This window comes from Rhea americana, unplaced genomic scaffold (genome assembly GCF_003343005.1).
Source record: "Rhea americana isolate MKP2758 unplaced genomic scaffold, rheAme1 scaffold_5, whole genome shotgun sequence".
Classification (NCBI taxonomy): Eukaryota; Metazoa; Chordata; class Aves; order Rheiformes; family Rheidae; genus Rhea; species Rhea americana.
The window spans coordinates 8412229-8484317 of NW_028186645.1; the positions used below are offsets into that span (position 1 = coordinate 8412229).

Consider the following 72089-nt stretch of genomic DNA (forward strand, 5'->3'; position numbering starts at 1 on the left):
CAACAACAAGCACCAAAACGCCAAAATGCAGTTGCAATCCCCTCGGAAAGCTGCAAGGAGGCAGAAGCAGCAAGACCATGGGTCTAGGCTGGAAATTTAGTGAAAGAGGTGACATCTAGTTACCAAGGAGTCTTCACTAATTTCACGGTTCCTGAAGAAAATCCCTGTCCGCTAGAAGGCTGCACAACACACATTGCTGCTTTCCCCTTAGTAAATAAATATAATTTACTTTACAGTGCACTTCAATGTGCTAATCTGTGCTTTACTTCTGCTATTTTCAATGTATCATTCTTCTGCTGCAATCATGTTCTGAAACAATTAATGAATTTCAATCTTACTTAGAAAACATTTTCAAAAACATTATCCTGTCACACAATTTATTTGTGATAAAATAGCTTTCTTCATAAACCCTACCGTCCTATTGCATGAGCTGTAATTTTCCTTCTCATTTCCACTTCGTAACTCTGTGTTCCACCATTTCTCTCTCTCTGTTACCAGGTCTGTATTACTTAAGCGAGAAATATTTAAGGGCTGGATGGTATGCTGCAAAAAAGGTTGCATCAGATGCAGTAGAACTGCAGAAGGGTTGGCTAAGAGGCAATGAGACGATACCACTGCTCTTCCAAGGCAAATTTGCTAGTGAAGTTATATTTAGACACTTAAGACAGTTTGCAATCTGCAAGACTTTTCTGGGGGCGTTTGGAAGCTGAGTTTCTCTGGATTATTCTTTAGAAGAAAAGAGCAGCAGCTTTTATTTAGTTTGGGTCTTTCTCAAATTCTTGCACTGGTTCCCTTCAACCCCGTAGCTTCTGTGCTGTCACAGACGTTGGTGGGCAAAAGCCATGGTGAGACACCCTGAATCCTTCACATCATCCCTTCAGAGACATCCTGGCTCCTTCACATTGCTCCCGTTATAGTTGCAGAAAACACAGAAAGCTCTAGAATATCTAAGATCGCTTAGATCAAAACTGCATTATTTTTACAGTTGCTTGATTTTGGAGGTGGAGCTGACCCAGGACTTTCTGTGCTTGACTCGGCCAAATGCACCAGCTTTTACCAGCCAGGCTGAGCTTTGTGCCTCTGCCCCAGCGTGCTCCTCTGCCCTGCACCAGACCGGTGTAGATTATATGATGGACATGTTGTTATTTGTCGCTTTTCCACCTGGAAAAATATTTCCCTTCTGTAGAGTTCAGTGTCTCTAAGTAAATGTTCCCTGCCTCTTTGTCACTCAGAAACACAAGTTGATCCTGCAGAGAGTATTCACAGTATTCAACATTTAGTTGAAGTAACTTTCTATTTAGCTCTATCCAGACACCATGCCCTTGACAGAAATTTGTTATGCCACAGAATAAATTCATTGCTGAGAGTTATGACTAATTCCATTACAAAGACTTAATTATTGAATTTAACAGATCATGTTTACAAAGTAGCTATTTGATTCTTTTAATGTCACATCCTATGCCATTTAAATTTGACATCCTTTTTTTTTTTATCAGAACAGATGCTACAATTTTAATGACTGAGATACAGTATCTCGTCAGAAAAGTTTGCAGCTTATTATCGACTTTCGTGAAAGAACTTGCAGATAGCAGCTAAGTGTGATCAGGTTCAGGAATATGACGAGGAATACAGAGAAATATTAAATAAATCATTATTTATGCATTATTAAAAATAACAGTCACACTTCTATAGCTCCCCTCTTATAATGAACTCAAAGGCATTTATAATTTCACAACAACATATAGGTGAAATAACTGCACTACATTATATTTATAAGCAAAGAATAGAGATATCAAGAGGCAAAGGCAGGTGTTTAAAGCAGTTTAGACTCCCCTCTGCCTGGACAGTACCTGTCAGATTTGCCCCAAGGGCACTCCAGCAGGTAAGGAGTTGCCCGTGCCAGCAGGCAACACATCCTGTTTTCTAGATTTTAAGTTTTTGGGGCTGGGACCATTTTTTGGTCCCAGATTAGGCTAGAGTCTGGCCCAAAGAGGTCTTAAACATTGCCCGCAGGGGCCAGGCACTACCCCAATACAAATAATTGCATGTGAGATGAATGCTACAACCCTTCAACAGGAGATCTGGAGTGCCAAGAAGACGGATTGCAGCGCAGCATGGTGATGGGCGCATTGGTCTCCTGTCATTTACTGTTGTTGAGGTCTGAAAAAATTGTCAGGCTGCACAGAAACAAAAAAAAAAAAAAGAAAGAAAGAAAAACAAAAGATGCTTTATTCCTGGGAAGCGGATGTGGAAGCAGTGCATGTGGAAGCCATCACACCCTGCACCCGTGGGTGCTGGTAGGGGAGCCTGGTCCGTGCTAGTGTTGTGGAGCGATGAAAGTGCTCCACTACTGCTGAGCCCAGCAGGTAAATTAACAGCCTATCAGCAGATAAATTAAAATCTTACCCCAAGAGATTTCCTAACATGGTACATTCCAGGAAAAAGCAATGACATTTACTGGCATATTGACAATAACATTGCACGTAACACCTCAGAGTATTTTATCAGTGCTTAGGTCAACTGTGCAGCTCAAATTATTTCCACTTTTGTAAACTGAGCTGTAGAGACTGCTGTGTAAAGCAGTATTTTGGGAAAGAGTGTGGTGAGAGACTCTGAGCCATGTTAGCCCAGGTGAGCGTGACATGTCCTCATTTCTGCTGTGCTACTTGGCTTTGCTGCTGGCAGATGTTTCTTTCTCCAGCTTTCATCTGTATTTTATTTCTCATTGCCAATTGAGACAAATTCCCCTGTACATGTGATACTCTGCAGCTGCATTCCTTGCTAGGAAATGGCATCTGTCGGTGTAACAAAATGTCTAAATACTTCCTTAAATTATCATATTTGTCCAGACGAAGGTAGCACTGTGTGCGCTGAGGTTGTTACTTTCTATACAGAGAAGAAGGTGCATCACACAGGGAGCCCCACTGAGACTCTCAAGGCAGAAAACTCTATTTTTGGTCCTATTCTTTAAATATTKGTCTGTTTTCCCTCCTCCTAAAGTTGTATTTATTATGTAGTCATGCTTTAAAGATGCTATGAAATTCTGCATTTAAAACACTTCCTTCCCCAGAAAGTGGTGGGCTTTCTTATTAAAGAGAAGAGTAGGAAGAATCTGTTCCACTTCAAAGCTCCAAAAATAAAGTTCCTGGCATATTACTGTTGCTTCCTCTCATTTTGCCTTTATTTAAGCTGCTCTAGGGGTTCACTCTGCCTGTATCAGGCATGAAAGGAACGGGTTGCCCAGAGAGGTTGTGGAGTCTCCTTCTCTGGAGATATTCAAGGCCCGCCTGGATGCAACCCTGTCTAACATGCTCTAGGCGACCCTGCTTGAGCAGGGGGGTTGGACTAGATGATCTCCAGAGGTCCCTTTTCAACCTCAACCATTCTGTGATTCTGTGATTTTGTGAAAGTTCCTTCAGCATTAGACCAGGCAAGAGACCTGGAAGGCCTGGGGGCACCAGGGGAAAGGACGATCCTGTTGTCCACGACGCTTACATTCCCTTGGAATCAGCGGGTTTCCTCCAGGAGGTGAACTCTGAACAGCGATACCAGGTAATTTGCTATTCATATAATGGTAGAAAAGTTGTCAGGGCTGTAGCCAGTGACAGATGAAAGAACAAATTTGTTCTCACAAGGGGTTGTGTATTCTGCGACTGCAAGTTTTAGCTGCACTAACTGTGTGATTTCCTTCCTCTGAACGCCATCCTTTTTCATAGGAAATGTTCTAGTAGTTCTTGTCCTGCAGCCTTTTGCTGCTTTGCAGGAGAAATCTGCTACAAGGGCTGCCTGATGAAGTGGACTACAGGTAGATTTAGAGAATATTGCGATAGTCTTTACAACCCAGTGAATAGTAGATTCTACCTCACTCTATATACATAACAGCTTGGAGAGAGGAAATATGTGATGACTAATGGCCACATGAATCATTTAGTTGACATAAAACTATTTTGAATCTTGACTAAAATCTTGTATCTTTATGAAAATAGCAGTTCCTGAGGCAGCACAGTCTGCCTCTAGGATATATGTACTTTTCTGATCTTCATTTCTCCTTTTGTAGTAACAATCTTACTTACTCTTAAGTTATCAGAATTAATCATCAATAATTACATGTCAGGAGTTTTCTGACTCTACCAGTAATTATTTTGCTGTAATGCTTTACACATCAGCTGAATGAACAATAAACAATGTATTCTATAACTTGTAATATAGACATAGCTAGAAAACACAAACATTAAATAGAATAAATGTAAAATCTGAACAATAGAATTAAGTATGGCTTTGAAATTTGATTGTGTTATTATCAAGTGAAAATGACATTAGAATTAGAAGGAAAATATTTTTCAGAAGAAAAGAAAAGGTTACATCAACTTTTGCGTAGCTACAAGATGGCATTCAAAAGAGGTACTTTTATACCCATCAGGGAGACATCTAGGGCATATGCAGATTTGACATTTTCTTCTTTCTCCTGTATTTGTATCTGCAGCCCAGGGTGAACAGTTTCCTTCTATTTGCTGTCTCTAGATATCTTTGTCTGGGCAGCTGTTGATTCAGGCTTGATGAATAAATAAAATGAAGAGGACTTCCTGCATGGTTTAAAAGCAATGTTATTTTCTGAATCCCAACTTGTTATCAGCATTTTTTGGGGAAAAGGAAGAACTTTAGAAACAATATGCCAGGCTGTGAGGCACTGGTGGTAGGGGGCTTCACACACAACTGAAAGAAACCCTATCTGGTTATTTTAAGCCTCAAGGTGCTAAAAGTCTCAGAAAAAGTGCTGAGACCCTCAGTGCCTATTGCAGGAACAGAGATGTTCAGCTCCTCTCAGACGACACCACACACTCACTGGGATCATGTTGGGAATGAGCTCAGATGAAAACGTGCTCCTTGGCTAGAGCTGAGGAGCTGGAGATAAATCCCTGCTCCTTGATTAGAGTCAGGGAGTGAGAGATGAATCTGTGCTCCTTGGCTGGAGATAGGGARCTGGAGATGAATTCATGCTCCTTGGCTAGAGCCGGGGAGCCGGAGAAGAATCTGTGCTGCTTGGCTGCTCTCCTACCGGTTGCTGCACCTGTGCCAGGGACAGGCAATGAGGACGTCAGCTCACGGGAAAGCACTGACTGCCACTGCACAGTGCAGTGTGTGCATATGGCAAGAGGGGAAATAGAGAAATTGGGAATCTTCACAAGGAGAACTCATTTTTAATAGTCTTTTCAGGGCTTCCTGTTCCTCTTCTTTTTCAGCTAAGAAGGCTGTGYAGATGATGGAAAGCTGAGGGGGGAGGAATTTAGGCAGATCTAGAAGAACTCTTCTGTTACTGTCTTAATTGATGCTCTTGAGAAGCACACTTTTGGAAGATCTAAGTGCTTGAATTAGCACCACTTCAGTGCTATATAGTACACTTTCTTCAATATATGAAATGAGAAAAACTTTCAGCTCATCTCCAGGAGATGGCTGGTGGAGTAATGTTCTCATCTGCTAACTTCTACTCAGATCTGCCTCCAACACCGACTGGGATTTTAGCCACCACACTTTCCACTTTCTTCTCACCTGCCCTATGCTGACCTCACGCTGAGAACCTGCCTGGCAACAGGACATGAAGTCAGGGAGAGTACAAGCGGTGTGACATTGCTCATCCCAAGAATAAATGGTGAAACTAGGTCATCAAAACCAAGAAAAGAGGAGTAACTCCACTTATTTTTCATTACTGATTCTTAGGTTACTCCGTAGGTTAGATCAGGAGTCTAATTCACAGATGGATTTCACAGTGATTCCTATTTTCAGTTTAAGAAAAAGCTTTCTTTTGCAAGTCTAATTCTCAAAACAAAATGTATTTCTTAGTTGAACTGTCACATGCCAAGCTGCTCCAGCTACACAGCAAAGCTGTAAACTCACAGGAAAGGGCCACAGCTCCCTGTTGTAATCCCACCAGCAGCACCTGGGCCTTGCAGGTGCTACCAAAGCAGGAAGCCAACAGCCTCCTGAGCTTTTGGGAGCCCTGGGAGGCATCCATATCTTCTCAACAACTTTCTTTTAAAGGTAAGAAAAGTCTCGAAACAACTTTCCAGGCTGTTATTGGACTATTGTGGTTTTGTCATATGTATTTTTATTTCCTAAAGTTACTCAAAGCCTTGCTGGAGACATGTTCAAACTGAAGCAAAGGGTAAGAGAGCAGCTCTGCACATAGCTGGGAGCACTGCAGGGTGCTATCTTCTTGCCTGCTGAGGTCTCTCCAGTATGAGAGTGGTCTCATTTGTCTGTAGAAAGAGGGGCCCCTTTTTTACCACCAAATGCTGGTAAAAATTAAAATCAGGATTGGGGGAAAAAATTGTTCTACTGCAGATATAATCAGCTGGTGCGAAGAGCATCACTGGCCATCCTTGCAGATATTTATGGGAAACAGAACAATGTGAGAAGCTCTTTTCTTTTTTGTGTGTAGTTCCTTTGCTGTTGTTAAACACAGACCTGTTATGAGCTCAGCGTGCGTGGTGATACAGACTGCTAAAGGGGCAGAAAAATGTTATGACCGTGCCCTAGTATTGTCTTTCAAACTTGCATGGTTACAAAGGCAAGAATCACTCTGTTTCCAGAAATGCAGCAAAGTAATGTTCCACTACTCTCTGCAGAGCCCTGCAAGGCTGCAGGCTGTCAGGTTTATGGTACACCACAAGCAATGTGCAAAAAGCATGTGTTACAGTGTCTGCTGCAGTGTTTTGAACCTGAGCTAAAGTGGGACTTCTAAAGGGGGAAGAAAAGGGCACTTACTGTGTGTGCCTCGCAGGGTCACCTCTAACAGGAGTGTTTATGTTTCCTGGGAATSCTTGAACAAACTTCAATGGGTAAAATCTGTCTGTACGCACATGGTTATAAGTATGTGAATTAATAGAACTTAATTTTGGAAAAGTCTGCTTTGTTGTTAGGTGGAAATCTTTAAGAGACTCAGGGTGCTTCTCAGCATAACATAGACTGTTATTCCCAATCCTAGTAATACTGTGTGGGTTTTTCYTAATCTTCTTCGTTCAGGAGATTTGGCGCCTGAGTTACTTTTCATTTGTCCAAAAATGAGAAGTACTTAGTCAGAAAAAAAATTGCTTCTGGTGTTTGTTACTTACACCAACATTGGCTTATGTTGGTGGAGTCCAGGCTGTAACATGATACAACGTTACATGTGATGATGTGACATCAGTCACTGGGTACTGCAAGAAGGGAACAACTCACTCCCCTTCAAAATCAAATATCTGTCATTACTCAGAATTTGTTTCAAGCTTGTTATGATCCAACAGAAAAGGAATCAGTTCTCATGTTCTTGTTTTTTGGTTTTATAGGCATTGGAGACTCTGAAACTTAGGAGGGTTAGGAACATCTGGGTTAGGATTGCTGAGTACATCTGAATTTTTCTTTAAAAGATGATGAAGTTGTACGATAGGTAACATGAGACTTGTCAGATAATGTCAAGGGTTTGAATGGTTCTGAGCTTTGGTTGCAGTTGCTTAAAAAATCTTTTACTGAAGATATACAATTTAGGTAGGTGTGACTGTAAAGTGTAAATGACCTAGGCTCTTTCAAATATGAGGTGCCCCATTACAATTATTAAGTACTAATTATCTATACTTTGCAAATATACATATGCCCCCCTGCAAAATAGGGTTTTCCGCTCCACCCACCTTTCCGAATGTTTACTTCCCAGCCTAAGGAAACTCCTGGAGAGTTGTATTTTTCACTGCCTATAGCTACTGTCTGATTCAAAGACAATATAGGTTATCTGTGAACATTTTGGATGTCTTGCACACATGCAGCAATGATATCCCCATATTATACGACAGAGATTTTTGGTATACGACTTTGGCATTCCTTGTAGTCCTCTGCTTATTAGCTTGCTTCCTAGGATTTGTGCTAAGTTTAAAATCTTGTTCATCCAAGTAGCTACCATTTAATATCATAATAAATAAATGCTTGGTAGTGATACAGCATTTTAACCCCGTGCCTTGAGACACTAGATCTGCAGGCAGAAGTAAATCAGAAGGTTTCAAGATTTTTGTATTGGGTGGCTCACAGCAATATCTTTGGAAGAACCCATAATGACATCCTTAAAAGCTAGGACAAATACATAGATCTCTTTTAGTCCTCTTACTGATTAAAAAAAAAAAAAAATCAGTGACCATATATTTAGAACGTGTTTTTCTCTGAGTCCTGTACAGTTGGCTTATTTAGAAGACCTAGGAGTAGTCATAGGATATGTTCCTAACCTAACCTACTTTTTCTGTGATATTTTATAAACAAATAGACCAGAATCTCTTGATGGAAGATTTTGTGATCCTTGGCTAGGATGATCTAAATTTGTTGTATATAAGGATTAATTAGTTAACATTTATAATAAACTATAAATGTGCTTGACCACATAGACTTAGCAAAACATGGAACTGGTAGTAGTAAAAACACTACTTACTACAGAAACTAAAACTTAAATAGCCATAAAGTATTTGGTAAGATCTTARGCTTAATAAGCTAAAAATGAGAAAAAATTGCTAGGGAGGTCTGCTTGAAGGAACCTGGTTTCCTAGATCTTAGTAAGTTTGCCCTTTCCATAGGGCTTAGGAAGTTTGAATCCTGCTGTTTATTTCATTTCTTATGGCTTGGAATCTTTGAGGGAATATAATTGGTTTCACAGACAGTATCTGTCAAAAACCAAACAAAAGATGGAGTAAAAAAAAGCCAAACTTGTGCACRTGGTGATACATCTAAATATACATAATGCATTGTGTCAGGAAGAGAGCTCTATTGCAATAAACTCAGGGGTTTGAAGTAATTTTTTTGACATATTCCACACTGATCTAGTACCTACATAGAAAGCCTTTATCAGTTATGCCTATACACTTCTGCAGACTTCATAAAGGAATGGTTGTGCTCTAAGCAATTGGTGCAACTAGTCCATTAAAAGGAGAAGCTTTCAGCAGCAAGAGGAGGACTAGGGAAAATGTGGGCCCGCTACTGAATGGGGCGAGGGCCCTGGTGAAAAGGGATACAGGAAGGCAGAATTACTGAATGCCTTCTTTGCTTCAGTCTTCACTGCTAAGGGCAGCCCTCAAGAATCCCAGAGCCTGGACATGAGCAAGAAAGTCCAGAGAAGGGAAGACTTTCCTTTGGTTGAGGAGGATAGGATTAGAGACCTTCTGGACAGGCTAGGCATTCACAAATCCATGGGCCCGGATGGGATGCACCCACGGGTACTGAGGGAGCTGGTGGATGTTGTTGCCAGGCCAYTCTCCATCATCTTYGAAAAGYCMTGGAGAACTGGARAGGTGCCTGAGGACTGGAAGAAAGCCAGTGTCACTCCAGTCTTCCAAGAAGGGCAAGAAAGAGGACCCAGGCAACTACAGGCCAGTCAGCCTCACCTCCATCCCTGGAAAGGTGATGGAACAGCTCATTCTGGATGTCCAAGCATATGGAGGAAAAGAAGGTGGTCAGGAGTAGCCAGAATGGATTCACCACGGGGAAATCCTACTTAACCAATCTGAGAGCCTTCTACRATGGAATGACTGGCTGGGGAGATGAGGGGAGAGCAGTGGACATTGTGTGCCTTGACTTCACCAAGGCTTTTGACACTGTCTCCCATAACATCCTCCTAGATAAAATCAGGAAGTGTGGGTCAGACGAGTAGACAGTGAGGTGGCTTGAGAACTGGCTGAAAGGCAGAGCTCAGAGGGTTGTCATCAGTAGCGTGGAGTCCAGTTGGAGGCCTGTGGCTAGTGGAGTCCCCCAGGGATCAGTACTGGGTCCAATCCTGTTCAATTTATTCATCAATGACCTGGATGAGGGGACAGAGTGCCTCCTCAGCAAATTTGCTGATGATACCAAGCTGGGAGGAGTGGCTGATATACCTGAGGGCTGTGCTGACATTCAGAGAGACCTGGACAGGCTGGAGAGTTGGGCAGAGAGGAACCTCATGAGGTTCAACAAGGACAAGTACAGAGTCCTACACCTAGGGAGAAATAACCCTAGGCACCAGTACAAGCTGGGAACTGACCTTCTGGAGAGCAGCTCTGCAGAGAAAGATCTGGGAGTGCTGGTGGATGACACATTGACCATGAGCCAGCAATGTGCCCTTGTGACCAGGAAGGCCAATGGTCTCCTGGGGTGCATTAGGAAGAGTGTTGCCAGCAGGTCAAGGGAGGTGATCCTGCCCCTCTACTCAGCCCTGCTGAGGCCTCATCTCGAGTCCTGTGTCCAGTTCTGGGCTCCCCACTACAAGAGAGACATGGAGCTACTGGAGAGAGTCCAGCGTAGGTCTACAAAGGTGATCAGAGGGCTACAGCACCTGCCCTATGAGGAATGGCTGCAAGAGCTGGGTCTCTTCAGCCTGGGGAAGAGAAGACTGAGGGGGAATCTTATCAATGTGTACAAGTACCTGAAGGGAGGGTGTCAAGGGGATGGGGACAAACTCTTTTCAGTTGCCCGTCTGACATGACAAGAGGCAATGGGCAGAAATTGAAGCACAGGAAGTTCTGCCTGAAGGTGAGGAAGAATTTCTTCACTGTGAGAGTGACACAGCACTGGCACAGGTTGCCCAGAGAGGTTGTGGAGTCTCCTTTTCTGGAGATCTTCAAGGCCTGCCTGGACGCAACCCTGTCTAACATGCTCTAGGCGACCCTGCTTGAGCAGGGAGGTTGGACTAGATGATCTCCAGAGGCCCCTTCCAACCTTACTGATTCTATGATTCTATGAGTCTATGAAAATACTGTTATTTCAGATCATTCAGTTATTCAACATAATTTAGGGTATGTTTATTTGACAGCTTTTGTKATAAAAGCTGTGCTCCCTCTGATGATGCATCTCCCAGATTTAATCCATTTACAAATGCTTCTGTGGCCAGACTCCCAAACTGTGAGCTGCAGAAATTGTGACTAGGGGAATTAGTAGTACACCTATCGTATCAGTGCAGCAATTTAAATACTCTTGGAGGGTGACTGGAGATGTGAATTTGTCTATGCCTTAAATATTGAGTTTTCCTTGGCTCTTGCTTCATTCATCTTTTAAAGTACTTGAATTTAGTTTTTATTTATTTATAGACTAAAGGTCATTTTCCATTCTACATCCACCATCTGCTCACTCATTTCCAGTGACRGCTAGGATATCAGAAAAATACTCCYCAGTRGCCAGCAGAGCTCAGCAGTKCAAAATTACTGAGATGTATGTACAAATAGTCGTCTGCAGGGAACCACAAGTTTGTAGGATCCCTGAGCTTTAAATCAATCCCAACAGGCAGAGAAAAAGGTGTGGAGCTGCTTCTGGTCTTGGCCCTCTAATGAAAGCTCACCTTTTCTTTGAATGTGATCCCAGGGTTACTTTGTGTCCCACATTTTTTACTGCAGTGTGTTTGTGTAGTCTCAACAGAAAACGTTYGGGAGTGGCACTTCCGAAGCCTCCTTGAGATAGAGGGAGGAACAGGATGYGACCTTACAGTGGCTTTTATGCTGCTTATTTAGTTTTCTGCTCTGTTTTTCTCCTCCTCTCCTATGTTGAACTGATTTTTGACATGCATTTTAGACTTTCCAACTCTGCCCTTGCTCATGCTGCAGAGCTGACACCAGCCAGTAAGTTTTCACAGGTGCTACTTCTTGCTTTTTGGAGTAAGAACTGCCCACTCTGGATCAGACCAATGAGTTTGTGCCAGGGAAGCTCTGAGCTGTGTAGCTTGTTCTGCCTCTAATAAGCAAACAGTATATTTGGTCAAAAACAGCTGTTACAGATGCCATCTCACCCTCTATCGTCGCTGGTGACTGATATTGTCATTACAGAGGGGAAGCAGGTAGAACGCCTATCAAACAAGAGGCAAAACAGCTCTGGTCCTACTTGCTTCTCTGCAGCAGAGCCTGAGGGTTTGGGGCTGGTGCAAAAGCAGGCAGAGGAGCCGCTCTGTATGGAGAAGGAGAAGGGAAGGGTATGAATGAAGTCACCCATTAGAAAGAAGAGAAACTAAGTATAGCATTGCCCATAAATCTTATTAACTTGTTTTATATCAAAACTTGATGCTGCTCTGACAGATAAGCACCAGTCAAGCACGAACTGAGCTAATTAAGAAGGGTAACTAACTGGCTTACAAATTTTGGCTCATGTTACATGAGAGATCAGACTGAATGACACAACATCCCTTCTTCTGGCCAACAAGCAGGAAAAGAAAATGGGACCAATATCCAGAGTCTTCTATTGACTGAATGGGTACCTAATAACAAACTTGTCCTGTTCAATGACCYCTGAGACCACTTTACGGCAGACAAAATACTCCATAACCATAACTGTGAATTCTGATTAATTTTAGCCACATTTTTGTGACATCTTGCAGAATAATCCAAATCCAGTCATAATCCTAATTGTTCATTATAAATTTTTAAATGGATTCATCCATCAGAAAGAACCCAGTAATAAGGCTGGTCTAAAGACCAAGCACACCTGGGGTTAAGAGCAATAGACCTTTCCTGAAGGGATGTACAAACTTTAAGATCCCCTAACAATGTTTGGAGCTTCCTTTCAGGCTGCATTATTGTGGATATCATCTCCCTAGTAGATTAAAAAAAATGTTTTTGTTGTTTCCTTAACTCCCAAAGGGCTTTATAAATGCTGGCTGGACACAGCTGGGGCTGTGCTACAGGTTAGAGGAAAAAATCATTTCTGTGTTATAGAAATGCTGCTTACAATATTAAGGTCACGCTGTCCTAACATGATTCTACCACTGAGATGAATACAGATTCTGATGCATTGTATTATGCTATGTCGTACTAAATTAACTGAAGGCAGTTTGCCCCAGGGCCTGCCGATTCATCTGTTCACTGGAGCTCGCAYTGAATTAACATAAAACAAAATCGAACGACTCTTTCACGACAAACAGCCTGCTTGTTCATCTGTTGTTTCATTGCGGTGCTGTTCTTGTTACCACATTGGATTTAATTTGTATGTGTGCTAGTCATGAAAAAAACATTGTAATACCCTTGCTTTGGGGCGTGAAAGGTCAACAAAACAGATAACTACTGCCTTTTGGGGCARTCAAAATACACAACATAAGATAAATTTGGAATGGCTTGCAGATGCTACACATTAAGGATTAAAATCTTGTTAGGTCTCTATGTAGAAACTTATTTGTGTTTTTTTGTTTTGTTTTTTTTTAATACAATCTTCTGTAAAGAATTTCTTACCATATAACGAACTTTCCCTTCTCAATCTCCACACATAGTCCAATACTAAAATWATAATCATGTCAGATCTACATTATGTAGTATAGTTTGCTTAAAGGAAAAGCTGTTCAGATCATTAACTTGAGAGGTGATSGTAACAAGTGGGATCTTGTATGCATATATGAGGAACTATTGAGCTGCCACACAGATTAAAAACTGAAATTATATTAWTAGCCTCTAATTAATGGAGAAATAATCTTATTTACTACTCCATTAAAAAAAMTGAAATAACAATTTGACACGCAAACTCTCAACAATTGTGCATAAATTGCTAAGGCAGACATGTTCACTTTGTCTGATAGCTTCCTTAGTTTAGCACCATCAGCTGGAAAGACATAACTGCAGTAGATCAAAGGATCTTTATAATTTTTTATTTAATTTTTATTTATTTTATAAATTCTTCCTTTCTAGCAGAAAATAGGATCTTAATTAGCTAATGAAAGTTAATGAAACTTTCTCCCTTGTTTGTGACAAAATTCTGACAATATAAACACAATGTGGTAAAGGTAACACTTCCATTAAAAATGCTGCATTCATTTACCCAGTAATGTTGTTTCTGCATTTCACAACATGTTGTGTCATCAGTTTATTATAGTGTTCCTAACTCCATCACCTACAGACTGCTTTGTAAGGCAGCCCGTGGCTACACTCCTCTAAACTTTCTAGTATCTACCTTTACCAGCTACAACAGTYATAGAAAAACGAGGGTGGGAAGTCATGCACAGTAAAAAGAAAAGGAAGACATCATAATGATAAGCATATTTAGGCTGCTTCTTAGGCCAAGAAAATCCTTTAAGTACCGCAGAGAAGCATGAAAAATTTTAAAAGCCTGCTTCAGAATGTGCCATTCTGGAATATCGTAACACTCCACATTTCTTAAAGGCTTTTTTAAAAGGTTACATTGGGAAATCATGCAGATTTATCTGCACAGAGATATGCGACTAATACAAAGTCTTTGCATGTTTGTTGCTCTCAGTGGTGTTGCTGTAGTGACACTGATTCATGTAGTTATTTAGCAACCACATTTATGTGGTGGCACAGGCAACCACCCAAGAACAATGACTTGTTCTCAATGGTTAGTACTTACCATTGCAAGCTTCTAAGCACTCTTTTCCCTTGCTGAAATGAAGATTGCACTTTCTTCTTGGGAAAGAAGCTATTACTGTGTTATTTAGTATCAATTTTGCTGAGTCTTTCAAAATACTTCAAGACATCTGACTCTTCCTTTCAAGGCAATAATGATGTAATTTTAATTTATACAAACAAAGGAGATAAACTATAGAAATTGGAATTTATTTCATTCCTGTGGTACATGGACTTCTGCTTTGCATGTGTGTTTTAAATGCATTTTAAGTACTTCAATTTTAAAACTTAATGTTCAGTAAGTAAGCACAGTATAAAAAGCCAGGTTTGAAGTTGACTTTCTCCATGCTGCTTGACAGACTGTCACACAGGAATATTTAAAAACATTTTTTTCTGCAGAAAAGTCAGAACAAATCATTTAAAATCTCATTAATATTAAATGGAGACTTACTTGCTATTATACCAGACAACCATTTCAAAGCTGTCCCAGTGGCAGTATCTTGCCACTATTACATTCTGTCTTGTACACTGCAACACACTGGATGCATGCTGGCTGCATTTCAAAAAGTGGTAAGTTTAAAGATGACACAAACCAATTAGGATTCTTAAATCTTCCCTGCTACTTAAAGGAACACAGGTTTTACCACAGGGACATATTAAATACAGTATATTGAGCTGGGATTTTGTTTTATTTTGTTTTAAAATAAGTACCTGACATCAATTCTGGCTGGTTTTGAACTGTTTTTACACAATAAAGAATATGTCATCAGAGCATAGCAAAGTGCTCTTTTAACTGTTTGAGGAGCTGTTGTGTATCAACATGGCCTGGAAAYGCTTCCTCTGACTTCTGAGCCGCTATGTAACTCCTTTGAAGGTCTCCAATCTGTAAGAAACACACAAACTCATCTTATAGAACAAAGCACTGCAATATTTCTGCCATGTATTCTGTGCTGTACATTTCTGATATTCACAAATGTTTAAACATAGCTGGTCCTGAGACTGAACACATGAACCTGGTACAGTATGGAAGCTTTCAGACTTAATGTTATGTTTCCCTCTCCCTTAAAGAGAAGGGGGACAAACTTCAAGAGATGGGGAGAAAATGACAGCAGTGTGATTTGAAGGGGAGGGGTTCATCAAGATAGTGACTTTTATATGTCCCTACTCAACTTTTTGGAGACTGTACAACAAGGTACATCATGCCCAGGGCTTGAAGCAAGGAGAAATAAACAGATTAAAAATTTTAGACTTCATATGAGTGTTGTCTTATACAGAGACAAGATAAAACCAATCAGTAATACTTTGCTTCTCTAAGGGCAGCAACTCCCTGTGATTTCCTGCTTCCTCACAGAGAAGAGCATGAGAGCTGATGAGCTATATGCTGCTCTTCTGCTGCTTTTAGAAGCATGCTTCCACATGGCTCCCTACTTAGGAAATCTTACTTATTTTTTCCTAAATAGCAATCATTTTTGGAAGGAGGAAGTGTACATAAGGAGTGTATCTCAGAAGGTGGGTTCAGCAAAAAAAAGGACCAAAACATGTGGGAATTCAGCTCCTGGATGGRTAAGAAAAAGCTACAGAAAGCTGTAGTAAGTGACCACAAAGCTACAGTGCGGCAAGAATTCTCTGCAGGGGAAGAAACCCATGGTACTGGCCAGACAGCTTATGTCTCGTAAACCATGGTCTTACACTGAACATATAGACTGCATTAGCAAGCTGTATAAAGCAATATAGTAAGCTGCATCTGTCTTCTCCCACAGCCTGTGCAGTTCCTCTGTGCAAAAACCGCATAATAGGCCATTTACAGACTAGGATTTGCCCCTTAATGATTAAGTATAAAACAAAATTATTCCAAACCATCTTATGTTTCACAATGGAGAGGACATGCTTACAAATTAATGGATTGTTCTCTTCTTGACGCATGTACTTCAGTATCTGTAGGAGTTGGGCTGCCCACACAGCATACACTCATAACAGAATATTTAAGGTGTAGGCACAAGCAAAGAAAAATTCTTTTTGTAAAATTTTAGGAGTTATATCTAAGTTTCTCCTTATTAAGAGGAATGTCAGATACACTGTTAATTCAGTATCTGAGGCATGTCTTATGAAAGAAATTATTAACAAACAAAATTCAAAGGTCATAAAGCTGAAGCTTTCAAAAAGCATTTCTTTTTGAAATCATTAAGATCATGGACTGAATAACTGATATTCTTTCCATCATTACTGATACATTATCTGATATTATTTACTTCATGTTCTGAAAAAGCCAATAATTGTAGAGACGTAGATGGAATTTTTAATCTGCTGTACATTTGGAGAAATACTAAAATTCCTGTATGGTTATACAAGTTGTTAAATATATTGTTATACATAACTCTGTAAATTGGCTTCACTTATTCTAAAAAGCAAACATTTGAATGACTACTTTCACTCAAAGCTGCTGGGTATTAAAATGAAAATGTAACTTTAGTTTTATCTTGAGTTAGGCACTCTGTATTCTTTCGTCTTACCTATTTGGTCTCTCTAAAATAATAACAATAATAAAACCCAACCATCCCATCAAAGGCTTAATTTTTAGATTATAAGAATAGGACAGTGCATTACCTTCTCTGAGAGTGTTGCAAAATTGAAATGGGGTTCATACATATGAGGTGCTAAAGACGAAGCAGTCTGTAGCAAAGCTCTTGCCTATGCAGAGGAAAAAAAAATGTAGTGAAATATGTGAGGGAAGGAGGGTGATAAGAAGCTAATTTATCTTTCTTCATTCTCTAAAGAAATCATGCTGAGTTCTGTATAAGCCTTTAATAATAAAGCTATCTTCAACTACATAAAAGCATATAAAACTATATAAAAGCTCTAGTACACATAATACAATTTAACAGGATTGAAATTAACAAAACTCTTGGCTGAGATAAAAGGGCTGTGTTGGAACCATATATAATTAGGCAATTCAGTTCTAAATATGAAACGGAATATATTTATTCATTGACAAAACAAGAATTTAAAGTCCTGCTGTATTTACCTACTGTCTCTGAAAGCATTGTGTATTAATGATTCAGAATCATAAGCAAGACTGAAAACCTAAATGACATGACCTTCACATTCTAAATTTGTAATGAAAGCCTTTACACTGTTTTCAAACATTGTTTTCACACTTCTTAGCAGCTTAAAAAAAAACACTGGGGGACCCAGGTGAACTAGATAACTAGGTAAAGGAAAATACATTAAACATTATGCCTCTCCTTTATTCTCTCTGCAAATTTGTCCCTGTGTGCTGGCAAGGCATTGAAATTGCCAAGAGTCTTGCTCACCACAGTGTTTGGAGAGCAGAGTTTCTCTCGCTCTCTTTCCTCAGGGCTGCAGGAAAAACTGAAGGATGGAGAGATTTGTATGTGACTATCCAATCCCCCAAATGACCCAGCACTCTGTTTTGCTCACCCTAATTTGTCCAGACTTCTGGAGTAATGACAGTAAAGACTTTCTCCCATGAAGGAAAGAAAAAAATCTCTGGGACTGGAGTGGATTTTTAAAGAAACCATTAACAGATCTTTCCTGAAGCTGTCAAGCTTGACAGTACTCTACTAAACACTAAACAAACCATTCGCTTGGCACCAGGAGTCACTCTTCTTTGGCTACCAACATAGCAGTATTAAAAAAAAACTACTAAAAATTTGGGAACATATCAGATCTTTTAAAAACAAAAATATCTGTAAACTATCTGGGAAGGCAGAGATAAGAACTTATTAAAACTCCCTCAATCCAGCAACTTTGAGTCCACCTAACAATATTTATGAATAATATTTTGAAATAAAATAAAATTGAATAAGCAAAATATCTTCACATATGTTTATTCTTCTAGGCATACTTTTATTGTCATGATGATCTTGAATTTTTATGATACGTGTGATACAAGGGAAGAAAATAGAAAATTTTAAGCTGAAAACTAGAAAAGATGAAAAACGATTGTAACAGAAATGTTATCCAGTCCTAATTATTAGCAATCACAACCTTCCCAGCTCTAACTGGACACAAATGCCAAATGGGATTTACATGTCTGTAAACTGACTGACCATGAAACCAAAACTAACACTAAACTTCATCTGAGGAACTTCATGGGAGATGGCCTGAGGATGTGGAGGTTGCATTGAAAAAAACACGTAAAATTTATCTATGTTGTCTCCTGGAAGAGTAAGCTAGAGATTCACATGACACTTCCATCTTAGGGAAATGACACGTTTAAGTACAAAAAAGCCAAAGGAAGCATTCTGCTTAGGCTGAGATTTAATACCAACCTGCTCAATGTGACCTTTTCGCATTTCCAGCACAGCCAAGTTGTTGTAAGCCTCTGCATAGTCGTTATTGTTAACTAAGGTCAGTTTGAAACACTGGTAAGCCAGATTCAGATCTCCTATCCCCTAAAAGTAAGATTGTATTTTTAATTTGTCAAAAGATTCAAACAACACATGTCTATTTTGTTGTCTTAAGTATTTTTTCATCCATATGTACTGCCATGGAATACAACTCTCAATAAAAACATGCTGATGAAAACCATATGTGCTTTCCTCCCCATTCCTCTCATTTGCTTCTTATTCTTTAACCAGAAAGAATTTTCTCTCTCCAACACAAACAGCCACGATCCAACTGCGATTCACTTCATCTATTTAACTTCTAGATGACTAAAGCGTCATCTAAAGATTAAGCTATATGCTATAGTCAAAAGAAACACCCAGAGACATGCCCAGATGGAGAGTCATCTTGACTTTTTCTGTCTCTACGCACATTAAAAGGAGYATATAAGCCTAGCTTTTAGATGGTTAAAATTAATGAGGATAAAACTTTCTGTTTGGAGGAACTGACTCTATAAAGCTCTGGCTTTATGACTGAGACAGATACATCAGGTCAAATGTTAAAAGTGACAAATACTGAAAAATATATGCACATCAGTTCAAATTTGAGTGCTTAGGCAGTATAAATTAATGTGTTTATCCTAGGTCCAGTAAAATCAAGATGAACAGGAGAGTTTCTCAGTGACTTAAGTTAAACCAAAATCAACATTTGAATGGCACTCATATTAGAAAGCTATCAAAAAATTATTTGGTAACCTTACTCTGGGCATGCAGCTAAGGAGAAATGTCACTCAACTTCTAGAAGAGCATCAGCAAAAAGGGCAATGAATGTAAATTAGTGTAGGAAGTTAACAATTTTATCACACAATCACAAAATATTTCTAATACTGCATATAAGGCAGAGGAACTTGCCCTCTCAACTATAATGTGTGTAGCACTTTACTGTCTGCTATATGCTGCTGAATATATATTTTTATGGCAACAGAATCCTCCTAATACTCCACATCAAATAAAACCCAAAATACCTTGAATTGTTTTTTTTTTTTTTTGTGAAATAAACTTATATTTCAACAAATGCCCTCAAAAGTCTTGAATAAGTAGCAAATTTTTGGAAAAAAAGGTTAAAGATGGTAGGGAGGGAGCAACTTTTAGCAGCAGGAAGCCACATTCTGTGAAGATATACAGAACTCTTCTTTTGCTTCATTCTCTCTCTAAAAGTGCAAATAAACCCTTAATTAAATTTATACTATACTTTATCTTGTAGTACATCAGTTTTCATATTTTACTTCAGGCTAGGTCATTGATTACTTCCAAGCTATTCTCTTCCAGTTACTTTTTCATATTGTAAAATATTTATTCAGAAAAGTTAGTATTTTTCATACCACAGCCACGTGTCCCAAGTTGTACCACACATCTGCTGTTTCCTCCTCATTTTCAGCCAGAGAAAGTGCACGTTCAAATGAAGTTAGTGTCATATCATATTGCTGGGCATAGAAGCAACAGAGGCCAAGATTGTTAAAAAGCTGGCAGTTATAAACACCCATCTGCAGGAGCCGTCTATATTGAGAGAAAATATTTGTTATATCTATTTTTTTGATTAATTGCATATATAGATTCTATTCTAAATTATGAAATTTTCTTCTCCCTTTTCCCAGTTCCCCAAGGGAGTAATAGCCAAGTACATTATTTTGCTATTTCAAACTTTTTTGTTATGGTCTTACATTTGGTAAAGGTTTCCTGAAGGGGTAGTGCAGGGCATTTCTGATTAGCAGAATCAAAGTTGTGCTAAACTTTCTCTATGTAAATCAGAAAAAATTTAGCTTTTTGACTGTGCAGTATGATCCAATTTTACTGTTAAAGTCAGAGCTGTATACAGACTCCCTCTTTCTCCATCTCTCCTCTCCAATCCCTCAACCTTAATCAAGCTGTAACTTTTTAAAGTTACTTTTATAATAACTCCTCAGATTTCATTTTTTTGCTTGATTCCTGTCCTATAGTACTACTCTAATCACTACTAGTACATTTAGTATACAAGTCTACTTTAATATTATACTTAAAGCATAATCCACAAATTTTGATTCAAATCAATTTTGTTTAATGTGTGTTTTAGGATGGAGATGTTTTATAAAAATTCTGTTTATTAATATTTACAGGAARAAACAGGTATGCTAAGAGGGCCAGGGAAAACTGTGCTGTTTTGCACAGCATGACTGTTTATTTACAAACCTAGAGCACAGAAGAGCTCAGGTACTATAGAAATGACATGGCACTGCTTACATTGACTTCATCCACTCTTAGACTTAGGAACATGAGCCAGGCTCCTTTGAATTCTGACTATATTCAGATGAAAAGTAATAGCATGGTTTAACACTGTCTTTTTATTGCTTTAAATAAAGCATAAGGGGAACTCCAGCCCACATTTAAGTAAGGGATTCTGTGGTCATACTGCATGTGACTTCAAATGGAGCTTTCCAAAGACTGCTCCTTTTCAAAGGGCTAAGTGGAAAGTCCATGTGCCTCACAAATTGAGAGAAAGGCCCAGTGTTCTCAGWGTGCTTCATACTGTGAAAGATCTTTTCCTGTTTATTAATCAAATAAGCAACAGTTGTGATAATTTTCTATGTTGATACTTCTGCACACTTTGCATGAAACAAGTTTTTAAAAGAGAAATGTAATTATCACTGGTAGAGAAGATGCATAAGYTGGTATGCTGATTATATGGTGATATTTCTCCAAATGCTTGCTCATCCTTCCGTTCCTGTCTCCTCTTTATTTTGTCTCTCTTTATTTTGCTATCAGTGTAACAAAAATCCACCATTTAATTACCCTCCTATGTGTCCAACTTCCTACTCCCTGATGCCCACCCCTCACCTCCAAGTTTAGATACCTATAAAACCGCAGAGCTATCTCGGGCTGGTCTGAATAAAAATGGTTACTGCCAATACATGCAATTGCTTCCACGTGAGTATTGTCTTGTTTTAAGACATCTTTGTAGTATTCTGCAGCTGAGGAGATATTGTTCATTTCCTATACAATAGGGAAAAAAATAAGATTAATTCTACTTTGTATAACCAATTTTTATAAAGAAACTTGTTAAAATATCAATCTACAAAGTGCTTGATCTGTGCCCTGTACAGTACTTAACTACCTGAGATTATGCATGCTGTTACAATTCTCTGATCAATGCAACATCACCAGTTGGCATCTCCATAATTGACGCACTCACATTCATGAGAAGAATGTTTATTGATTTTATTTTTTAGGGCTAGCTGTACTTGTCATAACTGGATACCACTGTTACAGGAAAAGTTTCTTTTTTTAATATTGGTCATAAACTTAGCGTGTGCAATGACTATTGCTACTTTTGGTACAATGTCTAATGACAGATAGTATTATGCAACTGATTTTTATTTTCAATGCTTTTTAAATTAATTCATGAAATGTTTTGACCATAAATGAGAATGTAACTGAACACAAAGTATTATTATGTGCCTTTGAAAACAGATATCATGGATTAATTACTAAAACTTGTATTTATTACGATGTGCCAGTTAAGATAATTACATTGTATCAAAAAATATGCTGGGAAGTATGTTAGTTGGAAGATGAATTGGAGTGGACTTTTTGCTTTAAACAAAGTCAGTCATATTGTTTCTGAGGAGTGAAAGGTACCAGATGACCCTCTCATTAGTATAAAGCAAATTAAAATGGTCAAAAAAAGATTTTTGTGTTTAGAGAGGATTGTTTTCTAACTATGTGCTGTAGATACACTACACTAGARCTTTTAGTTGATTTTAGCAGCACATGCACATTTAGCTTTGAAAAACAGTACTTCCTTCGATTCAAGGAAATAATACTAAAACAGTCCCTTTATAAATAGTAGAGTTCTTTTTTTAAACCAAGAAAAGGTATGCAATTCCTTCCACTGACAAAAGGTAGTAACCCAGAAGAAAAGCTCTTAAAATGCCTGATACATACATTCCACTTGTGAGTGTAGGTAACACGAACAGTTCTGTGCTGCAGTACAAATCTTTACTAGTGAAGSTATCATCCTGCACTCAGGTGTCAGCACAAAACTATATTACGTCAACTATACGCTGCTCTTCAAGAATTTCTTAAAGGGTTATGTAATGTTTTGTATGCTCTGCAAAATAATATCCATTTTAAAAACTGTTTAGCAATTCAGAAAGAAAGGCCTCCAAAAATTATGCAGCTGTTTTTTCCTTGCTAAAGGACAAAAAGCATTTAAAACAGAAATGGATTAATTCCCTAGGGATTATAGTAGAATGATGAGTAGAATGAGAACTGGCAAGAATGCCAAGTATGGATGTAGACAAAATAATCCATAACTTTGAACAAAGTATTTGTTTTGGAATAGCATCGTTACCAAAACTCAGTACAACACAACTTTTTAAGCCTGCTGCTTGATACAAAAATGTGTATTTTTAGATTGCAAAATAGGTAGCTATCAACCTGAAATGAAACCACTGCTTTAAAACTAGTCTCATTTAAAATAAAATCTACTTCCTAAACTAAGAAACATTCACATTTCAACTGTTCTCAATGGCCTAAGAAATTAACAGTGACTGTAGGACTAATAAACACAGCATTGATCTGCAGACTGTCTTGCTGTTTCATCCTGCCAACAGGCTGTTGGTGACTCAAGCACTTTTAGTCCACTGAAAAATACATGAAGTAAACACAACTATGTGCACAGCTTCCAGATCACCTGACTTAATGTGGGCTTGCTTCTGTGTCTCTGAACAAGGAAAAGTAGGATCTCACTGGTGTGATTAACTGGTCAAACAAATAAGCTTGCAAGGCTTCCCTGACATGACTTTGGTAGCTTCTTTGTGTAATGTTACCTGTTTGCATTAGTGATACTGGAAATTAGTGTAGTTAATTTTTCATGACCTTACCGGTATATTRAACAATTGGCTCTTCTTGCTCAGGCAGCTAACTTTGGCCACATTACAGACTGTACAGTACATGCATACCTCATAGATCCTGGCAATTCCACAAAGAAGAGCCACTTCTCCAGGAAATCGATCTAATCCTTGCTTGAAAAGGTTTAAAGCTGTTACAGGCTGATCCAAGCGCAAATACACCTAAGTAAATAAAAAGTATACATAAATGTCAAATGTCTGACTTTTATGCTGATTCTGCTGTTTGACAAGGGAAATAAATGGAAGGTATGACACTATTTCYTGTATGCAGTAAACATATTAGGAAACATGATGAACAATACTGGGAAAATAATGGAGTTAATACTGAATAAATCTCTGTAATGAAGAGAAAACATTCACCTGCCTATCATCTAGACATTATTAATTCATATTTACATTATTAATAAACCAAAAAGTATCTTGTTATATATTAACTTATCAAATAATATACTTTGACACTGAGGCGAAGAMAATATCTTCAATATTTTCCCGTTTAACATATTTTAAAACATATGTTTGGGCTTGAAAGAACTAGATCTTCAGGTTGATAGTGCTAAAATAACAAAATACTTTACTCAGTCAAATAAGAATACACTGCACAGGGCAGTGACACAAGGAATTTATATTATTGCTCTACCCAGTAATAGACAATAAAATCCTGTAAGAGCAAGACAGCAGTTTGGTCCCTGTGATTTTTGGCTTCTGTACTGATTATGACAGTGTGTGATGTGGACAACTTTGTGTAAGATTGGATGGAGAACATCAACATATTGCAGAGAAACCACCTCTGTAGATATTTGAGAGTACCACTCTCAAGCCTTTCTGTTGTGCAGATTACCTAAACCAGCTACAGTAACAGGAAAAGAAAACAAAACACACACACTCACACACTCTTCAGGAAACTAGACAATTAGAATGATTAATATGTCTCTGATTGGTGAAAGTGCTTTACATGCTCCCCTTGGAGAAATGTTACATTAAATAAAGATAATAACTGATATGACTAAAAAACAGAAACACTCTGTGACTGTTTATCCTTCTGACGTAAATATCTTGTGATGCAATGGAGAAAAAATTCAACATTACTTGCACTTCTGAGAAACCTCCAAACACATCTACTTCTTTTGGGCTTTGTAGACTTTTGAGTATCCACAGTCAAAGTATTAGTTATAAATGTGAGTTCTTTTCTTGCACACCTATAGATATATACCACTACAGACATCTGCAAAGAATTATTTTCTAAGACTACTCAAGCGTCATTCTTAATGTCAAAGAATTGTAGACTGTGAATGTCTTCCTATAAAAGGACAGCTATTTCAAATTGATCACCCAGTTATTTTGCTGCTCACTTGCATGTCCTGTATTAAGCCAGGAAACTAATTACTTTCTGTAAAAAAGCAATAAAATAGTGAAAGGGTTGTGTTTTGTGGAAAGACGAGTACCTGGTAGACTAACACTGCACCAGTGACACCAGCAATTAAAGGTACATTTTAACCCAACAACTTATTCCTAATTCAYTCCATTTGTAGATGTCACTGTATCTAAAATAACTTTCAAATCATTTGCTATAATTTTTCATTTATAAACTCTCATGGCCTCTGATGGATTTAATATCTGCATTAAATTTTAAACTTTAAATGAATGCCTCCGTTGTGACTGTCATGCTCCATTCTCCTTTCTTTAATCACCACTTGAAGTTTTGTTTCCTCTTAGCAACAGTTTTCTTCACCTAAATTATTCCATAAAGAGTTTCAATGGAAAGTACACAGATGAAAGAGAATACATGATCACTGGGTATAACTTCTTAATTAGCAGGAGCCTAGGCTGGTTGTTTTCACCTATTACATAGGTGAGTGCCTTATCTGAGTTTAATTCATCTTAAATAAGCCAGTAAGCCAGYGCATACTACAATACCTTCAAATAATTCAACTTTTTTTTGGAACTAAGAAAGAGAATTTTAATTAACTTTTTTTTTTTTTTTTTAGTACTCTGATCTAGCTATGAAGCACAGCTATCTTCACATTCTTGAAGAAAAATGCAAAAAATGGAAGACAGGAAACTCCATTAGAGCTGTTCTTCTTTTTTTTTTTTTTTTTTTTTTTTTAAAATTGTTTGCTTGCTAGTTCATGAACTATGCTTCTGAACGTAACGACTCAAGGTCTGGTCTATGCTTCATCCGGAGGTTCACTCCAAAGATACACTTGTTACAGATCCTCTGTGCAAACACTGAGCCAAGGCAATGTGGTCACAAACGCTACTAAAGAATTCTCATGCCCAAGCATGCCACGTATCACACTGCCGGGTGTATCTGTGGCACAGCCACTGTCACCATGGGTGACAGGAGAAATGAAAAGATGGGTGGGACAAAGTTCCACATACCACAGCTGCTTTAAGGAGACCTGCGCTTTAGGAGTACTACAGCTACAGTCACTTAGCTTTAGATGTTAAGCGCAGAGTGCTTGCATTTTCTCTTTGGAATTTCTCTTATCTCTGGTACAAACATCTCATTTACAGGTCTGCTGGGTCATGGAATACTTTGCAAATTCTCAGCATTCCTGACTTTTTAAAAAAAAGTCTTTATTTTTTAGTTTTCTTTCAGTCTTTTATTTCTCCATAAGTTATGTTTCAAAGATTTCATTTTCAGTAAAAGACTTCTGATAGCTGTTGTTAATAAWGAACATAACTAGAAAACTAATTCGTGCCGTAGTGTCTGTATCAGTTTGCAAAGAATTTAATGCAATCCTATTATTTTTCAGTGGCTGCTTAACTCTAGTCTTATTGTTCCAGTATTATCAGGCTGAGCAATAACTCAATGCCCTACTCCACTGTCTGTCCATCCACAGTATAAATCATGTTGTGTGATGCCTTATACTTGAGCTAGCTGGTCTATGGGGTGGGAGGTAGAAGTTCAAGTGGTGTTCCTACTCAGGCTGGTAATGATATGGGGGGATGCATGGCTCCCACTACAAATCACATTTTTTAAAATCCAATTACTCTACTAATTTTATCACTCTGTGCAGCTCAAGTGTTTTGCAGAGTCACTCCTGCTAGTGACAGAAATCTAAAATGACTTGGCTAAATTGAGTAAACTAACTCAAACAAATTGTTTTACTGAAGACAAGTCTTTAGATACCAATGGTAATAGAATCATAGAATGGTAAGGTTGGAAGGGACCTCTGGAGATCATCTAGTCCAACCCTCAGCGCAGCCCATACGGGATTGAACCTGCAACCTTGGCATTAACAGTACCATGCGCTAACCAACTGAGCTAAACCTGCCCCCAGTTTAAATACTAAATGTAAATTACTCAAGGAATGAAAAGTTATAGCAAATATCACAATATGAGCAAATACYATAATATGAATATCTGAATTATCTACTAGTAGTGATAACTTGTTTTGAATAAATCTGTGATAGACGGCTTGAAGGGAGCTGACAAAGAGCACCAGTTTCATTTTCTTCTAGTACTAGAGGAAGAAAAATACATCATTAGTTTTTCACAAGCCATCTCTTCTTGAATGCCTTTAAAAATGTCTAGAACCTTATGTGTACCCTCACAAATAAGTAATTCCAATGCTGAGCCTTGCCAGCTCTTCTTTTAAAGCTTTTAATGCCTTCATTTTGACAGAGCATTCTCTGTTTCAAGGTCTCTGACTGCTTCCTGTAAGCTCTCCTTTTTTTCAATTTTGCTTGTGAAACTATGTTTTTGAGTTTCTCTTATCATTTACTGATTTATTGTATTAGTTTCCCAGGAGACCATAGATAGCTACATTGTKTTCCATACTGAAACTCCAATAATTCTTTTAGCTGTATAATCCTCACTGGAGTTTAGTGTAAAGCATACAGTAAGGGAGAACAAAGTTGTTCTTTTTGTGGAACCTGGAAGCTCCAGAACATATTTTTAAATTATATACATCAGTTCTGTTTTAACTGTTAATATGTGTTACCTCAAGTCTGTGTGGAGGTCACACACYATAAAACTTTACAGCATATGAAGCTGGATGCACAGCTATTCTGGTAGATGGACTTTCAAGGATAGGTTGGAATTTTGCATCATTCTGAAATAAACAAATCAGTGACTTACTTTAGCCAAATACAAGATTGTATCAATCATGTCCTGTTGCTTGAGAGCCGATTTAAATTGTTTTTCAGCTTCTCGATACAGTCCTAACCTAAAAGAGATAACAGACAGATATACAAATGCCTACAAARTTTTATAAACTTATTAAAAAATAGTGCACAATAAAGCAAACAGTAACTATCCAAAAGTATACTTTAAGATTATRTATTTGTGTGCATGTGAACAAAAAATATGCTCTTAAATATATTTAGGTTACAAAGACAAGCATTTAGAAACTATGAGAAAGGCAAATCCATGAAATCTTAAGTCAGYCCCCTCACACATGCAGCTTTCTGATGCTATCTTGCTCTATGTACAGAATGGACAGTGGTTAATGAACAATGATTTTTTTCTTCTCATTGTGTGATTCTATTCTTTATGTGTGAGAATACACTCTATTTAAATAATCTTTTCAATAACTGAAAATAATGATTGGTACTAGAGATTTTAGATAAGAAAATAAGTCCATTAATAATATAATTGTGAATATTTAAGATATTAAAAATTGTCATAAGCTTTGGGCGTCCTATATAAAACACTTAAAAAGAAGATCTTATGGTTTTGCATGTCTTGGTCAAAGCTCATCTTGTGCTGATTTAATTTACAGTTCTTACTAGCAGAACACTCGGTCTCTGGGCATTGACAAAACAAAAAAGCATGTTCTGAGACATGCTTTGATCTGAGAACTGGTATGAACCCAATTGCATTGCAAGTCCACAGTATCTGTGCCAGAAGAAAAGACAGAACATACATTTTCCAGGGAGTATTCATGGCCTCATCCACGTAACCCTCACATACCTTTTGATTCCCTGAAGTACTTGCTACCTTCTGTACTCTGTGACAAAGGAATCAGGTTCCTACAGACAAGTACCTTTTGGTTCATAAACCCTATGTACCCCTAGGGCACATTCATTCTGATTTGTACACAAGGTAATGAAGGCTGTTATATATAAGTGCATAGTGACTGACTGTACAGCAACTTTTTTGACTGTTTGATCTTATAATCTCAACGCTCTTTTAATACTATTTTTYTGCTCTTTTTTCTTCAACTGAAGCAAGCAAAAAAGAAAAAATTCCCTCACATTAAAGAATATTGCTAGATCATTGAGTTAGATCAGTGAGTTTCAGTCTTTTTTGATCTGCGGTCCCCATGAGTTTCCCAGCAAACACACAGAAYGCTGTTTGTGGAACTCTCATTGTTATTCAACCTGTTTTCACTGTACAATGGCTCTTGATCTCCTTGCTTAGCCTGTCTCAGGCTCTCTACACTCACAGGTAGCTTTCAATCAGCATTTCTTCTCTCCCCAGTCCTTATTCTCATCTATTGTATCATTTCACATTGAGTTCCTGCACATGAATCTGTCAATTTAATCTTCTAGGCAACCTTGTCCCAACAGAAGCTGGGATATTAAAAACCTTTAACTGGGTTTTGAAATAATATATTTTAAACTGCAGCACAGCTTAGCTTGTTCATGAAGACCACTTATTGACTTGCTCTGGGGGGAATATATGGCATGTAAACCCCGCAGGAGTATGTTTCATATCAAGAGCATTTGTTTTGCAATTTTGCGTTACTCTAGAACAATTTGCAGTGATCTGTAAGTGCTAAATAAACTACAAAATGTCTCAAATTAGGAGGCTCATATCATTCCAACAGTAGAAATGTAYCTTTTCTCCCATCCAAAATGCCTTTTCTTTCCCTCAGTCGAAGAGCACATACACTTGGTGAGCACAGAAACATAGCCAGGAGGTACCTAACGTAATTCTGATGCTGGAAGCACATATGCCTGCTTGGATGCTTTACTCTCTACAGCACTACTCATAAAAATCATGAAAGTGATGAATGACCTCTAAGCTCAAAAGAAATCAGCCTAATCTTCTAAAGAATGTCAAATAAAGGTTAAGGATAATGAAGAATTTCATTAGTTTAGGCATCTGAAGTTGTTTCAAACCACAATACAACAAGGAACATGGAATTTTAAAGGGCTAACTGCTTTGTATTATTAGTGCTTGTTTGAGTTATAGGAAATAGGGTGTCACAGTCATAGCTAGTTCCTCAGTAGCTAGTCCAAGCTGATTGCAGCAAGCTCACCTCCTTGCTGTTGCTGCCCTCGCTTCAGAGAGTCATAGTTCTAAGCCATTTTTGCCAGGCACTTGGGTCCTGGGTGCCACTCCTGGGCCTTGGATCCATCTTTCAAACTGTTTGGTACTTCTTGGGCAATGCATCTCTTGCATGAAGTGTCTAACATACACATTTCATTTTTTATTATTTCACTAATTTGAAGTCTTCACTAACAGTTAGTTTCTCAATCTAATACTGTAATTTTTGGGGGGTGCAGGGTTTTTTTAAACAATAGTTCTTTGCATTTATTTACTGAATTTTCAGCCAGTGATTTTGAAGCAATTCAGCGAAGATGAAGATGCAAATAATTCAGTTACTTAAAGGTAGTCACTGTTGGTGTCTTTACCTCAAGCAGTTGAGCATAATCTCAATGTGATTTACCTATAAGCACAACTAAACACATAGTGTACTATTTCTCAGTCTCCAATACCACATAATACACACAGCAGCTGAGGTCCAGCACCCACACTCACTCATCACAAAAAAATAAAAAAAGGCTTACCTATAATAGCACTTCCCAATTTGGACTTTCCACCACCAGTCCTTGAACTGTGCATGCTCAGTGGCAAGGGCTGCCAAATCTAGAGCCTTCCAAAACAAACACATCATTTTAACATGAATACTTTTTGTGTTTATGCAAAGAAAATGAGGCCAACAATGGAAAGATTTTTCTAGAGATAAATTTGAGCAAAGTGTCCCAGAAAATTTGAGGAGGGTGTATTGTTTCATGTTTACTATTTTGTACAGTTTATTACATAAAATAGCTGAAAGGATAATTTATCCCTATAAAAACATGTAATCCTAATAGTTTCTAGTAATTCAAAGAGAAAATATGAAATTAATTTGATTAGACTGCTGAATTGCTGCTTCAGAGTATACAGAATATTTGTATGAGCTATCACAGTCTTTTCCAGCTTCCCATCCACCTTCACTACAGCTTGCTGAATCACAGAATCACAAAGGTTGGAAGGGACCTCTGGAGATCATCTAGTCCAACCTCCCAAAGACTTCCTGGTGCTGGTTCCACTGGGGCTTGAACCCAGGACCTTCAGCATGTAAAGCAGATGTGATAAACACTACACTAAAAACAAGTAAAAATATACTAGAATAAACAAATCAATTCAACCAGTTTGAAATACATCAAAAATTGTTATCTGATTATTAATATGAGGCTGCCTCCACTTCCGGGAACTCTCAGACATGTCCAGTGGGAAACATTTCTTCCTTTACAAAGTCTATGACGTAAATAATTATTCTATGAATTAAAATAGACAAATATTCTAATAAATAGACAGCTATTGGAGAAGGTGGAGTTCTAAAACCTCCTCCATCTGTCTGTCTGAAGAATAGGTWTGCTAATCAATGTGCTACCATGAGTTGCCATGAATAGAATCTATGGCTTTTCACGTTTTGCATGAAAACGCAAATTTCAGCATTTTAGTCAAAATAAATTGATGCCTGTTCTGTACCAAAAGCTACCAAATAAGCAATTTTTAGTGTTCCTTTTCTTTTTTTTAATTTCATTTCTCCCAGAACATATCAAAGCCATGCTACATTTGTTACTTCTGTTTTAGGAATACCATCAGAAATAGTCTAAAAAGCTTTAAAGCAGTATTTTTACAACAAAGTATTCATTCTTTTCGTAAACATTTTGCAGCCCACAGAAATCAGAAACTAGAGTTCTCTTAGGAACAATATTGAAGAGTTCTGGCCACTCTGTAGCACAGGAACCAATAATTTCTAGGCTAGCATCATCTGAATGTTTGAAATACCAGAAATAGCCTTTTTTTAGTTACATCCTCCACTGGGTTTTATTCCTTTTCCTTTCGCTGTTAACTAGGCTGCATGAACCAAATATTCAGCAGGTTCAGATTTGGTATAGTTCAGCAAAGTCAGTGGAGCTATAATTTAGGCAAGTTGATGTCTTTTGGCTTTGTGAAAGCAAATAATTTGCTCCCAGTAGCAATTCAGTCCAGTGAGCTGCATTTACTGTCTCACTAAATCAGAAAGAGAGGGTTGTCAGTCCCAGCTTCTGCGACAGAATACAGAAAACTGAGGAGCTCTGAATTCATCAGTTCTTCCAGTCACGTGGAGTTCTTTTAAGTCCTCAGTCTGGTGGATCTCACGGACCAAAGCTTACTTCGGTTGTCTGTTGTTGTCTCCTAATGGCAAATTGGACAACAGGGCCTCTGGACTACAGCTATGATGGGAAAGAAGTCTGCTTAAAGATAAAAATTATCAGCTTCCCTTTTCTACAGATACTTTAATCTGAAGCTATATAAGCAATTTTCCCAATTTCCCAATACAGTTCACTGGGAAAATTCTAAAAAGCTGTAGAGATTGAAACATCACTTATTTTTGTTGTGTTTTCACATATATAAAGAATGTGTGTGTCTGCCAAATCCTATACCTGTTTCTAATGCAGCATGAGCAGTCACTTAAAATGAGTATAGGCCAAATTGCAAATAATACATGTTTTGAAGAGCCTTCCTTCGCATGTTCTCATGACAAGTATTAAAGGAGAAGGACTGAACTTCAAGCAACTATCCTTTCTGTAGCTACACATTCAGCTTCCACTGTGGTACCCTAATTATTTCTGAAAACTATTTTATGCAAGGCTAACAATTCTGGCTTCTATTGGAGAGTGGGAAGTAACAGTGCTTCAGGCTCAGTAGATAACAACATCAGCAGTTCAGTATTTATTTCCGCAGACCCTGAAATCTTATTAGCCAGCATCAAGAAACAAAGCATAACTTCATTTTGAAATTAGTTTCTGAAACTAAGTAATTCCTGTTTTCATGTTTTCCCAATAAAAGTAGTCAACATACCATCTTGTTTCTGATATTTTACATGCAATTACAAAAATGTTAATCCAGAAATACTACAAATGTTATCAATATTTCTAAAAGGTGTTTGCCTCAAAAGGCTTTGTACATACAAATGTCAGGTTTTTACATGCTAGTAGATGTACTTTCTGCTGGCACTACCACACAATCTTTTGACAATGTGGCCTTTGAAGTATTAGTAACTTGATTAAAATAAAATTTCAAAAGTCAAAGCCTTCACACTGCCATGTTAATACCAATTGCTAGCATAATTTACTGTCATAGCTTACAGCAAACTTTTTTTAATTGCAAAGTCTAGGTACAAATCAATGTACAGTCCGCACAGCACATTAATTTTAAACCAATCTATAACAACAGTAATAAGTCTTCTCAGTCTCCTGCACTCCCATGCCTTGCTGAGTATTAGTGTAGTTGCATTAATAGGTAGTACATCATGGATTGTGGACGACCCCCTTCATAGAATGGCAGATACTGATATTTCTTTTTAAGGATTTTCACTTCTAATATACGTCTTAAAAAAAAAAGATTGTCCAAAAAGTTTTGATAGCTTTAGAATAGTACTCATTATCCACAAATGCTAGTCAGCTGAAACTGACTATTTTTACCATTACTCTCTTTAGTTAAACTGTAGCATAAATAAGACTTCAAAATTTTCTACCAGCTTTAACTCAGAATAAAACAGCTTGAAGGCTTAAAGGCCTTTACTATAGCACTGCATAATTAAATTCATAAATGTATGTTTGTTTGAAACTTACTAATTTCATACTTAAGATACTTGTACTTAAGATGTTGCATACTATGCAACAAGAAACTATAGTAAGTGTCTACTGCTTCTTTCACATGCTGTTCAATGGCAATAATTCTCCCAGTGACAGGTACTGACTTGTTTGTAGATAAATTAGCRTATGATAGTTTATCAGAGTGCTGAGTAAAGGACATCAGCCATGGTCAATTTAAGACAATTTATTTTACCAAGTGTCTTCAGGGTTTGTATAGTTTGTTTTTAAATCCAATATAATTTCATTATAAATAATTTCCTGTCAGAGAGAATAATTTAAGATTGTTAGGGAGAACCAAGAAAGTATCACAGGTCATGACTATTGACCCCAAGTATATATATATTATACATTCATTGTTCTCTCTCAGGACAAAGTGCCTTGTCATCATTACTCACCTAAGAATAATAGCAGAATATAACATCACAGTCTAACAGGAAATAAATAGAAGCTTTTGAGAAGCCTTTTAAACTGCCATGTTCTCACAGCATTTAGCCTCAAAAATGCCTTTTAGAAGTAGCTTAAGGAGAGCAGAAATCCAGTTACTGAATATATATCAGTCCGAAAAGAAACAAGTCAAGAGCAATAGTTCTTCAGAGAACTCTTTAATTTTTCATTAAGTAAAATGAAAGCATTTTGAATACATTTTCAAGTGCTGAAGAAATGAAGTGCTTCCCTCCTCTTCCTCCATTCTTCAGTTTCCGATAATTGATAGCTTATAGATTTTTTACTTTTGATTTAAATCGAGTTTCTAGTACTGTTTGTCCAACTAAAAGCACACTGATTAATGCTATTCTTTGACTCAAACTGCTGTGGCATTTTTTTTCTTTCTATAGACTGTCTGAATATTAAGCAGAACTGAAATAATGAAACTACCTTTGATTTTTAAATAATGAGGTTGAAAAAAGTACAGACCATTCTAGATCAACAAAGTGACAAAGGAAGGATACCTTTCTACTACTTTTGTAGTGTGTTTGTAGAAAACTCTTCATATGAATGAAAAATTTACCAAAACGAATAAAGAATCATCTCAGTAGTTTAAAATGYCCAACGATGTTCAGTTCAAACTATTTTTGTCAGATTTTTTTCACCTTCTTATAGTAATGGACAATCTTTTGTAACTTATCACTTAATGTCAAGCCTCAGGTACTTGAACTTTCTAGGTGTTCAGCTATCTGGCATGTAGTTCCAGCTACACTGCTGTATGGACTCTTATTTGATGACTAATTCATCCAGGACTCTTTTACAGGAAAAATAAACAACTGTGGGAAAGCTATTATAAAGGTTTATAAAAACAGTGGCAAAGGATTCATCATAAGTGACTGATCATTCACTGACTCCCAGTATGAGAACCAAGGATAGTAAATAAAGTTAGTAGGTAGAATGCTTTAAAGAAGGAACAAAAAGTGATTTCTTAGTTACTATGTAGTTAAGCTGTAGAAGTCTTTCACACAGGATGCTGAGAATACTGTAACATTACAGTGAGTCAGAAGTGGCTGATCAAGTTCACAAATGAGAAACCTGCCTACAGATGCAAGTCATAAATTGCACAAGAAATCCTTGAAATGCAAACTGCTGGAAGATGGGAGAGTAGTGGAGAGAAATATCATTCTGTGCTTGCTGTATCATTATAACCTTTGCAGATGTTTTAACCCCTGCCTAAAGCAATATATTTGGATAGATGCGCCTCTGGTCCAATTCAGTGTCTGTTTTTGTGTATGTTGTTGCTCCTGCCTAGTGTGACACATCCACCAAATCAAGGAAGGTGAGAGGATGTGCTGTAATCCAGTTAAATCAAGCACATACAGCAACTAGAATGATGGTAGCTGAAGGCAGACCGCAGCAGGACAAGAACAAACATAACAAAACTCCAAGTACCTAGCTGTGATACTATGCTGAATCTACAAGTCAGTGATTTTGCAATTTTTCAATAAGCCAGACAGCAACAACAAAATGTTTTTGGAACAGATTTCGGGAGAATCTTTTCACTTCTCATATCCTCATACTCTTTGCAGTATAAGAAAGGCATTGATTCACATTTGGTTCTTATATTTTAGGTTATTCCTACAGTTTGGAAAATTACACACAGTTTTGTCTTAAAGGAAGTTGGAAGAGTGTTTCAGAATCTCTTTACTCCAGTAAATTCTGTTAACATCAAATCATTAAATATGGGGGCCTATTCATCTTGATAGGTGAGGTACCTAATTTTTGCAGCATTAGAATGTTAGTTTTCCTTCTGAAACAAAAGATGAACTGGTATCTTGGTATTTCTAAATTATTACACTTCTAGAAAGAATTTCTTTCTTTTAAAGATTTTTTTTAAAGCTTCATTTATGTACTAAGATACGACATATTAGTTAGATYCTTAATTTAGCAGAATATTGACAGAAATAACAGAATAAGACTTAATAAAACCTGAAAAAGAAATCTATAGATTACTCACATTTTTTACGTCATTTTCATGGTGAAAAATATATTCGAACAATGCCTGACAAGAGAATATTTAAAACATTGTCAAGTTTGAAGATAAAAACTATCTTAGAAGAATCCAAAGTCTTGATTATGTTAGGCAGAAGTTAATTCTTTATGATAGCTATCACATTTACAATCACAATTGCTTAAATTTATATTTAATTATGACTTGAGTAGAAAAAAACTATAGATGTTCTACAGTGCCATTAAAGGAAAGCTCTAATCTTTGGTCCTTAAGGTCACTTTAGAAAAAAAGGTAGCTATAATTTGAAAGTGATTGAAAACTTGAAATCCTAGTACCATTTTTGTGACTTTTTGGCTGTAAAATCAACAAGTCTTTTTGCAATGTATATTTAGGTGCTTAAAGTAGTTCAAAATCAAATTAACCTAAAAACAGACTCATTAAGAATGTGGCTAAGCAAATTTTTGTCCAGAAAAAAGAAATCTCTAAACTCTACAGAACTTTGGGATCTACAACTTCCTTTTTGCTCATAAATGAGAAATGCTAACAATACYAGACCTTAAAAGCTTGGTGCTCAGACACACCATCAAAACAACAAAGCTTAAAGAGGTTATGTGCATGAGCTATGGTAACTGATCATAAGCATGTTCTTAGCCCACAATAATTGCAAGGTAATTATGCATCATAAAATACAAACTTCCCTAGCAGAAAAACTGTCACATAAAGAAAAATAATGAAAAAATGAACCAGTAATCCTCAAAAGGCTTTCCATGACTCTTCTGCTCRCTCTTCTTAGGCAAAATTATTAAAAGATTAACCTTAAGGAAACTAGAGAACTGCTGGTGAATTGTCATGTCTGATGAGGAAAGCAAATCTCAACCTACTTTTCTTCTACTTTTGTTCTGAAAAAGATCTAAACAGACAACCAAAGACAGTAAAGAATGATTAGCAAAAATACATTTATAGGGAGATTAGAACAGACAGAAGATGATTAAAAATGCAAATAATAAGAGAAAATAAAGAAGTGGTGAAATATCTCCTCCTCTAGTTCAATAACAAGGAAGCATTCAATAAAAGCAAAGAAATCTAAAAGTGATAAAGGACATTTTTTGGATGGCTAGCACAAAAAATTTACTGTCACTATCCATAGATCCTGACCTTCAAACAGGTTTAAATGACTGGACATTCAGTTGGACAAAAATATCTAAATTCAATCTGAGTAACTCTATTAAAAATCCACAAGCTGAAAAAGATAAAACTTCCTGTTTCATGGCATAAACCAATTGCTAACTGAGATTCAATACAGGCTCTCTCTAGGGACAGATGATATCTCAGATGTCTACTGTGAGGCTTCCTGCACTAGTCCTGCACCTGGCCATTCAGACATAAGTCTCTTGCAAACTTTTTTTGCCCATTCTAGTATACTTAAACATATAGGAAGACCTAGTCATGCAATTAAAAATATATAATCTACTTTAAAGACAGATGTGGTAAGTACGCTTYGTAAACGCATATGGAGGAGGCGAGTAGGAGAAGCACACACAGACATGAATAAACAGGCTAATTATGCAAACTTAATAGTTGCAGGATTTATCATCTCCTGGCACCTGGGAAGGGTGACAGATCAAAGAATTTTAAAACATTAATCAATGACTTAACACAAAATGCAGTGTGTGCAGTCTACCCTCCTGCTTTGGCTTTAGCCTTAATGCGATCTTGTTTAAAAAAAGTCACAAATCCATGTAGCTCCAACTTTAAAGTTAGATTTTGCATTCTGTGTGAAACACTAATGTCATAATGTATTAGCTTCATAATACTGACAAGTGCACTTGCTGTCTATGGATGTTACCAGGAGGACTGTTGCTTCATATTTTTTGGCTTAAGCCTCTTTTCACATGAAACTGAAGGAAGACAGAGCTACTCTACCTTGGAAAGAGCTAATTAAAAAAAANAAAAAAAAAAAAAAAAAAAAAAGTTAAAAACTTGTGTTCCAAGCCTGAGAGCTGTCACTGAGAATAAATATTTCATCTGATAGCTAACTTCCCTACTTAACAGCGTACAAAATTACCTAACAATTAAAGCTAGTTGTCTTTAAACAGATGAACTAATAAAGCCTGCTTTCTTAAAGATGGATATCTCCTTTATTCCTAAATTCTTCCCAGGCTTCTTACATTCTTCCATTTTATTGACTGTGATCGATTTAGAATGATGTGTGTTCTGACTGACTGGTGAAATAATAATAATTGGACCAAAGGCATGCATTTTTTTCAAAACTGGTAAAGAACTGGCTGGTAAGTCTCCTCAGTGGAGATGCTAGTTTGCAAGTCCTTCTTATTTAGCCAATGATAAGACATTTAAGGAACACATTATAGCTGAGATCTATTCATCTGTCCAGTTTGGTTAATCAGCCAAAGGACAGAGATGCAAATAGCGGGTGCGGCGCACACACTGACCCCACAACACCCATTTCCTCCAAAAATTGCATTGAAAAACAATGCCCTAAATCAGCCTAAACCAGTTTTTTAAAAGTAGCTTAAAGGAAAAAAAATGGAATTTGCTCATCATTTATGAAAAATGATTAACTGCAGTTTTAGGCTAGTGGAGCTGATTTCCACCAGTAGACCTTCTTAGAATAGACTGACTACGTAAAAGTTCTTTCACTTCTAGGTCACGAGCCAAATAACTCATGAGAGAAGAGTCCATCTGATYGTCCTTTGATACCTTTAGCAAAATGAATTTTTGGTCTCAGTCCAACAGTTGTTTTTTGCGAACAAAGTAGGCATACAAAACATCATTATCCATACAAGCAGTCCTGTTGGGGAAAGATTCAACTGAAAGGCCAACAAGTGATAGAGCATTAGATCTAAGAGGACCATCTTTAGGTCCTCTCCAGTCAGGGTTGAAACCCACAAGTTGGGCAGAAATATTAATAAATCTATTCTGTTGGCAGACAGCCTCATTTTCAATGACTGTCAATCATAAAATCTAAACTAAAAACAAAAATAAATTCTGAACAAAAAGATTAAATATTTTTATATAAAAAGAGTATCAACTCATGCCATAAAAATAAAGGGAAAAATGCAAACTGTTTGAATATTTTCAGGCCAGTATTGCCATCTATTTGTATAACAGAACTACATTTCTGGACTCTGAGGAGGATTCTGCTGGGGATTTTCTCTCTCTCTCTCTCTCTATTTTTATTGCCTTTTTTGACTCCTATATGCACAGTTCAAGATTATTCACCAATGGAATATTTTATTCTATCCAAATGTTTTTCTCTGTTTATACTTTCAGCAATACCTCTTCAGATACGTTTTCTGTTTCCAAGTCTGATAACTACTGCTTGTGGACAGATCATAAGCATGCACTATTTTTCTGAACTTTATATCATCAGTCACATTCCCAACATCATGCATAGTTACACTGAAATGATCTAGTAAAGTTAGAAATAGTATCAGAACGTCAACCAAAATAATTACATACCTTTGCCAGTTTGGGTTTATGAGCATATTTTGCTAAATTCAGTCGAGACATATTTATGAAAGGGCCATCTGGATTTGTTAGCATTGAGGCCTGAAGGGGAGAAAAACCTTTTCAGCAGGAAATGCCTTGCATTTTTAACAAAAATTTTCAAATTATTAGCAAAACTATACAAAGAAAAGTAAAAATGAAGCATCTGCAAATCTATTGTTAGGCTGTGAAATAGGGATTATCTTACAGAATTTAAAATTTTTGGAAAATCAGGAATCTAGTGTAAGAAAACTGTCTGCTCCCATATCGTCTTTAAAAAAGGTGGGATAAATGGCCTTCTGGAACTATCTTTCTCTTCCCTCTCCCTGTTTACTATAATGTGCCTAAATAAGTAGCTTGGACTTACTATTAGATGATTTGAAAGTGGTGGGATACCTAATAAAGAAAAGTCTTCTAGAAAGCTTCAGGGAAATGAGTTCATACCCAGGAAAGTGAGARGTCATTAAGATATCATATATTGCCAATAATGTGATGTTAGTCTGCATTACRTATTAATGCCAGTTGCATTGTATTAATTTCGCTAACAGAATATGATAAAACTAGTAAAATTAATTTTTCTTATCTTCTGAAGCAACAGATACTGAGACATTCCTAATTGTTTTCTAGTAAACTGAAAATCTTGGAGGAGGCTTCAACATGTTTGAGGTGAAATCACGACACAGACTTTCCATGGTCTTCAGTGAATAAAAGTTGGTCTCACAGAACTTGTGATATTGTTTGTATGTACACTTTATACATAAACAAACCAGCAAACTAATGAGAGGATATATTTTCACACCCTACTTTGAAAACACTAAACAAAAAAATAAAACAATGAGCTCCCTCAAGCTTAGGTTTAGATACAGCTATTAAGTCAACTACAATGTCACTATGGCATATATTATAGYCAAGAAAGCCATCTCTCTAAGAGCAGAGTCTAAGAAGAACTTACCGTTCCTAGCCTGGCATATCTCCCAGAAGTGCTAGTAATTGGACGAGCTGTGTGAGCTGTTCGAGGTGTTTTTATAGCCTGTTCCATAGTACCTGGCCGTCCACTCTGCGTGCTGGGTCTCACAAATCCTGTAATAGGTCTTCCTGACTGAGTTACTGGCCTGAAGATGTTAAGCATGTTATCTTCATGTTGAGTAATATTTACTGATAGAGAGACTTTGAACACTTATGCCTGAAGCACATCATTTTAGATATTAAGTTTAGGATTTGCTCATTTATGTAGAGTATTTTACGAGTCACATTTCCTATAAATAAATAATCACATACCTAACAGCTGGGCTGGGACCTCCACCTTGGCTAGTTCCAGGGAGTTTCAGAGATGTTCCTGGTCCTATAAAATAAGAGCATTGCTCACTTCACATTGAGATATTGCACCCCAGCGCACGGGACTTTAAAAAAATGTATCTTTTAATAACTGCAAGAGTTGGTTCAAACTAAGGAGACATAGCACTAAACAAAGAGGACAAGAAAAAAAAACTGCACAGTACTATTTTATTGTGATAAACTGCCAGGCTACAATAAGAAATCTGTCATAATGAACATTGGAAAAAGTAATCCTCTTGGTAGATTATTTTAGTTCTGTCCTTCTCCTCATCCTTCCTCTAGAGATATTCTCTAGAATGCAAGGATGTTCTGTTCCTTTCYACTTTTCTTCCTCTTATGTCCTACAGATTTTAATGAAATTATCACTAGTACCTGTACAACATCCATTTCACTTGAGTTTCAGGTACCATTTGACCCCTTCTTTTCAGGGAAGGCAAACAATATTGTCTTCACATACAGACTACAACAGGTATAGACCATATTCTCAAAATAATCTTAAAAGCAATAGATACTATATAAGTAAAAAAAGTTATCTGAACAATAAGATCAAGCTAACTCAATATGGAACATTTTCTATCTGGGATTAAAACACTATCCAAACTTGATTAAGTAGGCAAAAATTTTTATTTACAGGACAAATGGAGAATGATATTTCATGTCATTAGATCCATATACCTCTCCCACCCACAATGTAGCATCTAGTAAAGCTCAAACTCATCCATTTTTGAAGATCATCAATGAAAACACTGAACTGGCTTTGGCCAGGCAAACAGATGAGAAGTCCCACTTTTCACATCTTTCTGTTTTGACAGTAGATCACTAAGAAATACTAKTTTCTGAATGTAGGTTTTCAATCACCTTTACCCCCATTTTATTATAGTTAAATCAAGATCATGTTTCTCTAAACTTCTAATGGAATGTTTAAGAGATGATTTTAAAAATTTGGTTAAAAGCAAGATAGGACATCTACACCTGCTTGTCCGTTCACTACCTGTTAACATGTACAGAAGGAAATTAGATTAAGTCRTTTCTTGACAAATCAGTGCTGTTCAGCTGTTTATTTCCTAGGTACTTATAAACTGCTTTATTCTAAATGTTTTCAAGAACTGAAGTTAAATTGATGAGCAGATAATTTCCTGACTTTTTTCCAAGATAAACCCCATTTTTTAGTCTTATCCCTCCATCCTCAAACTGTAATTATCTCTAAGATACCATTCTACCATTCTGTTGTAAAGTTTATTAGACTTGTTCAGAATGATAACCTCTAAATTAACTAAATACCTTTTAGTTTCCTTATCTCAGGCTGTATTTAGTGTTAACTAATGCAAAAAAAGGTATTAACTATGATCACCTTTGTAAATCCTAATAAATACGTAAGTGATAGCGAAACAAAGACCAGAGCTCAGGATTCTCTCTCTACTGGATAGCTGCAATTAGGCTCCCTCTTGCTTACTTCTCTTTATAGTCCTGTGAATCTTGCATTCTTTACTGCACAACAGGAAGGGTGGAACATTCATCCAGCAATGCAAGTTTCTATCCTGACAGCTACAGCACTCTGAGAAATGGAGAAAGTGTCTTCCAACTCTTCAGCCTAGGGGGCAATGAACTGGTGTTTCACTTTGAGCTTTTTTTTTTTTTTTTTTTTTTTTTTTTTTTTTTTTTNACTATCACAATAATATGTAAACTGCAAGCCATTCCAAACCCTCTTTCAGACATGCTTGAATATCAATGATTGTTCTACGGTTTCAGCATACTTGGAGAATGCTTGCAGGATATAGTTCCCTTGGCCTTGTGCTAGGCCACTCAGTTGTGGATCCTTACTTTGTGAATCCCAACTGAACCAATGAATAGACATCAAGAGGAAACAGCAATGCATCTGGCCCTAGCAGCTGCAGAATACGTATGTGAACAGGAATCACCAAAAAGTAACCTTTGTTTGTAAATCCTACATTATTTAGTGATTATTTAATGATGCAGGAAAAAGCAAAATTATTAGGTAGACAGTTTTGCCTGAAAACAAAGACACAGATAGATGCAAAATTGAAGTGGATATGTAAATGATGCAAAAGACTGAACCGCTTCATAAGCAAAGTACAGACAACAYCAGTGTTTGATACAGTAGGTATTTACAATTTTTTAAAGAATGTCAACAATAATTAGAATGGAGGAGAATATCTTGGAAGCTTTGCCTCAGCAAAAGACCCTGAGTCAAGATCAAGTAYGGCTGCATTCCTACAGCAGCAAAAAAAGCCCACAGTCAACAAGTACCCRTTTTTATTAAGTCATATGTAAAAGTGGAAGCAATAGCTGTTCCTACCATTTATATAAAAAGTGTAAGAGGAACAATTCAGATATATAAACAAAGTAAAATCAAGCTGCAGAAGAAAAGATGCATTTTCTATGTGGTTATCATTGTTACTGCATTACTATCTGGTCTTGTGACTAAGACCGAAAAAGGATGTGGATAAATTGAAAAAGGTCCAGAGGAGAGTTTCAAGACTCAATTAAAAATCAAAAGAGATACCCAAAAGGAGAAGACAGTTCAGCTTACTGAATGAGTGAAATTATTGTTAATAGTTATATTATATTATAGTCCTTAACTATTTACTTTGGAAATACACCTTTAAAAATAGAGGTATAAAAAATACTATGCATACTGAGCATAGTATGTACAAGAAGTACCAAAAGCTGAAGCTGTAGTTGGCAATTTCTGCTAAAGATATGGTACACACTGATAAAGATAGCAAATTTAAATAGCATAATAATTTTGTAAAGATTGCAGTGGATTCAGGGAAGTTCTTATAGTTCCTGAAAAACTACATACTAGTTCAAGCACATCCAATGGATTTGAAGCATAACAGCGAAGTCTTATCTCAGCAATTCAGTAACGGAGGCTATGCTAACACAATGACTTTCTTTGGCTTTGAAATCTGTGACATGCCATCCAGAAAGTCACCTCTTTTTCAGTTTAAATATAGTATGAATGTATTTTGCCAGAATGTCCTATTTCTCCATAATATTCATCAAATGATTTTTCTTGGCACATGGCCTCTACCACAGGGGGCATAAAATCAAATAAAAGTCTAAGTTACGCTGKTTTTGAGACAAATACATGTAATTAGATCATCATAATGTAGAATTGTAAATTCAGCACTGCTTGGCTATTTTTTATGTAACCAGGCARGCAATGCCCATAGTTTATTTTTAAATGTAACCAGATACATACAAATACGTGATTGTCTCCTAATCAGACGAAAAAAGCTTTTAATGATTCAAAAAAAATTCTCACACTGACTGTACCAGAGAAACAGAGAGAAATAGAAATAATGCCAGAAAGATTATTACTGACTGTCCACTTAGAATGTAACTGAGGAATCTCAAAAGAGCTGCATTCAAGAAACAATGACAGGGCTGAAGAAGCACCCTAGGAAGGAATAGTACAGAAYAGAGCAAAAGCCCTTTGGAAAAGTTTGTAGGAAACAGTGCAAAAGAGCGATGTCAGATTTGGACAGAAAGTTGCCTACAGTACAGATATAAGGATAGGATTCACAGTACATCAAGAGAACGCATTTCRCCAGCTTCCCATAGAGACCAAAGAGGTTTAAAAGAAATTTATGCACTGATGGGAAAGAGCTAATCAGTACAAAGATGTAAAAGAAAAGCTGACAAAACACTGTTTGTCTGAACTCCTGGTTAGCACGCCGAAGCATGACATCATGTTCTTACGGTATATCTCAACTTCACCGTACAACACGAAAACAATCTAAAACTCTTATTACARCAATAACTAAAGGGTGATCAGGTCAGTTCAGTGTGTACTATTTTATCCTAGATGACAATAATGGCTCAAAGAGCTCTTGTTGCTTCAATGTGTTTAATTAAGTGAAAGTTGTTCTTACGTGCAACTTGAGCAACAGCATTTTCATCAAGCATCATCTCTGCAATTCCTTCCTGATCCACTTCAATTTCATCCACATACACCATTTCTGTCAAAGCTCGTGTTTTTAGGCTCCAAGCAGCCTGAATAAGGATAAAGCAAAAAGAGAAATATCTTTAAGAGACCCAACTGAATAATCTAATAAGCATTTTTGCCCTTTTTTTTAATTATTCCCTTCCTAGTTTTAATATGTCTGAATAAGATATTGATTTAAACAACTGAGCATATCTGAACATAAGCTGTAAGTGGACCCAATGCCACTTTCAAAATCAAAGCTGCCTAACATGCAGGTAACAAGTGCAGCCTGAAGCACAGCCCCAACCTGCACATTCAAAAAAGCACACTGGGAAACCATGTAGCAAAATAGACCCAGTAGGCTCCTGCATGGCTTAGCCTGTCAGTCAAGGCAGTGTGCTGGCAGTTCCTGTCTGTCTCACCACCTAGCTGTCTGACAGACGTGGAAAAGGGTTGTGGAGCAGACATAAGACAGCTCTTTCAGAATGGAACAGATATAGTCACAGAGTTTGGAGGACAGAACCTCATGCTTCATGAAAAGTTGCAACTGATTTAGGTCACAGTCAACTGTCTGAATCTTGTGCTTTTGAAGACATCCCCAGCCATGACTGTCATTCAARAACAGTTGACAGACCCCTTATGCAAAATGGGATAGGAGAAGAGAGGTTAAGTAAAACCACTGTAATACAAAGCAMTGCCCTTCCCAAGCAGTAGAGAAAGAAAGAAAATCTTATTACCAACAGCTGAAGCATCTACAACATTATCAAGTATCCACACTGAACAGTCTTTAAAAAGATAATCTAAAACTCATTGTTTCAAAGAATCAGCTTTAAAAAATGTGTAAATGTATAGATTAAGCATCTCTAACAGACTGTGAGATTACTGGAGTACTTGGTGGACTGAACTGACAAATGGCTAAAGTAAATGTCTTGGAGGATTATGAGAGCAGTGCTGAAAGGCAAGCATAATCCTAGACTATGTGACAAGCTTCTTGTACACTGTGCAGATATCAAATCAGTGGGGAGGAAGAAAAAAAAAACAGTAGTCATACAGAAGTACCAATAAACTAAGTGCAGATCCAACTACTTTACTGATAACTTAATAGACCTGTAATGTACTCATAAAGCTGGCATGACAAAAAGAGCCACAAAATCAATCACTGAACTTCTTTCAGATATTGAACAGATCACCATAAATTTTCCAGACTAAAACTCCTTACCAAAATAATCAGATTTGTTTCTTTTCTGACAGGTGCTACAGCAGTCCAGTGGGAAAGCATGTTTAATATTTGCTAAGCAGATATTTCAAATGAGGAACAGAATGACACTATTCCTAATAGAAGTAAAGGTCAAACACAGAAACATTTGTTTATTAAATAAGAGGCTTGAGAAGATCTAGATTTCAGATTTTTCATAACATAAGTCATCATTTAATAGGGACATTTCTCATCCACTAGTTTTTAAACCATATCTTCCACTACMCTTATATCTCTATACAATTTTGTAACTGTCTACCAAAAAGAAAGTTTACCTAAAAATGAGGAAAGATATTACTCTATGCTTTAAAAATGACTTCCAAGTAGAAATAAAGGAGGAATTTAGCCATCTAGTTCATTCACAAAGAGACATCTTTGTTTAAGTAAGAGAGCAGAAAGCAATAGGGCAGAATCATTTGAATGTAGGCCAGACAGACATAATCCAGATCTGCTTTATTATCTTTTAGTTTCTTACTATGTAGTTAAGTGACAATTATGTAATTAGCATTGAGATGGTACAGTTAAACGTTCACCATCCTTAAATGATTTTCATCACACTATGTAGGTATTTAGTTTGTTGAATTTCTTAACACCCTGAATGTACTGTTTCTTTTTTTTTTTCACATGTATGTCTGAACTTAACATAATCATTTTCTATATTGGGAATATGCTGAAATTGGAGATCTCAGTAGCCAAACACAGGATAATTTCCTAGTGGAAGTAGAGAAGCTGCCCATAGTAATGTTCCTTTTCTGGGAATTGCAGTTTGTCTACGCTACTTGCTAAAATTAGAGCCAGGTCTTAACATAGATATAGGCAAATCACTGTGATCAGAGAACCTGATGTTTTTAAATGCAATATGCCTCTTTGTCTTTATCAGATACATATCTGTCATAAAAAATAGCTTCCTTTGGCTACTCTTCCAGTTTTAAGTTCTTAGTTTGTGACTTGATAGGCAACAATAACCTTAAATATTGCATACTATTCCCTAATTGAGTATTAGTCTGTAGATTAAAGTACTGCTTGTGGCAATGTTTTTATAGGTCTTCTGATCAAAACTGCAACAGAGAAAAAAAATGTCAAATGTTACTTAAACCATAGATAGATGACCTCTACTTTGGGAGACAAACAGACAATTCAAAATTCTTATCTACTAGTTCCAGGACCCATAAGAAACAAGAGTATAATTTCTATGTATTAAATTAAGTGAAACATGAAACAGAGCCCTAAAAGCATCATGGTTTTTGCATCTATGAAATACACATTGGCTTTTTCCTAATCTCATCAGCAGATGAAGGTCATTTAGTTCACAATAGATTCAATCTGGCTTTTAGAAGGCACTGAGCTACTGCTGCACTACTGAATAAAACTAAAATACGTAAAAGGGAAATAAACTTTTAGTAAATACTAAAACTGCCAATTTAATTTATGGTATTATAGATTTAACATATGAAACAAGTATTATTCAGTGTATTAGAAATTCTCCTAATTATTTCATCTAACATTTGTATTTATGGAAAGGATTTTACCTGAAACACTGTGTATTCAGAATCAGGCTCCTGAAAAGAAAAAAGATATAAATTAAGGACTAGAAATACCAAACAATAAAAAGAAATAGAATTATAAAATTAAATCAAAATACTCTGTAACCTCTCATACAAGCACTCCCTCTGTGGCACAAATATCCAAATCTCCACCATTTTACTGCATTAGCTCACTTTACACTTACTTCTGAGCTAAGTAATGTTTTACAGAATGAACGCATATTTACATTAAGTGTTTTTTCAGATAGCATTTGCTTTCTTGCTTCTGCTGGATCACGTTGGCCAAATCGTAGATTAACGTAAGATTCTTAAACTGAAAAACTACCCCTTTCAATAATCAAATAWAAAACACCTGGAAAATGACAGCAAATCTCAAAAGTTAACCGGATTCTTAGGCCATGGGCTTTAGAATCCCTACACAAAAATACATCTTTGTGCATTTTTGTTAGTTGCTGATGGTATTCGCAGACATCAATGAAGTACATAAAAGAAAAATTCTGCGCATATTAAAGCTTTCTGTATTTTTGTAATGGAAATTATGCATTCATTGCATTCCAGACAGTAATGCTGCAAGTAGAACAAACTTCTAACTAATGGTATATTGCATCATACAATAAACAAGTAAGAATAAAAAGAAAACCCCTGTGAGACATAGTTCACAATGCACTAACCAGTAGGATCTCTGGAACCTTTATACACCTGAAAACTTGAGCTAAATACTAAAAAAAGATTAAAAGGGGATTTATCATCTTTTATTAATTCTGTAATTATCATGTTTATATAATACTAATATGATGCTTCTCGTCCTTTCCAGGGACCAGGGAGGAATTTTTCCTCCCTTACATACTACTTGGCTTTAGAAAGAAAGACAGAGAAGGTGGGAAGTAGAGATTTGCTTCTTCTGAAGCACTGTTAGTCTTTTGTAGAGTTGGATAGTTACTTTTCTGCTCCTAGAGGTAGTGGAAAATTCCTTACATATCTGGCCTTGTAAAAAGCTATCAAGGTTAAACTGATGTTAGGTTAAATATAGAATCATAGAATAATTCAGGCTGGAAAGGTACCTCACAAGGTCTCTAGTCCAATCTCCTCCTCAAATCAAGCTCAGCTCTGAGGTCAGATTGGTTGCTCACGGCTTTCTCTAGTTAGGTCTTGAAAAACTCTAAGTATGGAGAGATTGCACAACCTTCCCAGGCAGCCTGTTCCACTGCCTGACTATTCTTATGTCCTTTTCTTTACATCAAGCCAAAAGTTCTTTCATTTCAATTTGTGTGCTACCTCTTGTCATCTTGCCATGCACCACTGAGAACAGCCTGGCTCTGTCTTCTCAATACTCTCCTTGTAGGAACTGGAAGGCTGCACCTAGATGTCTTCTCTGCTCTAAACCAAACAAGGCCATTTCCCTCAGCCTCTCCTTGCTCCAACCCCCAACCATCTTAGTGGCCCTCTGCTCCAATTTACCAACATTTTTCTAATATTCAGGGGCTCAAACAYGGATGCACCCTCGATGCAGTCCACCAACTGCCAAGTAGAGACAARTAATCACCTCCCTCAATCTTACAGCCATGCACCTGTTAAATACTGCCCAGCATGTTGTTATCTTCCTTTCCTGCAAGGGCACACCACTGGTGTACATTCAAAATTCACCAACAGCTTGGCAAAGGCAAGCTGTTTGTTTTCCTCTGTAGCAAGACATACATAGTCTACGTCTCTCAGCCAAAGCATTTTTACTTAGTGAATTTTATGCCAGCAGGGACCCGGAACACAGGTGATGCTCTCTCATCTTCCTTCTGTAGTATATTGAAATTTCTGTTGCCTTTTGCGGATGGCATTTAGTCATAAGCCTGTTTATCAGTGCTAGAAAGTGGAAAATTCAGTTTAAAAATCACATATTCTATGGAACTAAACATTAAGGCAGGGATTCATCTCAGCTGTCTCTGGCATGCTAATTAAACAGACATCTGTGCTCAACTAAGTCACTGAAACTACTTTTGTATTTTAGATGTCTGAATAAATGAATCTGAAGTTCTTTTATTATGTTGTTTTATTTACAGTAGTCAAGTCTTCTAGAAAATAAACTATTCTAGCTTTCTCAGTAATAAGGAAAAGGACATTGAGAGCATTTTATTCACCCCATTGCATCCAAACATTATAGCACATATGGTGTATTAGGAAATGGTTTAAGAGCAGTAGGTGATCTTCCATACCATATGTGCTACAGTAACTAATGAGGACAAGGTTAGGAATACTACATCAACTATTACTCAAAAATGCCTTGATGTTACAGCTGTGTATCTTACTTTAGTCATTGCTCATTAATTTAAATTTGCCTATGTAAGAACATTCATATTGCTAAAAGAAATTTGAAATGTGACAACCTTGTCATTTGGAAAAAATAAGTGGACCAATCATAATCACTAAACGAATTGCTGTTATAGTAGTAGGTGTTAATATGTATTGTTCATGCATCCTAATTTACTTTTTTAGTCTTTGACAAGATGTATCTTAAGATTTTAAATAACTCTCAAGAAAGCAATAGAGCTCTCTTTAAGGACAAGTGAGGAACAATTGAAACTAACATTAAGATATCATGTTTTGAGATAGGTGGATCTAGCATTTGCTATTCATGCAAGTAATCCACTGGAAGAAGAAGCCTCAGTAAAGATTTCTTTGAGAAGATTAACAAACAGTATAGCCCTGTAAGCTTGTATGTCAAAACAAAAGGTCATATTTATTCTTCATTTACACATATAAAGCCCCTTTGAAATTAATAAGATTGTAAAAGCAGTAAAGGAAGGATTTAACCCAGATCTCTAAATCCACTGAGGGCATTTTAAAATTAAAGTTAATGTGTAAAGTCAGTCTATTTTAAGACCAAAAATACATTATAGAAATTAAGTCTTCTGATGTTTAACCCCCTAAAAGACGGAATGAAATAAAGTACAGATTATAATATTAAAAATTCTAAAAAACTTCAATATAAAACTAGTTTCAGTTGAGTATGATTTATCACAAGCTTTCAGGTCATGCTGTTCTTAATGTTCTGCATTCTCCAAATGATGAAGAGCAGAAACAGAGAGAAAACATTAACCAAGAACAGTGACACTATTGTATCTACCACTAATTTTTATGTGTATTTAGTAATTATTGTCATTTGAACCAATAACTGATTTCAGTTGGAAAATCTGCATGTACATAAAGACAAAAGCAATACCTTTATTAAGACAATACAAAAACCAACGTGCCAGTAATAACAGTAGCTGAAAGTATAAGCCTGGGAGAAGGACAAATGCGCAAAAGGAAATTCTCATAGTAGACAAACAAGTTAAAGACAGGACATCCATTGCATGTCTATTAATTATATTAGACTTTTTTCTAATTGATAAGCTACAGCAGGCCTAGTACATCAGTGCTGGTTTATTGCCTTGAATCTGACATATGGAACACAGAGGAATAATCAGATTAGGTAACTAATCAGGATGATCAGCAGAGACAGTCATGGAGTGTATTTCCTCTAGGTCATGCTATTACTGTAAACACAGGAGACAATGCCTGCTTACTTAAAATAGGAAATAAATGAATCGAACATCAATGCTTTATGTATTTGTATTTCCAAATGCTAGCCATGTAGAGTATGTTGTGTTATCTATCCTGAGACTGTCAGCACAGAAGTAAACTTTATCAATAAAGTTTATATTCCTATTTCTTAAACTAACAAATGCTCAAGAGATTTCTATTAACAGTATTTTAGTCTTCTATAATATGTAACTCAACAGGAACTGGTATTTTCTTTCAAAATATTAACCTAATTAAATTTTATTCATAAAGAATTCTTCATTAAGCAAAATTGATTTAAAAATGCATTGACTTCGTTGATGTATTCTTTAAGTATGAAGAGTAGCATAGCATTTGATACTGCTACATAAGAAAATTTCTGATTTATGCCCAGTTGACTGAAAGATCAACACCATACCTCAAAAAGCTTTTAGGACTCACTACACTGGTTACAAAGTTCAAAGAGATTAACAGTAAAGCTGTTTTGTTGGACCTTCAAATCATCTTTCTCCTACTGTGCTTTGAAGGAAGGTTTCTTGAATATCATTATWTTCCCAACAAAAACATATTCTGAATACAAAGGTATACGTACAGAGAGTGTCAAACAGAGATATAAGAAGTTGTACTGGTCAAGAAAATTTATTATTTAATATCACATTTATAAGATGACCGGCAAAGATGCCTACTGCTACGGCTATGTAGCTTTGTGACAGTGTTGCAGTTGCAACAGAGTAGGAATGGTGCTAACATTTAGTAAACCAGCTGGCATTAGTGGGAGAAATGGACAGTGTTTCAGACATGAAAACACACAGATTATGCACTGTTAGACCCTTATATTAATTATTATGGTTAAATCATATGTCTTATAAGGGAGAAAGTTATCTGCTTTAGCACAAAAATGTTCTACCCTGTAATGGTCATGGTTTAACTCAACCATTCCTGGGCAATATCTTCTTAAAGGACACAATTTCCTACAGCTTGGTTTATATGAACTCCTACCATCTTCTCCTACTGCATACGGTTCAAGGAAGTGAGCCCCTGAGCAGTGAGTGAGGCTACTGTTCTTATAAGACCTTTCTTTCACTGGCTGCAGAGGTTAGGAGGCATGTTCTTACTAAAATATGGGATAACAGGATGAGAACACATGGCACTGTGATTACAGCTGTTGAGTACTGCCTTGTGGTCCAAAACATCTCACTTAATCCAAACTTTCTGTAAGTTTTGTCATTTGTCTGTGTTTTTCTGATGTCCAACATGACACATCCTGGGCTTGATTTGCAGAAGTGCTCCCATTAAGGGAGACAGGCTTTTACCATTACATGTTTTAGATCTGCTTTGTGCTTTTTAAGCATTGTGGACCAGACATTTCAGGTTAGGTAGCAAAACTGATACACACTTAATTTTGACTGAGATATTTCTCCAGATTATACTAAAACCTAGTGATTTAGTTCACACAGGTGGAAGACAGCATTATTTTTCTGGTAAACAGTTGAAGACGATGAGAGAAATAAGGTTTGTTCAAAATATTTAGGAACTACTGACTTCAGTAACGCTCCATGTTCAAAAGTAAAATGGTCTTCAGGAATCAGCAATCTGCTTGCAAATGGTCTTGGATTTTTAATTCATCAATAAAAAAAACAAAGCAATCTTAGATAATTTAGAGTAATCTTAGATAATTTTTAAAATATTCGTAACTACCATAACTTAGGCTATTAGAATAAATACTATCAGCATAATGATAAATAGCATTAGAATAAAGAAGCCAGGAAAACTGAGTACTGTATGCCACTGATTTCAGTTGTAATTGTCTCAATGTTCAACCTTGAAGTTTATTATCTTTCAAGTGTTTTTATAAAGTAACAGTGTTATTAAATGAGAAGTAAACACACTGCAGTACATGAATATGATTTGCTTTTCCAATGTCTTACCTTAAGTAGGCTCAAAATACCCTGAAAAATTCCAACTACAAATAAAGTAGACTCTTGAGGCATATTACTATTTTCTCTTCTCTTTGACTGAAGTCAAGTAGGGTGACATGTGACACACTGGTATCTGAAAATGGCAAGTGTCAAAGTAGCTAGAAGTACGATAACATAGCTAGGGGAAAGACCTGAAAGGCTGAACGCACCAGAAGCAGAATAGTAAAATACTGGTTTTCTTGGACAGGTAACCAGTATTTTCTGTTGATAACAATAAAAGGCATAAAAAAAATAAAAGGACAATGAGCATAGTTGACTGAAAAAGAGACTACCACTCWATATTAACTCTGCCATGAATGTTAAAAGTTAAGCTTTAGCAATGTAATCAGAAAATGCTTTTCTTTAAGAGATTATGTGCAAGAATTTGCACCCTGAGCTGATTTTATTCAAGTTGCAGGACTGAAAATTTCTTAACTGTTATTCCTCAACTTGTAGCATTATTTATATCCCCTTTACTCTGATGCAGCATCTTCTCCTGTTAGAAGCTGAGTCTTGGTCTGGACTGCCAGATAAGGAATGCTGCAGAAAACAGCTGTATAACCATTACATTTTTAAAAACATAAATACATTATGAAATACAGTATACTTCATAATCCTTCTGAAGAAATACACTGAGTTGCCATTTAATGACTGCCTCTCAATTTTCTGAAAGTCTCTAAACTGTTACTGTCACATAAAGTATTTATACAGAGTAAAATCCATTTACAGAGATCTGCAAGGTTGCACTGTAACAATTGTGTTTTTCTTGAACATTACTCTATGAAATCTCTTTTCAGAGAAAGACCAAAACATTGATACTCACATTAAAAAAAGTTAAAAAGGATGACTATTATTTTCTATGCTCAAGTAGATATATCTGGAAATATTTTTAAAAGTAATTTATTCATGCTTAAACAGAGCTCTTAATAAGGAATCTTCCTCAAGAAGATTACAGAGGCAAGAGCAAAACTAGCCATACTTCAAGTTTGTCTCTACAAAAAGCAAAGACATTTTTTCTAGTCTTTCAAGTAGATTTGAAAGATGATGCTGATGAGAAGCATATTTTTAGATAAAATTGTGAATAGGAATGTACTCTTGAAATGAACATGCCAAGTTATAAATCCAGTCTTCTGCAGTCAGCCAAAACCTGGAAGCCTTTTAAAAAAATGCGTGAAACTCAAACTGAATTTCAGAGATTTTCACAGCTTCTCTTCTTTTTAAGAGCTTATGACTTAAGGTTTATATACACCATTCATATCCTTATCTTTCCCTATTTGTTTATCCAAGCATAATTACATAAGAATGAGAAAGAAGGATACAAATATTTAAGATAAAGATGAAGCATATAGTCATCTATTTGGAAGATTAAGTGATCAACTATTTGTCTTAGCTTTGTACAATATTTGCAAAAAAAATCTGATATTTACTTGTTATCTAGGGTCCTGGTTCTCTATGGAAACGTGTAACTTTATCTAAGGAAATAATTTATATACTTAAATGTTTGCAGAATGTGATCACTGTTTGGATGAGACTTAGAAGGAAAACCAAATGGAAAAAATAATCTGCATTAGATCTATATCCTCTTACTTCAGTTTTCTTGTTTTCATCCTAAACCTTTTTCTCAGCCTTGTATACCTTATATTCCTTTCTCTACTTCCGTCACTTGCAGATCTCTTCAACAGGTTCCCCACTACTACCAGAAAAAGGGTACTTAATGTTTGATAAAAGTTAGGCGTCGCCAGGTATAACACAATAATTGTATACTTGAGCTTCAGCACATGTTAGACATATAGACATCTTTATGTTTATATGCTGAGATCACAGTTTGGAAAACTTTTTACCAAACCTGAAGACCTATCAATGAATATTAACAGAATCAGCGTGATTTTTAGAACTCTTGCTTACTGTTATTAGATGTACTGTAATAGTCTCAAGAGCTTCGGTCATGGATCAGGTACTGTACAACYGTATGCAAAGATTTAATGCACCAAGACTGAATAATGTAAATGTACATAAATGATATTGTGTTCAAGACAAATTTTTGAAGGACCTGCAAAGAACTTGCACTGTATCCMATTTAGTTTTCAGGATCAGCTTTTTTCTACTTTCTGCTCATGGTCCTAGTTGATGCCTTACATCAACTGTAAATACATATCTTTTAAATATTGAGCCTAAACTAATATAAACACTTACTGTGCTTTACATTTGTTACATGATTGTGCAGTACTTCCTCCCTTATTTATTTTTTTTAAAAAAAGGAGGGGAYGACTTTTCCTTTGAAAAGGATTACCTTCAAGATCCTTAAAATCTGTAACTATAGGATGCTTTGGGAGAGTTAGTAATTTCCTGTGAAGTATTTATGACCAAGATAAAGTCCCTTCAATTACTGTTCTCCAAATCTGGCAGTAAGAGCTTTCACACACACTCACTCATCCATAAAGAAACAACATTCCTAAATCCTTATTCCTTACAAAATAGTAAGAAAATACACATGCTAAATAACACAGACCAGATAGAACAAATCAACTAAAGTCCATTTGGCTCATGATTACACTGTATCAAATGTAGTTTGTTGAAGAATCACAAACGTAAGTATTTGAGGGTGTATCTTCAATGAATAGCAAATTTTGCTTTTCATTGAGGTTTTAACCTTTATGTAAAAGAACTGAGGGTTGTTTGAAACCTGTTCACACAGCTGAGAACGAACGCAGAGTCGYGGACGGGATCCCTTGCACAGGGAGGACAGAAGCAAGGATCCCCTGGCAAAGTTCCTCTAAGGACTGATGATAACCAGCAAAATTCACTGGGAAGTTTCCTATTCTACCCCTGCGCAAAAAATAAATAAATGAGGACGGACGGAGGCGCATTTTCTCCTCTGCAAGTGGAGGAGCAGCGCAGGGAGAGGACAGCCAGCAGGCACGAAGCGGGGCCGGGGCCTCCTGCCGCCGTTAGCTCCCTGCCGGCGGCCCCCGCCGGGGCAGCGGTGGCTTAAGGGCTCCGCGGCGCAGGGGCCGGGGCAGCCGGGCAGGCGCTCGCCCGCGGGTGCCCCCGGCGCGGCGGGGACCAGCCATCTCTCGCACTCCCGTTCCCGAGGCGCCTGCAACACCGAGAGAGGAGGATCGAGGAACGCAGACACCCGCCTGTCCCTGCGCCTGCCCGCGGAGGGCGGCGGCGGCGGCGCCGCCATTTCCCGCTCCTCGGCGCCGCCCGGCCCGGCCCGGCCCGCGCTGGCCCCGCTACCTGCTCGCCGGGCGCCCGCTCCAGCAGCTGGGAGCAGATGGCCGAGCACTGCGAGAACTTCCTCCGCCTGAAGTAGCTCCAGGCCTGAAACAACGGCTCCATGCCGGACCCCATCCTGCCGCCCGCCGCCCCGCCTCCCGCGGCGGCTGCGGCGGCTGCTCGTGCCGGGCCCGAGCGGGGCCCGGGGCGGAGCGGGGCGGCGGAGCTGCTGCCGGGGAAACGGCAGGCCCCGCCTCGGCCTGCCGGGGCCTGCGCGCCGCGCCGCGGCCTCTGCCGGGGGGCGAGCCGGCCGGGGCGCCTCGAGGAGGCGGCGGGCGCGCCCGCGCCCGGCTGGCCGGGTAGCAGCTCGGCCCGGGGCGGACCGGGCTTTTACTATGTCAGTCTGGGAGACTCCTATGAAGTGAATTTACTCTGGATTAATAGCCGACCCTAGTATAGTTATATCGTATAGTTACTACTATAGTAGCAAATAACAAAACACAATTTAGAAAGCAGGGGCAATTTGAATTACTATAGTAATAACAGAGAATCTGATCTCAGTAGCTGTGCATATATCTAAGATTCCAAATTGTAAAAGTATCCAGACCCATTTGGAATATATGTCTAAACGATAAGGACTCAGTCCTTTAGTTCTTACTCATGTAGAAAGTCCCATAGAGCCATGGGAGTCCAGGCTGAGAAAAGTACAAATTGCTGCGAACAGCAGTGTTTTCAGTCTTTCAGACTCCATTAGCTTCCATGTGTTTTTTCAGAGGAAAAATTACTAGAGCTATTTAGAGAGAAAAAAAAAAGCTGCAATATAACTCTTACTGTATATGTATTGCAAGATAGTGATTGCAGCCATCAGCCCAAGTAGAAAGAAGAAAAGTCTCTAAGGAGGCCTGGAGAAYTGAAAAAACGAGTTTGTGATGTGAAAAGTCTCTGATGGATGAACATCATGATAGCTAAAATCATGTCACTAGTAATTTCATAGATTGCTCTTGTTTTACTCCTTCTGTCTCATCTAAACTATCAGTTTGTCCAAATTTTAAGCTTCATGAAACTCATAACCAGGCTGGCAAGATCATTGTCCGTCTAGAAGATGTAGGAATAGAAGTGTCTTTTAAACCAGGGCTATCCTAATATGGGAGTAAATGGTTAGAGCTGAAGTAGCAACTAAAGAGAACTGAATTTTAGTTGTCCCATGGAGACTGCACAGGGGAAAAATGTTACCAGTGAAGCATTTTTCTGGGACTGAAGCAATCCTGAGTTAAGGAGGGTGGAAAGGAAATAGCGTAAGTTCTGTCCATTCTCTTGTTTTTTAGTCATTGTGGAAGAGTACATGCTGCATTCCCAGAGAATATGTAGCAAGCTTGTGCAAGGAGCTTTGTAGCTCGGGTAGGTCAGAAGGGTGCACAGTATTTTTAATTGCTCTTTCTGACCCTCTGCTGTGATACTGCTATGCAGTTGTGCTGCTGTGGCTGAGTAACCACTGAGTGCTAAGATGATTGGTATCTAATGTTGTTGTAAATTCTTTTGTTATAAATTCTTTAAGACTGCGAATTCTTCAGCATGAAGAATTGCTACATGGCTAGGCATAGTATGAGATGCAGGATATGCTGTTGAGAGACATTGTGAATGCTAGCCAGAACCTACAGATTTATTAGAAAGCTAACTTGAAGTTCCTCCAAGTATTTTTCTGAACTTTTATGARATGGTTAGTTTTTAAATACTTGCTGTTACCATATTATGTAATYTAGCGTGTCTTAGGTGCTACCTTTCTATAGAATGTAATGGAAAGGACACTTTTGCTTTGTAGAGATACATTTTGAGATCAGTGCATTARTTCCAAAGTTATCAGAGTAAAACATCAAAGTGGTGTTAGCTGATTTACTGGAGATAAATAATGCTAGGGTGTTTTATAGTTGCTATTGTTAAAAAGCAGTTTTCTTTTCCAAACAATCACCACATCAGTTAAACACCTCATTTATATGCATAGGCAAACACAGAGGAGACCATTAGCTCTTAAACTTTATTGATTCCCACACTACCTTCTTAAAAAACTCTTATTTAAGGTTCTACATAAAAATGTCTCCTTTTGAGAGACATTAAGCTGTAGTATCTTAATGAGTGCTTTCAGACTGCAAAGTAAATGAAATGCTTACGAATGCTTAGAATGTTTGATTATAACACTTTTAAAATTATTTCCATTTTGAGATAGTGAATCAGAAAGAGAATGAATGAATGAAGYAGTCTTTGTGGGCAGACTCAACAGATGAAGTCTTCCAGGTACTCAGTCAGCCTGGGAGCTGTGCATTCAGCTAAGCAAAGTAGCTGGGTTAGTCATAGATGTCATCAATTACTCCTCACTAAGGCACAGGTGAGGGTGTTTGCCTTGACAAGGAAAATGTTTTCTGTTCCCTAGAGAAAAGAATAGCTCTTCTAAATAAAGAAAGCAATGGAAACTCAGAAAAAGGCACAAAGCCAAAGACTCCAAATTGTCCTCCTTTATATGTGTGAGGAACCTGGAGTTCCTCTGATGAAGCTGATGACTTTTCAGAAGAAAAGAATGAGATGAGACTGTGACTAGAAAGCAGAGGGAACAAATTGTCTGTGAATCATGTGAGCTGCCTGCATTTATTCTCTGGTTATGAGAGGATGCCCATTAAAGCAAGAAGAAAAGAAAGCATTTCAAATAGCTCTTTTGGGAGGAGGAGTGGAAGAAAAAAATTAGTGCTTTTTCATRTAACAGAATTGCTTTATCTTACATCAGTAATAATGCATATTATTGCACTTCAGCTATCATTTTATAGCACCAAGATTCTATCTGTAGCAAGAAAAGTCATTGTTTTATGAAGTTGCTGGGCATCAGAAATTTCAAAGCTCTGTTCAGTAACAGCCTTGTTTTTTCTCCCCTTCCATAGAAAAATTCCTAACCTTTTTTTTTTAACTGGAGGTGGAGATTGTGACTCTAGAAATGTAGATTTCCTCAAATCATTTACTTTTAAGGCCTAGCTGCCAGAATGTAGAACAGAAACATACTGTCAGACTCCTCCTTCTTCCAGATTGCTCTACCAGTTTTACTGAGTGCACTGAACATTTTGCTGTTAAATGCTAGAGGAGTTTATTGTGTAAGGATAGGAAAAAGTGAAGATGGACAGAGAAAGCTGTGTCCATAGAACCTAAATCAGTGTTAGGGTACGTATAAGTCCCTGCTCATGTGTTGCCTCTTTACATGCATTATTCAGAGGACAAATACACACCTGATAGTATCTATGTTCATCTTTTGTAAAATGTTAGAGAATATCAATAATGTCATGTATCTTGGAGGTATGGCACTGTTTTATTCTTAAAAGCAAAGGGAGCTATCTTGGCTATCTTCCACAACAGATGCCACTCAGATGGCATTACACATTGGGCTTGCTCTATCACTGGAAGATCTGATTGTGGGAAAAGTATGTCATGATCCTGGARGAACATTTCAAAGAAGATTAAATCCAATATTGACAGGTTTCTGCATGGGCACAGTGCTTAAACACAAAATTAGATGCAATTCAACCTGCCTGCTTTTCAAGTAGAATGATCTCCAGTGCATACTCTACTTGAGTCTAGTCCTACTTCAGTAGTAGGCATAAAAAAACATTCTGTCTATCACAGAGTGCTGCTGCTACTAGGTAAGGCCAAATTACCAAGTATTCTTCCGGTGTGCTTTCCTGGCACCTTTATATCTTGGTCTGTCTCTGGTACTGGCACAGAAATCACCCTATGCATGTGATTTTTGTAGTCTTTTTCATTGTCAGTGCCTAATTCCAGTTCCTCTGCAGGGGAATCTTCTGTTCTTTTAAATATACGGACTCTCATTTATCTTGATTTTTCTCAGTTTCAACCTTTAAACCTTGTAAGCAGCCTAGTGCTTCCTCCAAATAATAATATCTGCAGGMAACCCCATTCTACTTTTCTAACTTACTAAAATCCTGGACTAAGACACACGAAGTCTCTATGATTTTCTTTGTGTGCTGTGTAGATACTTGTATGGCAGTCCCCCTCCACTATAACTGTACGAAAGCTAAACATTCAGAAGTTAGATTCGAGCCCTATGACCAGCCCACCTCTGAGAAAGAAAGAGGTTAAGTCACATGTAAAATCGGGAGAAGTTGTACATCTGTTCAAGAGAGCAACCCACCCTATCCATCTGCTTATAGTATTCTTTGCCCAGTACTGTGAATCTGAAACTTTGAATTGAAAATACTCATTTCTGACGTGTAGATGCATTGTTGCATTTTTGCGTAATTCTTTCTGTATTTCTAATACTTGCTACCCACTTTCTGGAACTCTGATAGCAGGATTTGGGGAGCTAGCAAATGACAACTTGTACATTAAGGAACCTGCGAAATAAGACTGCATAGGAAAAATTTACTTTTAGAAGTATAGAAGTCCATGAAGGCATATGTAAAATCCCTGCCTGACTTCAGAGATAAACAAACTGTGATGATGGTTTAGGACTAACCCTAGGGTTCCTTGGTGGTGCTGATTAATCATTCTATAACGTATGAGGGAAAGAATGGGAACTGGATTGATAGGGAGATAAAAGAATCTGATAAACAAAGCCACAATAGCTCTGGCTGTTATTTTCTGGACTCTGGGTTGCAGTCCTCTGAAATTGTTACTGAGATAGTGTATTATAGGAAGCAACTGTAGAGGAATGTTCATATCCTTTTTTTCTATATTTCACCTAGATAGCAGCAATATTTTTCAATAGGCCATCAGCATGGGCAACCATGCACATTAGCATCCAGTCATTTTGYACAATTTGAGCATAGGCTTGCAAATAGTCTTTCCCATGTCACCTTCTGAGACCAGTAGGTTCCTTTAGAATATTCCATGTCCAGCTATGTAATTGGGGCATTCTAGAGCCTTGTGGTAAGGCATCTGCCATAGAGGGAAAATATGCATTTCCTTTTTTTTTTTTTTTGTTCTTTCTGTTTCCTCAATAATCTGCTCCTGGTGATTCTTCACCTGATGCCTTTAAAGAGCCCAGCCACTGTTCTTAGTTTCTTTGGAATCAGATATGCAGTCTTCCCTTTCCACACGTATGYCAGGCTCAGAGTATCTGTGTTTGCTCTAGTGATGTGACCTTCCTAGATGTTGGTAAGTCCAACCTATCCTCTTAGGTACCTGATAAAGGCCTCTGTTTTGAACACTGACCCTCACCCCCCAAAAATGTACCCTCTATGTATGGCTGATGCTAGCAGTAAAAGCCTAACTATTGAATTTCTGCAGGGCTGAGGTACATGTAAAAGAGTAAGTACAGAAGGCCAGTACCAAAGTTGATCAGATGCTGACCTACAATGCAACCTCCTGCTCCTGCCCCTCCTAGCAGCTGTCACTGCTGATTCATGTGAACGTAACAAAGGAGCATGCTGCTTCTCATTTTCTACMCAGGTAACTTCCTATCTACTTCACAGCTATGTAGTATGCAACATAGCCCATTTTTCTGAAGCCATTCTATATCACAGATTTGGAAATTTGGCTCCGCAGAAGTTTCCTACATGAAAGCTCTTTACTCTCAGGGCTCCATACAGTTACAACGCTGTGAGCTAGCCYGTGAGCACAACTGAGCATCAAGTGAGCTGGTGACTTGTGGGTTAATCACAGACATTTAGGCTGTGTATGCTAGATCTAAAAAGAAGTCAATCAGCTGGGCAGCAAATGAGCGACCTGAGTTCCCTCTATGTGGCCACACTGTGCAACTRGTCTATAAATAAAATGACTCTACTATCAAATTGAATTCTTCATTAGGCTGACAGCAGCSTGGAGAGTGTGTTTTGCTTAGGAGTTTTCTCACACAGGCTGCAGTGCATGAAATAACTGTCTCAACCAAATGAATTGCGTTTGTTGTCACTGGAAGTGGACAACAACAAATTTGTGTCCTACATGAAGTGCACAGTCACAGTTTGGGAGATTGAATGTGCTGGACCGCCTTTACAAAAGCTATAAAATGATATGTTTCAGGCTCTAGAATTGGTATCAAGGTACTGAGAAGTGTTTTTAAACTCTCAAGTATTTACTTCATGATGCCATTTATTCAACTAAATCTCTGACATCCCATTTGAGAACTGAAGATGTTATCACAAAGTAGCTGTTCACTGGCTTATGGGAGGTTAGTATTTGGCTTCAGTAAAATCAGTAGTGCCTATATCTCCATGTTATACTTCAGAAAGGATCACTTTTGGAATTCTTGGGGATAGTCTGTAGAGAAAGAATACTTTTGAATGTGTATGGAAACTGATTAGTTTCCTTCCCATAGCTCAGTGTTAAGAAAGTGTTTGGATAACTCTCTTAGAGCTATCAGTATCAGCTTCTTTCACATGTCCTCTCCCCAAAGTGAGGAAAATCAATCCTGTGTAACATCAGATTAAATAAGTTTTGGAAATTATATCTCAGATGTACTAGATTTGTGGGAGAAAATTTTGAAATTTCCTGTTTGATGTTGATAGAAAAAAATCTGATCCTCAGAAAGATTGTCTAGGTGCAAGATCAACTTCATTGTTTGAAATGGTGCAAGTGATGCCAGTGTATGATATTATGAACGGGGAAGGTTGCTTGGAATGAATGGTCTATATGCTTGTCTCTTTCAAAAGTTTTTATGGTCTAGTGGATAGTGCTTTCTATTTACTTCTAATACAGTTCGGTTGTGGTGCACAAATATCCTCCAACTACAGTGAATTCCTCCATGGTCTTTTTGTTGGTGCTGTCTTGGGACAATGGTAGTTAACCAGATATAACCAGAGTTTATAAAGCAAAAGTTAAGTGCTAACTGTTTATCTGTGTTGTATTAGAAGTGATCTAACTTTGGCTAGCATGTTCTCAGGGACTACTATGTGAAATATATAGCTGAAAGGACAGGAAATGCAATAGTGCTGCTTCATTTATGGTGATACCGCTGTCAAAGAACATAAAATTCAGGAGTCAGAAGTAAGGGGCAGCTTAATTCCTCCTCTGTCTATGGCTGGGTTACTATTAATTTGAGAACTAGATGTCCCTGAGATAGGTACAGTAAAAACCCGTGCTATAATTATTGTTAAATGAAAATATCAAGGAGCTCTACTGAATATCAGGAATCTATTATTATTGATCTTCATTCATAAAACAGGTCTGTGTAATTGCTTTTTGTAAAATGTAGGTTTTGGTGACATACATATATTGTTTACTGGATTTCAGTTATGTTTCAATTAATTGTTCAATTACTTGTCAAGCTTACATATTGCTTAGAGATTCCAATATGCTTCCTACTTTCTGTTTTTATTTTAATACAGTTCTTTTTCTTCCTGCTGACAAGGGTGCTTTAAATTGATACTGAAAACAAGCTCTGATAGGATAGATGTATTCAATGTTGTCTTCTTCTGCATGCTGCCCTAGAATAAACTATTGCTATGCCCAGACATTTCAAAGATTAAGAAAATAATSTGAAATAACTGCAGATAGTTAATTTTCATGCTGTACTTAAGGGGTAACTCAAAACAATTCATATTACTTTAGGAATAGAAAAGAGTTTAAATACAGTCAGTAAAGAGTTTTGTAGTGAATGTGTGAAGTTGGGAGGCACTTCTGCCTATTACAAAAAAACTGCATTTTCCAAATGCTTTTATGACTGTTCAGCATAATTAACATTTAACATTTAAACTATGAATATGAGATACATGAGTTAGACTCTTACAAAGTGTGTATGGGGAGAGGAGATGAGACATCTAAGACTCCTTTCATTTTAAAAACATAGAAGCTCTAGGCTGACTTTCCGTTCTCTGGAAGTCTCCCGTGGGGTCTTCTGTGCACCAAGTAATCATACTTGTTTCTTGAATTAGGAATGTTAATTCTCAGGCCACATCTCTCATCATTAACTCACATTCTTATGATAAAAGCAGGACTAGAATCTAAATTCTTGGTTCACAGAATTCTGTTGGTATCTTAAAAATTCTCACGCAACCCTGTGGTGAAACATACTGTGCTCCTCAGAGTAGCTAAGTCATACAGGTGAAGGTTACAGTTTCCATCAGTTACTCATCTCTGTCAAGGTATAAAGATACAGAGGAAAGATAGCGTTCCCAGCTCAGTACAATTAACAAGGGTTTGAAAAATCAACATTGATGTTAGCCACACATCTACTTGCAGCTTTCCTAGGTTAAAGGTATCTTGACTTGTCTTTGAACAATCATTGGCATGATGAAAGATGACATGCAAAAAGGGGTCATTCTGATGATTCAGACACTTTTGATATTGGGAGAATTGAGAGCAACAGAATAAGGAGCAAGTTTTAAACCTGGCTAGAACTACAGATCTGGCTGTACCAAGTGTCTGCTTTTAAGGAAAGCACATATTTGTGGTAAAAGAGCACAAAGAAGTTCCCTGTTCACACGCTATTTTTACCTTATCATCTGAACTCCAGCTCCCGTAGTTGTTTTTTTTTTCACTTGTAGGACCCATGCATTATTTACTGTAGAAAATTAGGGGAGGYAGTCCAAATGAAATTGTATGAAGAACAGATTTTGGTGCTGAGGCTCAGATTCAGCATTAGGGAAAAAAATGCTAGTAACAGCTGCAGGTTTCATTGTGTGACCAGCCAGACAAAAATTTTAATTGTTATCATAGATAAGAATACTGCTGYTTTCTGCTGATCATGCATGGTATCATAACCATGGTTACCATGATCTAACTGAACAGGGATCATACAACAAGTGATTACAGAACTTAGGTGGCAAAACTGTTCAGGTCCTGACCCATTAACTTTAATATGACCTTAAGTTTCTCTGTTGTATGTATAGATAGGCTGTACACAATCTTCATGATGAGATCCATACTTCCTTTAGTGTACAGGATGAAMAGGATGGTAACCAATTACCTCACATGAAAAACATCCTTAGCTGTAGTGTTTCATATGAGGCACTGTTGCAGATGCTTTGTATGCTACACTGAATATAGATGGGTGTGCATCACAGTAGCAGGAATCAATGAAGATATATATATAAAAAAGTGGCCTGTCAGAAAGGCTAGTATGTCATTTCCATTTAAAGATAGCAAAAAATTACAAAGGGTCCACTGGTGACTGGATACTCATCTTAAAAAAAAAAATGGTTGGCTCTTTTTGTGTTTTCTTTCTTTTCAACTTTAGAGCACTTGTATAATCCATTATTATTATTTGCAGCAGGTCCCAAATATAAAAACAGGAACCCTAATAGTAATATAGAGTTAGTAGGCATATCTGAAAAGTTTGGTGCGAATGAGTTTGCTGATACATGTGAAAGCAGTAGAGAGAGCATACAGATCTGCTGGTACTCAGTCTAGTGAGCGTCTTCATCACAAAATCTTCTTTCYGGCAGCTTCATTTGTTATATACCCATTAGTTCCTGCAAAAAAAAATGATGTAGGGGGCCTACAAATCTACTTTTTTTCCTTTCAAGGGTGCTAATCTGTTTTGTTTTTAATTTATTGTTTTTAGAGGGAAAGTCCGGGAAAAAGATCTATTTTCYTACAGTGAGGAGTAGCTGTTTTATATAGTGGCATATGTATAGTACAGTGAAAAGTCATGTCATGTGGCAGTCTTTCATATATTTTCTTTTACAGTGCAATCATTTAAAAAAGAAGTATTAGCWGCCCTTAAAATAAGCTTAATATAACTCTAAAAGTTTTGCTTAACTGCAGTATGATTGTAGGGAACCTGCCTACAGAACTTCATGTTACAGAATGATTTAAGTTGTAAAGGATTGGAGGGTCCCCTGCTCAAAGCAGGAAAACTTCAATGTTGGATGAAGTTGACCAGGGCCTTGTCTAGATGAGATTAGAGAATCTCTGAAGATGGGAATCCACAGCTTTTTCAGGCAACCTGTTTCCTATTTTGAGAGCTTTTGCAAACTCAGTACAGGGCATTATATTCTCAAAACCTGTCCATTACTGTGTAAAAAGATGTCATCTTGACCTGACAATTTTTTAATCTAATAATTTGAATCAGCYAGCTGAAATATTAATTCCTCCCAAAAAAATCAGCATTATTTGTTGGGGTTGGTCATCMTATACCATTCTAGTTGTAAAGAAGCACATTGAAAAGGAGTAGAAAAACTACCCTTGCTTGCAAGCAAGGTGTTGCTTCACATTGTTGTTGATCATATCATAAGATGGAGCCTGAAATGGCTGTCATGGAGATAGAATTTAAAATAAATTGCATCCTATATTTATTTAATATACAGTTGAAATCAAATCATTTTGAGTTCAGAATCAGATTTCCATTATAAGTCTATTGATGGAAAATACATTGGGATTTAATCATCCTCTTGTTATGTGGTTCATTTAAGCCTGTTTAGGTTGTCATACGCAATATGAAGTGCTTGACGCAGATTCTTCAAATCACCTCACTGAATTACCTCAGTGCACACATAATTGTGCAAAAAATGAGAGATGAAAAAAAGCTATCCAAGGAGATCCAAATGTATGTATGGTGACTAGAGCTATGCTGTACAAACATAACATCATTGGTGAAAAAACTGAGAGCTTCATTGAGTAGTGTTAAGAATAAAACATGTTCAGGTGTCAGATTGTTGGCAGTATGCAAGATGGTACTTTTTTCATTATTTAAAGATTAAAAAGAATTTTTTAGTGAACTGATACCATGTGATAACACATATTTTGGGGTCAACTTTTAAATTTTGTAATAGATGAGAAAGAATAGAAATATTTCTCTCTAACTTCTGAGGTTAATATGAATGTAATTTTACTAAAGCAATTAAAAATCTGGAGCTAAATGTAAACTCTTACATTTATTTGGAAAAACATGTATGCTGTTGACATTATGTCTTAGGCTGATATTTTTACCATGGAAATTATGGTAAAAATCCTTCTCTCTTAATTTAGGAGTGAGAATTTCATCCTTAGATTACAGGCCAGGCCCTAAAGAAGATCTTCTCATGATGTTAATGTCAAGGTTAAAAAAGCCAGCAATCATATTCTTGTCTGCAGSTTCAGCTGTTATTGTTTACTGATGTATTTGCATCACGTCCTCTCCTAAATAGATTTATTTCTGCTATAGACTGTTCTGGAAGAAGTTCTTGCCTTCTAACCTAATGATGAATGATRTCAATAATGTTTGTATCTTGTCCATCCCTTTACCTCTCCTATGTTAGGAAACCATTAAAATTGCAAGCTACTCAAGTGAGGGCATTCCTAAATCAAATTTCCTTGAATAAATGTAATGCAGCCTTGGTTATTGCCTGCACTGTGATAATTACATGTTCAYTGCCTTTTCAACAGAGTGCCTATTTCTTCCAGTGCCCAGGATGAATGTTTACTGAATGACTACAATTCCTATGATTACTAAAGTATCATTTATCTTGCAGAAGCAGTACAAATTAATGTCTATAATATTTAATTTCATACACATGAAATTGTTGTCTTTTCATATTAACCATTGTATCTGGTTTATCAGGTCAGTACCAAATGAGAACATATAGTTCTAGAGTTACCAAGGTTATAATAAGACTTGCTCTTAAAACAGGACATGACTTTAAAGAGCAGTTGCGTTTTTCTCTTCAGAACATGTCGGCTACAATTTTTTGAAACTGTCAGAGGTTTTGGAGGTATAGTATAATGTACTGGTGACTTCATTTTCTGGTACTGATTATGAAACGTCCATCTGTGACTATCCTGCATATCTCTTCCTGTATTTTCCGGAACCTTYTGTATTAAGGAGAGATGTGACAAAATCAGTATTAATTTTTCCATGCTTTTTTCTTACCCTTAACTGCCTCATTTTCTTCTTGATGATGCAGTAGACCTACTGATTATCTGCAGGACTTCCTGCTCCTAATATTTCAAAAATTTTAAAATGTATTTATAAAGATAGTGGATTGCCAATCTAATAATATATACTAGTTCTTTTAAATTCCTTTTAAATTTGTATCTTATGTGATGGCTGAGATGGTGCAAAACTTCTAATTAGATTCTCCATTTTCTGGAGGAGAATTAACTCAGTGTAATAAACTTTGCTGTTCTATCTTATTCATGCTTTTGTTCAGTAGTAAATCATGTCTTTGTGATTATTAGTGTACACCTCAGAGCTGTTAGGTACCTATCTCAGGTAGCAGGTAATTATCTCCACAGTTCTTAAGGACTTTGCATTTATATAGCTTTCTTAGTTTTCAAAATCTTACTTTCAAATGTTGTGCTACCATAATAGACGGAGACATTTTTTATCCCCAAGGACATTGAAATTAATGTTGTCACTCTTGCTCATCTGCCTCATATTATGTAATTACTACTTGAATGAGCTACTCTGTATTACTTAGGACTTAACAGAGAATAATCCCTCATCTTGTGTGCTCTGGAATTAGCTGTTCCAAGAACATTTGTTTAGGAAATCACATCTTTAAGCCTTGTTCCATTTAGCAATACATGAGATACATTGTAAATATATTTACAATATGTGAGAGAGTACMTCTTTGTATAATTATGTCTTGTGAGATTCTTTGTGTAATTATGTCTTGTGAGATATTAAAATGTCACTTAGGTGTTATTAGTTAGAGAAGTGATGTACTTGTGTTACGGTAGAGTAACAAAATGTAATATGCAGTGATTTATCTGGTATCATAGGAAAGTTATAAATCCTGTCATAGGGGGCTGAGACAAAACAGCTAAATGGCATGTTTTGCTTAAAAAAGCCTTACTGAAAGCACATAAAATATCTGCCTAAAAGCTTGTTTTCCGCTGTATCAGTTGGACTAGCAAAAGACCTTTCCTCTCCGTGCAAATACTGCCCGGCCTCGTGGACCGTCAGGGCAGAGATCAGCACCACGGACAGCGGCGGCGGCGGGAGCGGGGCCCGCAGGCCTCGGCTGCAGCCCGCCGCGAGGCGAGCGAGGCACGGCCGTGGGGAAGGCATGCCGCGCCGCCTTCGTACGCACGCAACGAAAAAGGACTAGAGAAGGACTTGCCAGAGGGCCGCTGTAAGGTGTACAAGAATACAGCACTGATGGGGAGATGTCATGGGTGCTGGCAGTTCCTGAAGTGAAGACTGCCTGGGCAGAGTGATCCTGGGTGAAGATGGCCAGGCTGGTATGTACCAAAGGAATTACGGGTGTCAGAGCTGAGTGGGAGCTCTAGACAGAGAAAGAGGATACTACATCACTTCCTATTCCTGGCAAAAATAGTTGCTGAGTGTATAATGTGTCTTGCATCCCTTATTCATAGGCGTAAGATCATCAAACTATGACAGYGAGTTTCCTTTTATCTCATGCACTTCTTCTAGTTTGCTTCAAAAATTTGTAGAGATGATTGTCAATTTTGGAATAATCAAAAGGCAATATTGGCTTTTTATGTGGTGTATGACATACAGTTTCTCCTATTCTCATTGCATTGTGTATGTATAGTTTTTCAGAGTACAGCTTTGTGTCCTCCTGTTCATTGTAGGTAATATGATGTGAAACTTAATAGCCAGAATATGCTTACATGTTAAAGCTTCTTCCTGCTTCCTGTTTTCTCTTTTCAGTTTGTTAAGTAACACTGTTTTTGGAAYGTGTGGCTGAAATCAGCCAATTCATTTTCACTAAGTAGCCAAATATTATCTTGTTCTAATTTGTGAGTTATGAGTGAAACACAAAGATTAAATCTTGTCTCCTCTGAAGTTAATACCACATATTGCTATTGATCTCAGAAGCGACCAGAATTTCACTTTAGGTAATAAGCCAACAAAAGTATGTATTTATATATAGCTGCAGAAAATAGAGAGGTTATAAGTATGTATTTTTGTACGTTCATGTTTAAATACGCTATGAATGTGCAGCAAGGAGAATATTAATATATTGCCTACTTACAGCACAGAAATACACCTACTTTTAAATGAGCTTTTCCAACAACAGAAGTCAAATATATATCAAATGTCTTTGCTGATAATCAAACCAATTAACATTTAAAAGCTTGAAACAAGTTATTTCAGTTACTATGTATGTTCAGTATTTTTCAAACCTACTTTCTCATCAGCTTCAGCTTATGAAAGGAACAACCTTGCAGTTGTAATTTCTTGTTTTTTTTGSTTCAGAATATTTGTAACTTTATGGGACTGCACAAAATCTTACTAGAAGTTTGATTAAATGTGTATTGATATTGAAAAGAGTCTGTGGAATTTAAGGGGAAGCCAAGCTGAAATACATTTGCTTTTTTTTTTTAATTATTTCCTCAAGGAGGCCAGGGTTCATTTTTTTCCTCCATATTATTTTCAGAAAGAGATTAAGGTTGGTCATAATGTATGTAATGTGATTGTAATTGTGATTTGTAATCACTCTTCTCATCAAAAAGCTGGGATAGCAACACAAAACAACCACACAGAGTTATCAACAGACTTAAAAGAATTCTRTATTTTATGTTTCTAAAAGGAATTAATAGGGTATTTTGCAGTCTCCTTTCTAGCTAATCCCCCATCTTGGGGACTCCTGAGAAACTGGGACTACTGAAGTTCCAAGGTGCTTCTGAACTACTCTGGAAGGAAGCAGACAAAAGAAAAAAAAGCTCATGTTTTTTTTGTGGAAGTAGTGTTTGAATGTTTGCTTTATCTATTGGTGAATATATATGGCTTCTTGTCATTAATCATTAACTTCAAAAAGGTGAAATTTTTCATGGAAGAGAAAATTTCTTTGGCTGTATATTTGAGTCAAGACTTTCAGACTGGATGAATCCCTCTGCAGACCTCTTGTTATGTGCTTTGTGTTGATTTTAATAAATGTGTGGGACTGAAAGCCATACCTGATACTGGTGTCATGAAAAGTCTCATTGTCAGTGCTTGAGATAAATGTCATCTCTGAGTGTCCYAGGCTGTGAAAATATGTTAATATAAAGCAAATTGCATATTACATGCATATGTTACTGCAAAATAATTCATTTTTTAAAACAMTGAAAGGAAAAGTATAGTATTAAGTTTGCTCAAGAAAGATTTAAGAGGAAAAGCTCCCACTAAATGRAACATAAATAGAGTAGTATGAAAAAATGTCTCTAACATAAAGTAGCTAGTCAGAAGTAGATGAAATTTTGTGAAAGAAAAGTCAATATGACTAATGAAATAATAGAAGAGAAATGRAAGTTGAAGAAATGGGGATTTAAAAATAAATCCCAACAACCTAGAAAGCCAAACCTGTACTGAAGGTAATGGGAAAAKAAGTGGGTTTATTTTCGATTGTCAAGCCAGAATAACTACCCAGGAACTTTTAGAACAAGTACTTTAACTCTTCAGCGCAAGGCGGTTTGTGCAGCCGYGCGAGGCCCGGCTAGGTCGCCAGCCGGACGCTCTTCCCGGTGTTTTGCTTGGCAGGCAGGAGGGCGCGTTTCCGCGGGGGGCCGCCGCGCTCCGGGAGGCCGGAGGCCATCTCCCACCCGCGCCCTCCTCGCCCCGTGCGTGGCGCAGGAGAGCGACCGCTTTGCCCCGTAGCCTGCTTGGCGATCTAAGGATGACAGAAGTTGCATCATCTTCCTATTTTACTGATGGGGAAACTAAGGCACGGACGAGGCGCGGAGGGAGGGGGGCAACTTCTGCGTGCTGCAGGAGGCAGGCGGGGGGCCTACGGGCTAGATGTCTGTCATTAAAATTGACGGCTGGCATTTTGCTCCCGGACGAAATTCAGCTAGCACGCGGGGGGCCATTTGTGCACCCGGCTGCCGGTGCAGGGAGCGCGGCGGCGGCTCGCGCGAGCTGCCGAAAGCCGGGCAGCAAGCGGCTCGCGAGAAAGCGGCGTGCTGCGGGAACGAGCAGCAAAATAACGCAACCCGATCGGGGCTGGGGGCAGGCCCGCGGCGAGCCGAAGGGGAAAGGCGTGAGCGGAGCAGGCCCGCAGCAGGCCGC

General features: G+C 37.4%; 1 protein-coding gene across 1 annotated transcript; it reads right to left on the bottom strand.

Moving 5' to 3' along the window:
- Nucleotides 1-14495: 14495 nt before the first annotated feature.
- TTC8 (tetratricopeptide repeat domain 8) lies at nucleotides 14496-56436 on the bottom strand. The gene is made up of 15 exons (XM_085317568.1): nucleotides 56243-56436; nucleotides 47478-47507; nucleotides 44641-44761; nucleotides 40685-40748; nucleotides 40359-40518; nucleotides 39380-39469; nucleotides 35906-35950; nucleotides 30343-30428; nucleotides 27683-27770; nucleotides 23650-23760; nucleotides 21540-21679; nucleotides 20035-20209; nucleotides 18599-18721; nucleotides 16911-16994; nucleotides 14496-15189 (listed from the first exon to the last, which is right to left on the bottom strand). The coding sequence occupies exons 1-15, from the start codon at nucleotides 56354-56356 to the stop codon at nucleotides 15073-15075; spliced, it is 1548 nt and encodes a 515-aa protein (XP_085173694.1). The 5' UTR covers nucleotides 56357-56436; the 3' UTR covers nucleotides 14496-15072.
- Between the last annotated feature and the right edge of the window lie 15653 nt (nucleotides 56437-72089).